This window comes from Schistocerca cancellata, chromosome 1 (genome assembly GCF_023864275.1).
Source record: "Schistocerca cancellata isolate TAMUIC-IGC-003103 chromosome 1, iqSchCanc2.1, whole genome shotgun sequence".
Classification (NCBI taxonomy): Eukaryota; Metazoa; Arthropoda; class Insecta; order Orthoptera; family Acrididae; genus Schistocerca; species Schistocerca cancellata.
Genome location: NC_064626.1, coordinates 108,256,924 through 108,329,012, shown reverse-complemented (window position 1 = coordinate 108,329,012; position 72,089 = coordinate 108,256,924). Strand labels below are relative to the sequence as shown.

The 72,089-nt window shown below is 42.7% G+C and overlaps 1 non-coding gene across 1 annotated transcript; it reads right to left on the bottom strand.

The window, feature by feature from the left end:
- Positions 1–35,351: 35,351 nt before the first annotated feature.
- Positions 35,352–35,423, bottom strand: Trnat-ugu (transfer RNA threonine (anticodon UGU)). The gene has a single exon. It is a non-coding gene; the product is annotated as a tRNA-Thr (tRNA).
- Between the last annotated feature and the right edge of the window lie 36,666 nt (positions 35,424–72,089).

Genomic DNA, 72,089 nt, shown 5'->3' with positions numbered 1-72,089 from the left:
AAACAACCCGTGGCTTCGTACTTCGAAATCATTCTCGCCAAAGCTGCATTTGTCAACGGACCTTTACCCGTTCGAATCCCTTTCCTATGCCGATAGGATCGTAACGCTGAACTAGCACATTCCCCATTCTCATAACACAGCTTCACCAAAAGCGCCTTCTCAGATAACGTCAACATGCTGCGATTGCTGGCACATGTGATTCTTTCCCTCATTACAGTTCCGTTTATACACGATTGTGATGCGCAGTCACTGACGTTTTGCTGTCCAGCACCATCTGTCGGACATTTTGTGAACCTTTTTTTGTTCTAATAAAACCCCATGTCATTCCAAGCATGTCTGTCAATTTTTACCTTTCTATCTACATTATTCCGTAGTTCATAAAGTTTTCAAATTTATACTGACTTTTCGATCACCCGGTACATCACATCTACCGATTTCCGTCACATTCGGATGATTCTTTCATGGCGCGTCGTTTTTTCTGTCTTAAAGTGTATTAGGCATACTATCATCATCTCTCCATTGTCATCCTATTCAATTCTTCATAAGATTTTATCCCCATGTTATTAAAAGACGTTGCTCTTGGTCTGCTTCTTGGTTTTTTCCCTAAAACTTTTCCTTCAAATACATTCTTTAGGAACCGGTTGTGTCTCATTATGTGCCCTATCATTTTTGATATTCTTCTTCCTATATAATTTAGCAGCGTTCTGTTATGATTCACTTCTCTTAAGACCTGTTCATTACCTTTTCTATCTACCCAGCTTGATTTCGTCATTCTCCTCCATATCCACATTTCCATTGCTTTCAGTCTCTTTTTCTCTGCCTTTCCAGAGTCCACGCTTCACATCCGTATGTTAAGACACTCCAGACAAAAGTTTTGGCAAACTTTTTCCTACTTTCTAGGCTTATATGATAGTAAATTCCTTTTATTTTGGAAAGCTTGCTTTGCCAAGGCTATTCTTCTCTATGTATCTGTGATACATTTATTGTCGTCAGTGATTGTGCTCCCCAAATAACAGAAGTTTTCAACCTGCCCTAGAACATCTTCTTCTAGTTTAATATTAACGTTTCTCGACTGCCGAAGAACTCTTTAGGTTTCGATAAAACTGGGTGACTTTTAGGATCTGTCTTGTTCCTTCCACGCACACACAACACCGTAAGATCTATACAAAGTCATATAACTGATTTTTGGACGTGGTTTGTAACATGAGCTTAAGGGGCTCCGGTAAGGCTCAAAATCATGAAAAGTTCAATTTTTACTTTTTTGCGTTTTCTGAATCTGCAGACTATTATTACCTTTTAATAAAAATATAATTTATTCAATTCCGAAGACTACAACTATTTTTAATTTTTTTTTGAAATGTGTTCTACATGGGCGTGACCCACTGTGGCGCTGTTAAACTGCTGTCAAATGGTGTTATTATTAACGTCCGTGTTCATCAGGTACATTTTAGTGATGTGAGATAAAGTATGTGTTGTGGCTAACCTGCGATGGTTCAATATATATCGCTGGTGTGATTGTCGATTGTTTCATGTTTATTTACTCTGACGTTATCTCGAAAATATTCGTAATTAATTCTGTTTCTTGAGTCTCTGTTTTGTTGAAGTATAATAATGAGTAAAAGTAAAGTTATTAGAAATCCTCTGAAGGCTTTTAAGAAAAGGAGAAATGTTGGAAAGCCAAAGGTATGTGTTATTACTGTAAATAATAACATTCTAACATGGTACGAGCGATGCTTGCTTTAGACAAGGAACGCCTTCGGGCTGCAGACAGGGCTGTAAAGATTCTAGAAATACAAGCAAGAGTAAACGGGAGGAGGAACAAGAGGAAGCTGGAGGAGGAGTTTGCAGACGATGAAGGTAATCCATCCTATGGACCTGGAATGCACTAAAAAGTTAATCCAATATTTGTCGCTCGATTCCCAAAACTTTTATTTTCTTATACTAATTACATGTTTTCTAAGGATCTTCCAAACATATTTGTTTCAAACTTTCAGTAAATGTTACACAGTACCTTCTGCATAATTTAACACAGCCTTTTTCCAAAAAACTGTATATTTTTGAATATATGAATAAAAAATTGCAAAAAAATGTTGTGAATTTTCATTACATTTGAAAAAAAATCATCTTTAATAACTGAACTAAAATTTTGTAAAATCCCTGTTTTAAGTTGTAGCCCATATTCCAATAAATAATCTGTAAAAAGTTCAACTCCCTACCTCAAATACTTTGTGAGGAAAGATGTAATTTATAAGCGTTATTTTAACATTGCAAGTATAGGGCGTTCCGGAGCCCCTTAATGGGTCATACATCCTCCTTCACTTGTGGTCAGCGTGAGGTTGTAGTGCTCTACAGAGACAAAGTTTGCCGATGGAAACGTGGAACAAGACAGAAGTGGAGCTTTCTCCTCGTTGAGACGCAGTACTGAAGGGAAGCGCGTATGCGGCAGGCTCGTTCAGCCTAGTTTCCGCGTTCCGCCGCACTGTAAATGGAGAAACACGAGCCGGAGGCGCCCGTTATTTCGTTTGCGGTGCCGGCGGACGAGAGTAGAGGAGAGGAGAGGAGAAGAGAGGTGCGGCCGAATACTTGGCGTGCGCAACGCGATACTGCTGCGCACCCACTCGTCCGGGCTGACATTCCGCCCTGGCGTACGTGCCGGCTCGATGGGGCCCCGTGCTCTTATACAGGGTGTTTCAAAAGCGTGATGCAGTAATCGTTTCGGATCTGAAAAATGGGCTAATGATTCCTTTGGAAGAAATGGCGGCCCAGACCAGTACTTTTTGAGGATGCTGGGACGATGGGACTGCAACATGGGGCTTTTCGGTTCCCCATATGCGCCAGTGCTGTTTATTGACGAAGCCGTCCAGGTAAAAATAAGCTTCGTCAGTAAACCAAATGCTGCCCACATGCATATCGCCGTCATCAATCCTGTGCACTATATCGTTAGCGAATGTCTCTCGTGCAGCAATGGTAGCGGCGCTGAGGGGTTGCCAGGTTTGAATTTTGTATGGATAGAGGTGTAAACTCTGGCGCGTGAGACGATACGTGGACGTTGGCGTCATTTGGACCGCAGCTGCAACACGGCGAACGGAAACCCCAGGCCCCTGTTGGATCACCTGCTGCACTAGCAGCGCGTTGCCCTCTGTGGTGGCCGTACGCGGTCGCCCTACCTTTCCAGCACGTTCATCCGTCACGTTCCCAGTCCGTTGAAATTTTTCAAACAGATTCTTTATTGTATCGCTTTTCGGTCCTTTGGTTACATTAAACCTCTGTTGAAAACTTCGTCTTGTTGCAACAACACTGCGTTCTAGGCGGTGCAATTCCAACACCAGAAAAATCCTCTGTTCTAAGGAATAAACCATGTTGTCTACAGCACACTTGCACGTCGTGAACACCACACGCTTACAGCAGAAAGACGACGTACAGAATGGCGCACCCACAGACTGCGTTGTCTTCTATATCTTTCACATCACATGCAGCGCCATCTGTTATTGAAAATTGTAACTACTGTAATTTCGAAAGTTTGTCCGCCTGAAAATGTACTGTTGTCCCAAGCATACTGCAACAAACGGTGTATTTCTATCGCTGCTCGTTTAGTTTTTATTGCCGTTTCAAATATACCGGTCATTTTTGAAACACCCTGTAGGATAGCCGCGGACAGGCGATTTTCCGTCGCGCGATTGGTTTGTCGCCAGAATGAAACACGGTGGCAGGAATACCAGCGCGCGCTCCTGCGATCAAACAGTAGCGGCGATTTAAAATACCGAACCTGTTCTACTTCACGTGCGAGGCGGTAGTCGCAGGTGTTGAATGGATCACACACGCTGCCGACGCTCTCTCTCATTTGCTGTCGTAGTGTGTATGCAGGCAGTCGCGTTCCGTGCGCCAACAGCATGTCTGGTAACGACAGTTGCGCTACGGAAGATCTCTTTAAATTGTGTTGTCGATTCAGAAAGACTAATTGCAGAAGTAGAAAAGAGGACATCTCTTGACAACAGGAAATTAAAAGAAGACAGTGATCGCAATTTGAAAGAGACGCTATGGGGTGAAGTGCGCTGCAGCGTCATATGGAACCGGAGTGAATTATCTGGACCAGAAGGGAATAACAAATATACGATGTGGTTTCTGTGTAGTCTCCTTGTAGATTAATGCATTTGGCCCAACGATGTTCCAGTGCCTTGATCCTATCTCGCAAATGGCTTTCCTCCAGGTCTGCAACATAGTTGTCAACTCTGGCTATCAATTCTTCGTTTGAAGTGAATCTTCGTCCACCAAGAAAAATTTTCAGTTTTGGGAAGAGATGGAAGTCTGACGGGGCCATATCAGGTGAATACGGCAGGTGTGGCAACAATTCATACCTTAGTTCGCGTAATTTTGCCACGGTGACGGCACATGCGTGCGGGCGCGCATTGTCTTGATGGAAGATGACTCTCTTCCTTGCCAAACCTGGCCTTTTTTCGCTTATCTTTTGTTGCGGTTTGTCAAGAAGGTTAGCATAGTAATTGTTTTTCCAGTGGAGAGATAATCTACAAAGAGAATCCCCTTCGAATCCCAGATTACTGGTGCCATGACCTTTACCGCCGAAGGAATTGTCTTTGCTTTCTCTGGTGGCGGAGAATCAACATGTTTCCACTGCTTTGACTGTTGTTTTGTCTTTGGGCTACAGCAGTGCACCCAAGTTTCATCTGTGGTCACAAACTGGTGCAAAAAATCTTGTTCTTTTCTCTTAAAACTGGCCAAACATTGTTCCGATATGTCCATTCTCATTCGTTTTTGATTCAGCTTCAGGAGTCGCGGCACCCATCTTGCAGATAATTTTTTCATTTCTCATTCTTCAGTTAAAATGTGATATACACCTTCAGAAGACATCTGACAAGCGTGCGCAATTTCACGCGCTTTCAATCGGCGATCCTCCATGACCATTTTGTGCACTTTTGCGATGATGTCTGGAGTATTGACACACCTTGGCCAACCACTGCGCGGATCGTCATCAAAGCTCTCCCTACTTAACTTAAATTTATTTGTCCACTTGGCAACAGTTGACTATGAAGAAGCAGAGTCCCCCAGTGTATTCTGAAAATTGGCGTGAATGTCCCTTGCTTTCACACATTTCTTTACGCCCGCATCTCGTGGTCGTGTGGTAGCGTTCTCGCTTCCCACGCCTGGGTTCCCGGGTTCGATTCCCGGCGGGGTCAGGGATTTTCTCTGCCTCGTGATGGCTGGGTGTTGTGTGCTGTCTTTAGGTTAGTTAGGTTTAAGTAGTTCTAAGTTCTAGGGGACTGATGACCATAGATGTTAAGTCCCATAGTGCTCAGAGCCATTTCTTTACGAAGTACTTAATCACTGCTCGAACCTCGATTTTTTCCATTTTCACAAATCACTGTGCCGGAACAACAACAGAGTCACGTAACCGCCACAGCTCTCTGCCGAGAGCATTGACGTGGCACGTGTTTACAGGCACCAATCCAATGAATATCACGTGAACAACTGGTTGCGCTAGCGCTGACCTCTCTTGGTGATTCCGAGAACTTTTCAAACCACCGTCGTATTTCAAAGTTCACCATTTTTATTCATTCATGTAGACAACTTCATTACCACAATTTATATTTTGTGATGTTGTCAAGATACTGATTCTTGTGGAGTCAGAAAGTAGTTTGAAAAGTAATCCCTAATCTGCATGCCACACATATTAGCTCTTCTATAGGCTCACAGCGTTGCCGAAGACATTCATGTGACTCGTCCACGATTCGTACACTGCCATTTCTTCTTCAGAAACTACGTAGAATTCAACATGCTTTTATTATTACGTCTGAAAACCGACATCCACATCGACAGGCCGACGAAATATTCTCCATCTGTTAGCCAAAGTCTCAAAACTACATTCCGCCATTCTACAAGCATGACAGAGTCTATAGTTGCAGACTGATTGTTAGGTTTCTCTTACAATAAGGCGCAAAATATGTCCATATATGCAAATGCGTCATCTCCTACAAAATTAAAACGCTCAAGTTCTCCTTTCTCATCGTGAAGTAATTTTCGACGGTTTGGAAAGTTTAGCTGATTAACTTTCAGTCTTCGATAGAAGTTTGACTTATTGAATATATTAGAATCCCTACTGGCGCCGAATGAGCCAACTTCTATTACAGTGAAACAATAGTTAGCGCCCACAGCACCCAAAAGTATTGTCAAAAAAAAAAAAAAATTCACAGCCACTGTTAGCAGGTTTCTTCAGTCTCACATGATTTCCACCCACAGGCTCTAGACATTTCCACAGATGTTTGCATGTATCCTTCACAGTTTCTCTGATTGTAGTGGGTCCTAGCAGATATTCGCAGTGTAATGAGCGAAAGCTATTTCCAGTTGCAAGATATCTGGAAGAAATAATACGAGGATCGTCCACAAAGTAAGTTCCGTTTCTATTTCTACCCGCGGCAGCGCTACGATCGCAGTTCAGAGCATGTGCGGCAGTTACTCTGACTCAAGGTGAGACCATTTTCAGATCGCTGCCGCCGACGTGTGCTTTGTAGTGCTTTTTTATAATGTCAGCTGTAATGGAAAATGCCGCCGTCTGGGAAGTCAGATCTGAGATTCCTTTTCTAAATGCAAAAAGAAAGTTAAACCAAAGGAAATTCATTGGCAAATCTGCGGGATTTACGGATAAAATGCCATGGTTAGAAGATGGGTCAGACTGCTCAATGAAGGACGTGATCAAGTGCACGATGAAGAATGAAGTGGACGCCCGTCTGTGGTTACTGATGAACTGGTTCACACAATTGAAGAGAAGATTAAGCAAAACCGTAAGTTTACACTTAGTGACCTTGCTATGGTAGCTCCGCGAATCTAACGATCACTAATTCATGAAATTGTTACTAAATACTGAAATTTCGAAAACCTTGCTCACGTTGGGTACCCAAAATTCTTACTGAACAACACTAAAAACAACGGATTGGGAGTGCAATTCAGTTTTTGACACGCTACAATGAAGAAGGCGATGGTTTTCTTTCTCGGATAGTCACGGGGGGTGAAACTTGGGTATTGTACGACACCCCTGAAACAAAACGGCAATCAGTGGAATGGAGGCACACTTCATCCCCAACGAAAGTTAAGCCTAAGCAAATCTTGACACCTCGAAAAGTCATGTGCACCGTTTTTTGGACAGAAAAGCCATTTTGCTGATTAATTTCTTACCACGAGGCTAAACAATCAATACAAATGGTTACTGCGAGATCATAAACAAATTGCGTCGCGCAATACAGAACAAGCGCCGAGGACTACTGTCGAAAGTTGTTGTTTTTTTCCACGATAATGCCTGACCTCACACGAATGTGACCAAACAACTCTTACGGGAATTTCACTGGGACTCGTTTGATCATCCTCCGTACAGCCCGCACCTCGCTCCTAGCGACTTTCATCTCTTCTTACACCTAAAATCTGTCCTTGGTGGTCAAAACTTCAACGATGATGACGAACTGAAAGAACTTGTTACCACATGGTTGAATACAAAAGTGTCGTACAAAAACTTGTGCCACGCTATGTCAAGTGCCTACAAAATTTCGGAAGCTATGTAGAAAAGTAGTTTAATAGTTGTAGATTGTTTCTGTATCTGTGCACGTTTGTTTTATATAACCAAACGGAACTTACTTTGTGGACATACGTCGTATTCAGCAACAGCATTAATATTTAATCACAAGAATATTACGCCAAATACTTAAAATAAAGTGTACACAGTGTTAATTTCATTCATGAGATTCAAAAGAAGTGGAAGAATCTGTGGACTGTTCCGCGAGAGAACTGGCATCACAGAAAAAGTCTCTGTCTGGCGAGACTGCAAGGAAGCGGAGAAAGTATCTGCAATGTTACTTCTGCACCCTCAAATGGAAGACAGACTTATCACCAGCAACATCGAAATTCTGGCAAATAGCAGAGGAAACGAGAATGGATGTTCGTCCCAGCTTATATTCACAAAACAGCAACAACCATGCAGCACAGAGCACAAAAGTAAGACAATCTACTAGAAGAGAAGCCAAGAATGTTACTTCGTACGAGGAATCTGTCTTAAATGTATTAGAAGAGAAACAAAGCAAAGAAATTAACGAGGACAAAAACTTTGCTTTAATGCTTATGCCCATGCTGGCGAAGTTAAACGAAGAGCGAAAGCATCACGTGAAAGTGGAAATACTGAACGTGACGAGGAATGCCAGATATTTTCAGCATCCATCAATTTTCGCACAGCATCTCAACATGCGTCATACCAGCACCACTCAAGCAACTTATTCTCCAGCAACTTCATTCGTTCAGCCGTATTCGTCAACTGTATCAAATGAAGTGGAACCTCCACAAACTATGTTCCCGTGCCTCTCTGCTGACAACCGCAACAACTTTGAAACTTCTATGCGCAACTTGGTTTTGCACTTTTCACAAGAAATAAATTCACCAATTTCGACTTGTAGTAGTGATTTTCTTAATGCAAGTGGTCAGTAATGTGAAACTAATCAGTAATGTAAATGGGCAATAAAAACTGTTGAATGAAATGATGTGTGCTTGCCTCAGGTCACTGTTAAAGTGCTCCTCAGGTGGTACAGACTTCCATGCCGTGTCTTGTTTTGTGGTTTTCGGTCCTATTGCTTGAAGCAATACGTCAAAACTATTCTTACTCATTCGATAGTATTGAAAGAATTTGTTTGGGGGATTTTGTAACTCTTCATGTGTTTTGTAAAACTGGGCTTTCACCAGTCTCGATCCAATACCGATATTTGCGCTGTTTTCTCGCTCTTCTTCGTGGCAAAAGAGTCACCAAACAAGCTCGTTGCATGAAAACCTTGTTGTTGTTCTTGTTGTTGTGGTCTTCAGTCCTGAGACTGGTTTGATGCAGCTCTCCATGCTACTCTGTCCTGTGCAAGCTTCTTCATCTCCCAGTACCTACTGCAACCTACATCCTTCTGAATCTGCTTAGTGTATTCATCTCTTGGTCTCCCCCTACGATTTTTACCCTCCACGCTGCCCTCCAATACTAAATTGGTGATCCCTTGATGCCTCAGAACATGTCCTACCAAACGATCCCTTCTTCTGGTCAAGTTGTGCCACAAACTCCTCTTCTCCCCAATCCTATTCAGTACCTCCTCATTAGTTATGTGATCTACCCATCTAATCTTCAGCATTCTTCTGTAGCACCACATTTCGAAAGCTTCTATTCTCTTCTTGTCCAAACTATTTATCGTCCATGTTTCACTTCCATACATGGCTACACTCCATACAAATACTTTCAGAAATGACTTCCTGACACTTAAATCTATACTCGATGTTAACAAATTTCTCTTCTTCAGAAACGCTTTCCTTGCCATTGCCAGTCTACATTTTATATCCTCTCTACTTCGACCATCATCAGTTATTTTGCTCCCCAAATAGCAAAACTCCTTTACTACTGTAAGTGTCTCATTTCCTAATCTAATACCCTCAACATCACCCGATTTAATTCGACTACATTCCATTATCCTCGTTTTGATTTTGTTGATGTTCATCTTATATCCTCCCTTCAAGACACCATCCATTCCGTTCAACTGCTCTTCCAAGTCCTTTGCTGTCTCTGACAGAATTACAATGTCATCGGCTAACCTCAAAGTTTTTATTTCTTCTCCATGGATTTTAATACCTACTCCAAATTTTTCTTTTGTTTCCTTTACTGCTTGCTCAATATACCCTTAGCGATACTAAAGATGCGTTCTCCTAGCTGCGGGAATTTCCCGCAGCGAGATGCGTAAAACGCGTGCTAGACCCCGCTGCTCACTCGCACAATGCAAACACACGGGACCGTTTTCCTAGGGTGCGGACAACGCAGTGCCGCCGCGGGCTCGCCTGCGAGAAACGTTTGCGTGCTTCGGGAATAGTCTGTCCCGCACGTCGCAGCGATTTACCTGGCCGGAGGCGCGCGGGTAGTCGAACTGGGCAGCAGTGAGACGACAGCTGCACTGTTTGTTTAGCGCGCACAGACAACAACAGACAATTTTTAACAGAGTTGTTATAGAAACAATCACCAGAAATGACAGCTGACCGCTTCTCTGCCTCAGAGGATGAGCAACATATCGAACTGGTTTCCGAAAAGCAAATTTTGTGGAATATGGCTGACACCGAGAGGAAAAATCAAATGAAAGAAAGACTTGACTTGCTCACGAAATCGGAAGAAATATGAATAAAACTATTCGCGAGTGGAACAGGGGTGGAGGGATCAGATAGTGGTGGCGGAAGTATCCTCCGCCACACACCATTAGGAAGCTTGTGGAGTATGATGTAGATGTAGACGTCTTTCATTATGTCCAATGTATACATTTTGCCACTCCGTGACAGGAATTACTTCTCAGTTTGTCTTCAATTAACAAAAGAAAATAATGAAACTGGTTGAGTGTGAATCTGCACAATGCCATAAACTTCTCTGCATCGTCGAGCAAATGTTTTGTAACTAAATTTTTATATGCTCCTTCTTCTTCACGATGCAACAACATTCGCCTCACTGCATTGCGCTTCCTGAGCACTCTTTCCAATATCATACAGTCCTCCTCCTCTTCCCTAACTTCCATGTTCTTTCGGAGTGCCAAAATTAACAGTTTTTAGCTCGAGCACTGCGCTGCATGTTTGACCTTCACTGCCTCCGCTGCTACTGCCGTGCTGCACTGTCCCGGGCCTAACAGAGAGCTGCTCGCAGCACGCAGGAAACAGCGTCGCGCCAACGAACCGCACGGAACTGCTCTCGTCTAGGAGAAACTATACCACCCACCGACTTCCAACAAACTGTAAAAATTATTTCAAACCTTTCCGAAACTTTTTCTCGCTTTCACCCACCTACAAAAAATGGTAACGGGAAAAGGTTTGTCGCTTACTACATTTTGGACGTTGGTTTGGTAAAAGTTCCGCGTGAGTTGTTACATTTTAATTTATTACTTCACTATTACCAAGTCTATTGGCGAGAACTTCTGCAGACGCTATCGACATATAGTGCTGAAGGTAACTATAAAGTTATGTTGTTGTGCGACACTTATTTTAGGAGATATGGCGTGATAAATATCAAGTAGCGCGAAAAATCAACTTTTCTTAAAATCTTAAATATTTATGTATTTCAGGAGCACAAAATTTTCATTGAGTTAAAAAAAAGGTATCAGGAGGTAGTTTTCGTTTCACTCTATCAGGTGTAGTAGTCAAATTCTAAAAAAAGTTTCATTTTTTAGGTTCTGATGCGCACCGCGCCGCGCCTAGGAAAACGTTTAACGCAGCACCCTGCGACCCGCATTGCACAGCAGAAGACGCAAGAGTATTCCACAGCACGCTGCGACAAATTTCCCGCAGATACGAAAACGTAGCTTAAGAGTACTTTGAGATTTTCCGGTCGCTGTTTGCGCGTCATAATATACTCCCGCGACAGCGGTTGTTTAGCCACGCCGACAGGAAAATCGCCTGTGCGCTCCATACTAACACAAAAACAGACTTCTTCCATTTCAGTTTACACGCTTTACCACTGGCTATTCCTAATGCCGAAATATCAGTATAATTCTCCATCAAAACTTGATTTTTGAGCAGAGTTTCAAAAAAATAGAATGAGTAGGAGAATACTAGTGATTTTTTGTAGTATTCAGCCACTTAACACTTCTTGAGAAAAGCAGCAAAAGGTGGACGGAGTAATTTTTCTTTTTATTTGCAGTTTAATTTTTATTTTCATTATATTTGTCTTGAAACTGAGGGAGTCAAAATTTTCAATCATTGTTCGATTTCGAAAGTAATAGGAATACAAAATCGAAAATCTGTTATTTCAGAAACCTGTTATTTTGAGCGTTTCTAACGCTCAGATTAAACTGTCGTTGAAAGAAAAACGATATAACCGAGAAACGGTTATTTCAGTGACAATCTCCGTCCCTACTTAGCGGCTGCAATGATTGGCGTAGGCGCATGCAGCGTGGAGACAATGCAGTTCGCAGGTGTATGTCTCGACCAGCTGAGGGCCACAACTTTCAGGTACCTCGTGAACTTCGTAAAGTAGTAATGAATAACGTATTTTTATGCAATATGTTATGTTCTGTTCTGTCACTGGAACAAATATACGGAGCGCAGTGAACCTAGGAACGAGTGTGAGAAAACCAGTAAACCTTTTAGCATTTCAGAGCCGTTTATCTCTAGCGTCTGCTCCACAGCTGTGTACAAACCGAAACTGAAACAGAAACGTTACAAACTAGGAGGACTGCATCGACCGATCAATTTAGACAGTTCCTGCTCGATTTCACTATTGCAACTGAATAGCCGGCCGGGGTGGCCGAGCGGTTCTAGGCGCTACAGTCCGGAAGCGAGCGATCGCTACGGTCGCAGGTTCGAATCCTGCCTCGGGCATGGATGTGTGTGATTTCCTTAGGTTGGTTAGGTTTAAGTAGTTCTAAGTTCTAGGGGACTTATGACCTCAGAAGTTAAGTCCCTTAGTGCTCAGAGCCATTTGAACCATTTTTTGCCACTGAATATTGCAGTCTGTGCACGATCCAGAGGTTGATCCTGAACTGTTCTTTTCTCCTTTACCTGTAGTCAGAGATCAACACAAAGGCAACAAGAAAACACCAAAGCTCTTTGTAGCTTTGCAGGTTTAATTTGGTGCACAAATCTTAGAATTCCATGCTCGATTTATTCTGCCGTCTCCCATTCGAGTCAGCTGTTACTGGCACATGATCAGCGTTATGTGGAAGCTTATTATTGTTTAAGTTATGAAACGACCCCTTAGAAAAATTATTGAATTACTGTGCTGATAAACCTCTTACATTATTTGATTTTCAAACAGCTGAGCAAAACTTAACGTACTCAGACATTACTCTCTTTACTTATTCTGATCATCACTAAACTGACACACAATATTTTTAGCGCAACGCAATCTGACTTTCAAAAATCCCTACAAAAGAATGGCCCTGACTAACATTAACCTATACGTTTCACAAATCACTTACCTCACAAAAATCTTCGTTACTCGAACTACTGCAATACAGCGAGCGCCACTACTGCCAGATAGCAGTAGTTTGAATCTTTTAAACTACTGAAGGCACTAACTACTGATAGGCATAGTTAGCAAATGAAAGATTTTGATAGAGAACAAACAATGTATTTACCTTAATAGTGTTCAAAAGTGATAATATATATATATCAGTCCATGATATCCAATATCACAAATTTACTCTTTCTGATGGACACACGTCCAGATCGTCCGCTCTCAAAATTCCGCCATCTCTCTCCCCACATCCACCACTGCTGGCGTCTCACCTCCAATTGCGCAACGCTACGCGCTGTTAACAGCCAACTGCCCAACACCACAATAGCGAATATTACAACAATGCCACTCAGCCAAAGACTGCACACAGCACAGCCAGTGATTTTCATACAGAGCGCTACGTGGCGTTACCAATGTAAAAACCTAAACAGCCTTACTTAGATAGCCCCCATTTTGGGCACTGGCCAATACATATTTGTTAAAATTTTTTCACACTTACAATATCAAAGAAATTAAATGCACACACTTATTGATGCAATGTTGGTCAAAAGCTAAAATTTTCTCACAGTTCATAAAGACAGCCCTGATCGTTCATCACAGTAAAATTTAAGTGTTTTTCTCAAAGTCTGAGCAGTAAAAGAAAATGCACACGGAAGTAGTGGATTTCCATGCAGTCTTGAAGAAGTAGTGTTGTCCTTCCAACGGAAAGACTGTGCTGACTCTTGACATGCAGACAGGTAATGGGCCACAACAGAGCAAACCCACCAGAGAGTCAGTCGAAGTTTTGATGAATACTGGTAGGTAGGTCATCACAGAGCAGACCCACTGTAGTCCTGGTAGAGATTATGGTATTGGTGGGCCACCAGAGGTGCAGACCCACTGCAGTCCTTGTAGAAATAATGGTACTGGTGAGTCAGCAAAGTTGTACAATCAACATAGAAGAGTCTTGCGGACAATATAGCAAGTCCATAAACCACCACTTGTACACTCACAAAGTTTTTGGAATTTTCCTTAGAACCAGCAATGCTGTTAACGAGTCCCTTGCTGAATTATTAACACACGTGCAAGCACTAACAGTCCCAACTCCTCACATACTGTGCATATATTATGACCAACAGAAATGTGCGCACTGAAATGAAACTTAATTTGAAGAACTGGTGTCTATGCAATTATAAATTTACAACATAAGAATACAATTACAAAGCTACAAAATACATCATTAAAGAACATAACAGCACAGGTAACATTTGTAGTAACACAGGCTTTACGAAAGAATAGAAATAAACATATGCATCAGTGTTACACGAGTTATGATATAAGTAAATACATAAAAGATCAGAATAGCTTTTGAAACATCAACTTCACACATGAGTATTAAAACAAAACAGAATAAATAATGTCTAAACATCTATACAAAGTAAATAACATAGTATTAGAAAAATTCTACAACATAACTCTGATCAGATAAACACATAAAGACAGTAAGAACATAAATACACAAGGGTACACAAACACATAGCGGAATAACATGAAAGGAAAGGACAGGGTTTGTTTTACTGCAGTATTTTCCTAACAAAATTTCTTTACATCTTGGAGATCCCCTTCATTCATCATTATTCCCAAAAAGTCTTATCTATACCTGCTTTCTGTATTTTATTCATATTTCTTTCAAAACAATTATTTCTCAGTGTACAATACTCATTTTGGCTCAAATCTTTTTCATATAACTCCTCAATGCATTCTTTCCCTATTCTCCATAGTTTCTTATATAGTCTACCCCCTCTTAAGCTAACTTAAATCTACTGAGCTCAGATATATATACTAAGGGACGAGGCAATGCAGCAGTACAAAACAATTTACACAAACAGCAATGACAAAAAATGCAAATTGGCAAAGCAAGCAGCAGTATATCTAAATTAGCAAAGCAATTGCACAATATTACAACTAATATAAGACACTGTGCAGCAAACAAGAAAAATAAATCAGTAATAAAACTGGCTGAACAGAGTAATACAAAGTGAAATTTAGTAGTACTATGCCTGGCAAACAGCAGCAGCAAATGCTATAACTTATATCTTAACATGACAAAGCTCAAGCAGAAAAAAATATTACAGTAAAGATGGCCATGTCTAATACCTATGCCACATCTTAACACTTGACATACTGTACCAAAAAAGTTACCAAGTCATTGACTAAAATTATCTATGCAATTCCTGTGAAAGGAAATGTCTTTTTGTGCTCTCTCGTTTTTTTGGAAGTAGATCATAAAATTATCATTTACTGGATCTGTAGGCATAAAATAACTATATTAGTACATCTATTAAATTTTATTTTGACCAATGCTGCTGCAGCTAGAAACTAGATATTAAACGAAATGAGCAAATATATATATATAAAGCAACATATGAAACGTCATTCGCTAGGCAAATGGCGTCTCCAAAGGCAAAAAAAAATCTCTCAACTAGAAAGAGAATAGATGTAAAATGTTTCTCATTATTTCATTAGGCATTTTAGTAAATATCATAAATTAAGAGCTCCACAGTGGAATCATACGTTTTCAAGTTTGAGCGTGTCGTATTTGCGATGCTTTTGACAAAGAAATTTCAATAGCGAGGATAATGGCCTCTTTTTTTTCTCCACCTAATGGCTTTCTTTTGTCAGACTACTATCTCTCAGCTGGGCGCCCAAAACGCATTACGTCAAGGTCACTTACCTTTCTTACCGAAAAATTTATGACAGCAGTTTCTGCTACAGTGACAGTCTCATATCAAAATTTCACAGGTCGAGAATTTGCGTTACAAATTTGTAGAAACAAAATCCTGTAAATATAAGTGTCCAAAAAATTTTTGCTGGTATTGTGATACATTCACGCATTTACACACATTTCATAACTCTTAAAGTAAGATTCTTGGTTTCTAATATCCTTTTTCACAAACCAGAGTCCGTAACCACTACTCGTAATTTCTTACCATATTACACATATACATATTCATTGACATTCTTCAGTATTTCATCATTATAAATATGTAGCATAATCAAATTCCTCATATAGCATCAGCTTATTGATCATAAACATACCTCAACAGCATAATACACATCGTCACCATAATAATAACATCACACAATCTCAGCCAAATTTCAAAAACGTTATAGCTTTCTGAAATAATTTCAAAACCCAAGAAAAATTCTCTGCTCATTTCAATAGTGTTATCCACCTCAAATGTACTTTAAAAATCATTATGCCATGCCAAATATATCATTCAAAGCTCTCATAGTATCACAATGGTTCCAAAAAAATATGAACAGTTCACAAAGAACAGACAAAATACAATTTCATAAGTGTGGAGTTATCAAACTGTGTAATTACGTAAACATCTGTCGCTGTCGTAGTAAAAAAAATGTTTCTTTCTCTGTTAAATAATCAGATAGCTGTGCAATTCTGTGTTAGAGAAATATGGTACTGATGTGTAAAGTTGTATAAGCAAATACCATATTAGCTATGGCTCCTTGTGTTAGCCAAACACATGGTACACAAAGTAGGTGTGTACCCCCTGAGGATTAATGTAATTATACCCTCAGGTGTTACAGATTACAGCAATGGAATGAAATGTGTCAAGGAAAACTTTCTTTGTAATTCAAAAATCTAGAAAAATAAATGGTTTAAGTACAAAATTAACCACTCAAATGGGTGTTCTGTAGCGCTAAATGTGCGTCTTGCTGTAAGATGATTCTATGGAAGTGTCGTAGTTATCGTCCTCTGTAAGCAAAGTTCTGCTGAAGTCAATGTACTCACCTCATCATAAACAAAAGTGAAATGCTTTGCGTATAGATATCGTAGTTATTATGCTTATTGCCATGATGAAGAAAGTACTGGACTGTAACGTATTGTTGTGCTACGGAAAAGGCTGTCTCATTGTAGCTATACCACAAAAGCTACTACTAAAACGTGTTTTACTTTCCAGAATAATACATAAAAACCGTGCAGATATAAAACAGATACACCGCAAAAGCAACAATGTAAATTGTGTCACACATTAGTAGCATTGTGATAGAGTCATGTAGCTGTCAAATAAACTAACCATTGTGTCATTTGGTATCTCTCAGAAAGCACTTTAAATCTATAATGTATTTTCAGATAAACCAAAATGTTGCAGTAAAATCTTATTAGCTGTACTGTTATATGTTCTAAGTATGTAAGCCTGATAGTCGTTACGTAATTGTGCAACTAACAATCAAGAATGTACAAATAATAACAGTGTCGTCTGTTCGCTATAACAATGCATTCGTAATTTTTGTTTAAATAAGTTCTCTTGGTTCTTGACTGGCTATTTAACTTCAAACATTGTTGCATGTTAACAGATTCTAAGTCTGACAAAGCATACTAGTAACGTGAAGTGAAAAGTTTTATCCCAAAGACAAAGTTAAAAAGCAGATTATCTCTCAATAAACGGTTTTCCATGTGAAATGTGGTGCAATCTTTTACCCTTTCTAGTGCACAGATTTTCAACTTCAAAGCAGTTATTATGTTGTATATATTGGTAAGGAATGCTAAAATTTTTCTCAAGGTTAGTGTGTATGTTACTTTTCTCTGAGCCAGTCGGCGCACATGGCTGCCTGCGGTGCGAGTCATTGTCTGCTATCTCTTTGTTGGCGTGTGTCGTTATTGGGATTAGGAGACCTAACTTCTACAGATTCACCTTGTCGAGAGGGCCCTGCCCTGTTTGAATCCCGCCAGTTCTGATGATATTCAGGCCTGACGTTATGATTATATCGTCTGTCGTCCTGTCGGTAGTTCCTGTAGTTTCTTTCTTGTCGGTTAAGTGGTGGAGAATTTCTCCCTGAATTATCACTGCACAGTGGACCATTGTGTCTGAAGTTATTCTGTCTCCCGTGATAATAATAGTTCTGGTTGCCATATTGTCTGTTTCTATGATTGTCTCTGTCATATTAATTACTACGGAAATGCGATCTTTCTCTGTAACTATTACTACTCTGCCAACGGTTGTCATACGGGTGGTGTCTGTTTTGGTCGCGATTTGTGTTGTGAGAATAGCCTTGTTGTGTCCAGTTATTATTTCTTTCATCGCGGAATTGTGACGGATGTGACCTGTAATTGTTGTGTTCCTGTTTTCGCATTCCGCGATTGTCAGTGTCAGGTTCTAATTCTTGTAAGAGTCCCTGAAAAGCTTCAATGTCATCTTTGCAACGTCCTGCCAAAATAATATGTCGTAAATGTTCAGGTAATTTGATTAAGGAAATGCAGATGAGTTCTGAGGGGCTGTATGGGTTTGACAGGTACTGATTCTTGTGCAACATGTCTTCAAAATATTTCACAAAACTGGAAAACACAGATTGTTCGAAATGTTTCATCATTATGATGCTATGTTTTACTCGGTCTTGTGTAGCTTGAGACCAATATGCTGAGAGGAAGGCATGATAAAATCTCCTTCACTGTGGCAATCGTGAATGACCGATCGCATTCTTACAGCTGGTTCATTCTCTAAGTAGCCACGCATAAATTCTAATCTGTGCTCTAATGACCTGTTGGGAGGAAAACAATGAGAGAATTGATGAAGCCATCCTTGTGGATGAATGTCGTTGCCGGAATTCTTAAATGTTTTGAATTTACGTGTAGTAATAAACAGCTTATAGTCATCATGTCGGCGAGTCGCATATCGGTCATTGTTACTTCATTTCGGCAGTTCCATCTCAAAATTCGGTGTACCTTGCCAACTTCTTTCATAATTTCCGAAGTACCCCGTGTTATTATTTTGTGGCTGTTCCGTATTTCTATGTCCCTCTTCCCATATTGGAGCGCGAGTGTCCTCTGAAATACATAATTCTTGTATTACCTGTGTCAGCTGATCTTGTACTTCCCGGATTTCTCTTTGGTGTTGCGTATTAATTTGATTCTGATTTTGTTTGAATTTCCTAATTTGTTCTGTGTCATTAAAGACTACCGGTTTTGTGTCATTCAGATTATCATCTACCTTCGTAGATAAATTATTTAACTGATCCGAAAGTTCGACTACTTTCTCTGATAATGAACTAATTTCCTCCATGTATCTTTCTGAATCAATTTTCAGAGTATCTACTGTGTCCTTAAGTTTTCCTGAGTTTTTGCAAGTTGCATAACCGAATCGGTAGATGCAACTGAGTCAATTTTAGGTTGCAAGGTCTCATGATTTTCATGAACAATAGTTTACAGTTCTTTTATGGCTGCTTCGTGATTCTGTAATGCATTTTCATGCCGCGAAAAAATAGATTGAAAATGCTCACAAATTTGTGTTTTTACGTCATTACAGACTTTTTGACATTTCGATTCAATGTTATGTAACTCAGTAGTTAAATCTTCACGTGTTTGTTCAAGCGTGGTGTCTAACTTCCGAAGATTTTGTTCCATTGTGTCTAACTTTTGAAGCTTTTGCTGTGTTTGTTTCTGATTTTGTTCCATTGTGTGTAACTTTTGAAGCTTTTGCTGTGTTTGTGTCTGATTTTGTTCCATTGTGTTTAACTTTTGAAGATTTTGTCCCATTTGTTTCTGATTTTGTTCAAGTGTTGTGTCTAACTTTTGTAGCCACTGTCCCATTTGTTGCATTAACTGTAATAACAATGCACTGGTGTCTGAAACATGTTCCTCAGTGCTATTCGGCAGTGCGTTTGAACCGGCAATATTCGCATTTTGAAAAGCAGAAAATGTGTCCTGACTTATTTTTGAAAATGGTGAGGACCCAAATCCTGAATCTACAGTATTTGCGAGATTTTGTCCTGTCATTTCGGATTCCTGAGGCGAGCTGTTGCCGATCGATCGATCGATAATGCTTCCCTGTTCACTAATTGTTTCACTGTCTACACCATTTTTTGCAGCCCGCTTCATTTCCCTATGTCCAATTGCCAAATTATTACTTTGAACATTAGTTAATTCGTTACACGGTGGCGCTGACGCACTGCTTTCGTCTTCACTGTCATTTCTCAGTTTACTTTGGAGCCTTGTATTACGTTTTTCACACGCCATAATTGTCGCAATATTTCACACGATAACACAGCAAAGCACAATTTGAAGAGCAAAATAAGAAAACACATTAATATAGCATTGAAAATAATATCTAGTTAATTGCAAGCGCAGCTGCGAAATCTACATGCATGCCACAACTGTTTTACTGTACAACAATGAAAAACTACAACTACAAAGGAAATTCTCTCTATAATTACGCGCTAGCAATAAACAATAGCTACACTAATTACACAAACTACAAGAAAAAATCAGAAGATTCTAGTGAGGTATCCTCGGCTAAGGGTCGACATATGAAACGTCCCCTTAGAAAAATTTATGAATGATTGTGCTGGTAAACCTCTTACATTATTTGATTTTCAAACAGCTGAGCAAAACTTAACGTACTCAGGCAATACTCTCTTTACTTATTCTGATCATCACTAAACTGACACACAATATTTTTAGCGCAACGCAATCTGACTTTCAAAAATCCCTACAAAAGAATGGCCCTGACTAACATTAACCTATACGTTTCACAAATCACTTACCTCACAAAAATCTTCGTTACTCGAACTACTGCAATACAGCGAGCGCCACTACTGCCAGATAAATAAAAGATTCAAACTACTGAAGGCACTAACTACTGATAGGCATAGTTAGGAAATGAAAGATTTTGATAGAGAACAAACAATGTATTTACCTTAATAGTGTTCAAAAGTGATAATATATATATATATCAGTCCATGATATCCAATATTACAAATTTACTCTTTCTGATGGACACACGTCCAGATCGTCCGCTCTCATAATTCCGCCATCTCTCCCCCCACATCCACCACTGCTGGCGTCTCACCTCCAACTGCGCAACGCTATGCGCTGTTAACAGCCAACTGCCCAACACTACAATAGCGAATATTACAACAATGCCACCCAGCCACAGACTACACACAGCACAGCCAGTGATTTTCACACAGAGCGCTACGTGGCGTTACCAATATAGAAACCTAAACAGCCTACTTACAAAGTTCTGCCGTTCTGTCATAATAAAACTGTCTATCATTTCACCTTGCACTTTTTTTATGAGAACTGCTTCAGCCCCTCCCGCCGGAGGTTCGAGTCCTCCCTCGGTCATGGGTGTTTGTTGTTCTTAGCGTAAGTTAGTTTAAGTAGTGTGTACCTCTAGGGACCGATGACCTCAGCAGTTGGTCTCTGAGGAATTCACACACCTTTGAACTGCTTCACAGCCTGAATTTTTTTTTTTCAAAAAATGCAGCATTAACAATCACTAACGATAAATTTCCGAGTTTTTCTATAGTGGTGAAATATGCACCGTTTCATACGTACGTGGTGACAATTATTGAACTGTATGAAAAAAAAGTACATTAGTTACAAACTACTTTATTCAACATGTAAACGTTACTACAGATATTCTGTTTTACTTTATGACATGCTCGATATGCCTGCCATCATTGGCGACGATGTGGCGCAGACGATTAGCGAAATTCTGCAAGACCCGCTGAAGTGTTGAAATATTGATGCTGTCGATGACCTCCTGAATGGCTATATTCAGCTCAACAATGGTTTTGGAGTTATTGCTGGACACCTTGTCTTTAATATAGCTCCACAAAAAGGAGTTGCATGTGCTCAGATCCGGAGAATATGGCGGCCAATCGAGGCCCATGCCAGTGGTCTCTGGATACCCCAAAGCCAGAATGCGGTCCCCAAAGTGCCCATCCAAGATATCAAACACTGTCCTGCTTCGATGGGGTCGAGCCCCGTCTTGCATGAACCACATCTTGTCGCAATCAGGGTGACTTTGGGTAATGTAAATGAAGTCAACTTTCAAAACCTTCAGACACCGTTCTGTAGTCAGCGTGTCATCAAGGAATATCGCACAGATTATTTCGTGTCTGGACACTGCACACCACACAGTCACCCATTGAGGGTGAAGACACTTCTCGATTGCGAAATGCGGATTCTCAGCCCCCCAAATGCGCCAGTTTTGCAATTTTGCTTATTGATGAACCCATCCAAATGAAAGGGGGCTTCGTCGCTAATCCAAACAATAATGCGCATACTAATTCCATTCATTCCCCGCGGCCAACCGTGCAGTTTGTACGTCCTAATGGAAACCGGAGAGAAGTTACGAAAATTTTATTTCATATAGTTTAATAATTGTCACCCTGTATGCCTCCTTTGTCATTCACAGCGAACCTTTACTGACTGACATCGTGTCCGAGGTTGCTAGCACATGCTTGTGCGGTCGTGCTCGATACGGGGGTAAGCCGGTTGTTCGAATTCTGGTCGCGGGAAAAAGTTTCATTGCAGAATTTGGCAGGCAAGGGGAGGAGAGGTGGTGGCGTAAAGTCTTCGATCAACCAGACTTTGCGCTAACGTGGTGCCTTAAACACCAAACCACTCTGTAGGTTCTCATGAAGTGAGAGCGTGTGACACTGTTGATGGTGATCCGCCGGATGTGGACGTTAAGCAAGGCGGCACCGTTGGTGCTAACTGCGAGGAGTAGGTTGTGTTTTGCCATCGGGCTTAATGTTCTTCCCCCTTATCATCAACATCATCATCATCATCATCATCTACAACTATTACAGTACACTGCACACGCAATACATACATGTAGTTTTGCAAATATTGTAATGGAGATGCTGTAAACAAACAAAATACTGTAACTGTACTGTCCACTGCTGAGAATGAGGACGACAGAGGAATGTGGTTGCCACCTAGTGTCCATTGTGACAGAATATGATACACCATTCTAAAAACATTTGTGCGAATGCAACCACGAAGATACTGTTAATTGTGATTGAGCTCATGAGATTTGAATGTACATGAATTAAAACGTCACATCTTTTCAGCATATAGGTCAAATTCTATATTTGTGTGCCCCTCGTATCAGTAATTGTTGTGCATTATCTGATCAAAAGTATGCGGATACCTACTGGTGGAGACTAATATACGGTGTGTCCACCATTCACCTTTGCGGCGGGTTGAATTCTGCCAATCGGACTCATCCCTAAGCTGTTCCATTGGGTGCAGGTCCTGCGTCTGGGCACGCTAGCCGTTTCAGGAATGTTATTGTCCATAAACCACTGCCTCACAGACGCTGTTGAACGACAGAGTGCATTTGCCATGCTGAAACAAACAATCATTGTTTCCGAAATTTTCCTGTACTACATGCAGCTCACAATGCTCTAAAACGTGTTAATGTCCTTCAGCATACAGTGTTTTCTTAAGCGAAATGACGGATCACAAGCTAACCTCAAGACACCCACTTTCACTAAAGCAACCTGGTTTTTACTCCACTCTTGGAAGTATACATGATGACAGGTACGTTCTCTAGGCATTCACCAAACCCAAACCCTTCCATGAATTGCCAGAGGGTGGACCGTGTTTCATCACTCCAAATCATTCGTTTCCAGTCATGCACTGTCCAGTGGTGTCGCTGTTTACACCACCCCAAGCGTCGCTTAGCACTACAGAAATGTCTGGCTTCTACATTGAAGAGCCAAAGAAACTGGTACACCTGCCCAATATCGTGTACGGCCCCCGCGAGCATGCAGAAGTGCCGCAGCACGACGTGGCATGGACTCGACCGATGTCTGAAGTGGTACTGCAGGAAACTTACGCCAGGAATCCTGCAGGGTTGCCCATAATTCCGTAAGACTACGAGGGGGTGGAAATGTCTTCTCAACAGCACGTTGCAAGGCATCCCAGTTACGCTCAGTATTACTCATGTCTGGGGAGTTTGGTGGCCAGTGAAAGTCTTTAAAATATGAAGAGTGTTCGTGGAGCCACTCTGCAGCAATTCTGGACGTGTGGGGTGTCGCATTATCCTGCTGGAATTGCAAAAGTCCTTCAGAATGCGCAATGGACATCAGCGGATGTAGGTGATCAGACATGATGCTTACGTACGAGTTGAAACGTCCCCTTATGAAAAATTGTACATGACTGTGCTTAAACTGACACACAATATTTTTTAGCGCAACGCAATCTGACTTTGAATAATCCCTACAAAAGAATGGCCCTGACTAACATTAACCTATACCTTTCACAAATCACTTATCTCACAAAAATCTTCGTTACTCGAACTACTGCAATACAGCGAGCGCCACTACTGCCAGCTAAATAAAAGATTCAAACTACGGAAGGCGCTAACTACTGATAGGCATAGTTAGCAAATGAAAGATTTTAATACAGAACAAACAATGTATTTACCTCAATAGTGTTCAAAAGTCATAATGTATATAGCAGTTCATGATATCCAGTATTACAAATTTCAAAACTCCGCCATCTCTCTCCTCACATCCACCACTGCTAGCGGCTCACCTCCAACTGCGCAACGCTACGCGCTGTTCACATCCAGCTGTCCAACAGTACAATGGCAGTCAACAATGCAAACTAGCCACAGACTGCACACAGCACAGCCAGTAATTTTCACACAGAGCGCTACGTGGCGTTACCAATATAAAAACCTGAACAGCCTACTTACAGAGTCACCTGTCAGAGTCGTATCTACATGCTTCAGGGGTCCCATATCATTCCAACATTGCACACTCCACAACATTACAGATCCTCTACCAGCTTGAACAGTCGCCTGCTGATATGCAGCATCCATGGATTCATGAGGTTTTCTCCATTCCGGTACAGGTCTATCCGCTCGATACAATTTGAAACGAGACTCGTCCGACCAGGCAACATATTTCCAGGCATCAACAGTCCAATGTCGGTGTTGACGGGTCCAGGCGAGGCGTAAAGATTTGTGTCGTTGCAGTTATCAAGGATACACTCGTGATCCTTCGGCTCCGACACCCCATATCGATGATGTTTCGTTGAATGGCTCGCACGGTGACACTTGTTGATGGATCAGCACTGTAACCTGCAGCAATTTGCGGAATGGTTGCAATTCTGTCATGTCGAATGATTCTCTTCAGTCTTTGTTGGTCTCGTTCTTGCACGATCTTTTACGGTAGCAGCGATGTTGGAGATTTGATGTTTTATCGGATTCCTGACATTCAGGGTACACTCGTGAAATGGTCCTACGGGAAAATCCCCAATTCATCGCTACCCCGGAGATGCTGTGACCCATCGCTCGTGCGCCAACTTTAATACCACTTTCAAACTCACTTAAATATTGATACCTTGTGATTGTAGCAGCGGTAACCGATCTAACAACTGCGCCAGGCACTTGTTGTCTTATATAGGCGTTGCGATAACAGCAACGTATTCTCCCTGTGTACATATGTCAGTATTTGAATGGGCACGCCGATACCGGTTTCTTTGGCGCTTCACTGTGGGAATCTACCCCATTCTTTTTACCTCCCTGGGCACGGTCATTGGACTTTTGGTAGCGCTTTGGAACTCGTAGGTGATTGTAAATAAGTTATACAGAACTGCAACCAGTTACTTTTTTTTTTTTTAATAAGGCTGTTTAGCATTCCCGGGTTCCCGGGTTCGATTCCCGGCGGCGTCAGGGATTTTCTCTGCCTCGTGATGGCTGGGTGTTGCGTGCTGTCCTTAGGTTAGTTAGGTTTAAGTAGATCTAAGTTCTAGGGGACTTATGACCACAGCAGTTGAGTCCCATAGTGCTCAGAGCCATTTGAACAATTTTGTTTAGCATTTTTTTTTAAATTTTTTATTTTATAGCTATTATCATGATTGGCATTAATATGAATAGCAAGGAATCAATAATACAGAGTTATTTTATCTGCAGTGAGATGCAGCTGTCTGTATGACTAGGACCTTTATATTTAAATTAATAACAAATCTTCAGATGAACTGTTGACTTATTTCTGTTGTTATGTTAATTTAAATATAAAGGTCCTAGTCATACAGACAGCTGCAGCTCACTGCAGATACAATAACTCTGTATTATTGATTGCTTGGTATTCATGTTAATGCCAAACATGATAATTGCTATAAAAATTGCTAAACTGGCTGCAATATACAATTAGAAATAAGATATCAGATCACCTGAAGTTTGTTCCTGTAGTAATTTATTTATTTATTTTATCTTGTGCTCTCGTGTTATCGCCAGATTAAAATACTTGTCCTTATATCGACTTTAATACATGTAAAGAACAACAAATTACATATCTGTACAAAGTAGGCCTATGCCATATCTTTCTGTCAAGATCTTTGTTACAAGCAACAGTTGTAAAGCGCATACTGGATGCTGGAAAAGTCTCGCTGTTAAAGTGTAAATTAATGTAGTTTGTGTGGAAGTGTGTGTCCTTGTATAACTACTGGACATCAAAATGGAGGCAGACAGATGGACACTAACCGAAAAAAGCCGCCTATACTGTCACAGTAAGTAAAATATAAATTTACATCCATATCGACAGATAAGCTATAGTCACGGCGATACATTAAAGTGTGACCCATCTTTCTGCCATAGAGCCAGCACCCAGCATTATGCTACTATCAGTGATGGTGTAACTTCCTGAAACCATCTAGAGATGAACCTGAAAAGGTTCGAAAACCGGTTCATGGAATAAAACATAATTATTCAAAACAGTGACTGGCTGCAGTTCTGTATATAACTTATTTACGTTCAATATACAGTCACGGTTCTAAAATACCCGTAATGCATAAGCATAATCGTAGGTGACTCCTTCCGCTGATTTCATGTGTCCTTTTACAACCGCCTTTCGCAATACTCTACGGTCCCTGACCTTCGTCCTGGTCTCGATTGAGCCGTTATTGTTCCTTCTCGTTCCCACTTCACAACCACATCACTGACAGTCGACTCGTGCTGCTTTAAGAAGGTTTGAAATGCCCCTGATCGATCTGTTGCTAAATGTTCAAATGTGTGTGAATTCGTAAGGGACCGGACTACTGAGGTTATCGGACCCTAGACTTAAGTACAAGGTGATTCAAAAAGAATACCACAAATTTAAAAATGTGTATATAATGAAAGAAACATAATATAACCTTCTGTTATACATCATTACAAAGAGTATTTAAAAATGTTTTTTTTTCACTCAAAAACAAGTTCAGAGATGTTCAATATAGCCCCCTCCAGACAATCGAGCAATATCAACCCGATACTCCAACTCGTTCCACACTCTCTGTAGCATATCAGGCGTAACAGTTTGGATAGCTGCTGTTATTTCTCGTTTCAAATCATCAATGGTGGCTGGGAGAGGTGGCCGAAACACCATATCCTTAACATACCCCCATAAGAAAAAATCGCAGGGGGTAAGATCAGGGCTTCTTGGAGGCCAGTGATGAAGTGCTCTGTCACGGGCTGCCTTGCGGCCGATCCATCGCCTCGGGTAGTTGACGTTCAGGTAGTTACGGACAGATAAGTGCCAATGTGGTGGCGCTCCATCCTGCTGAAATATGAATTGTTGTGCTTCTTGTTCGAGCTGAGGGAACAGCCAATTCTCTAACATCTCCAGATACTGTATTCCAGTTACAGTAGCACCTTCGAAGAAAAAGGGACCAAAAACTTTATTGGCTGAAATGGCACAGAAAACGTTCACCTTAGGCGAGTCACGTTCATACTGAGTTGTTTCCCGCGGATTCTCAGTGCCCCATATACAGACATTGTGACGGTTGACTTTCCCGTTAGTGTGGGAAGTTGCTTCATCACTAAACACAATCTTTGAAACGAAAGATTCATCTGTTTCCATTTGAGCAAGGATAAAATCACAGAAATCGACTCTTTTAATCTTATCAGCTGCAGACAGTGCTTCAACCAATTTCAGACGATAAGGTTTCATAACTAACCTTTTTCGTAGGACTCTCCATACAGTTGATTGTGGAATTTGCAGCTCTCTGCTAGCTCTGCGAGTCGATTTTCCTGGGCTGCGAACAAATGCTTGCTGGATGCGTGCTACATTTTCATCACTCGTTCTCGGCCGTCCAGAACTTTTCCCTTTGCACAAACACCCATTCTCTGTAAACTGTTTATACCAACGTTTAATACACCACCTATCAGGAGGTTTAACACCATACGTCGTTAGAAATACACGCTGAACAACTGTCGTCGATTCACTTCTGCCGTACTCAATAACACAAAAAGCTTTCTGTTGAGCGGTCGCCATCTTAGCATCAACTGACGCTGACGCCTAGTCAACAGCGCCTCAAGCGAACAAATGTACAACTAAATGAAACTTTATAGCTCCCTTAATTCGCCGACAGATAGTGCTTAGCTCTGCCTTTTGTCGTTGCAGAGTTTTAAATTCCTAAAGTTGTGGTATTCTTTTTGAATCACACTGTACTACTTAAACTAACTTATGCTTGGAGCAGCACACGCACCCATGCCCGAGGGAGGACTCGAACCAACGGCGGGAGGGGCCGCGCAATCCGTGACATGACGCCTCAAACCACGCGGCCACGACCTCGCTCCAATGTGCTGTTACTGGTCCTTTACTGACAACACAGTAGTCCACGCCTCCTTTCGTAGTGGGTGGTGCGTGTATCGTGATACCTAACGGTTCATTCCGCATTACATATGGCTGTGCGGATACTATTGACCTAACGTGATTGAGCGATATTTTTCGCACGGCCAATAGCACAGACCATTCACAGCCGCGGAGCGTGAGGTTGGGAGATGAGGAACTGTCCACCCTCTCCCCGGTTTATCCCTCACAGGCATTCTTCAGAGCTGCCTACAATTTTGAAACGGTGTAAGCTTTACTACACGTTACCTGTTGCAGTTCTGTTACAGTGTTTAACGTACTACAGTAATGTTTCAGTTTCTTATTAGCATAAACATTCACTCTGAACAATACACTCCAGTACTATTTTACTGGTCATTTATATTTCACCCACACGGACGCACTCACACACACAGATAAATGTATCGCTGTTACAGCGGCATATCTTCTCTGTCGACACCGAACTGCGTAGCATATACGGTACATCGAACTTTCGTTTTATTGTTTCAAACCGTCTGCTGCATCTGTTCGCAGACTGCAACGCCGGAAAGCACCCCAGATAAACGGCTAGTATCGTATTGCCCAGATGCGTTTCTTGATCAGGTGCAGAAAGCGTTTGAATGGTAGTACTACACTATGCTATCAAAACAGAAATGGGAAGATAAATCGCAAAGCTTGCCGTTAATAGGTTTAGAGGAGAAATAAATCTACGTAAGATGTATACAATAAGAGAAAACTTCGGTAGAAACCGTGCTAGGATACGTATTAGTTAACGCTCGAAACGCGCGGAATGTAGGCGAACAAACAATCGAATATACAGAGTCAGTCATTTAAGCCATAAATCTCAAATATTCCCCATTCATTTAATATATGTTGTCATCATTTTCAGAGCTTCGGACGAAATTAATGTATCTTCTGCTAGTAGTATCATGAATCTTAAACAAATGATTTCAACAGATTATCAGTCTCCAAATTCTGACAGGGAGTTCAGAAGGAATTACGATATTTATAAGAAATGATTTATCTGATTTGAAAATCAGAATGTCGGACGTCACAAAAGGGAAGATAAAGGTAAATGTCGTGTGACTAGGGTCTCCCGTCGGGTAGACCGTTCGCCGGGTGCAACTCTTTCGATTTGACGCCACTTCGGCAACTTGCGAGTCGATGGGGATGATAATTAGGACAACACAACACCCAGTTCCTGAACGGAGAAAATCTCCGACCCAGCCAGGAATCGAACCATTAGGATTGACAAATGGCTCTGAGCACTATGGGACTTAACATCTGAGGTCATCAGTCCCCTAGAACTTAGAACTACTTAAACCTAACTAACCTAAGGACATCACACACATCCATGCCCGAGGCAGGATTGCAACCTGCGACCGTAGCGGTCGCGCGGTTCCAGACTGAAGCGCCTAGAACCGCTCGGCCACTCCGGCCGGCTTAGGATTGACATTCTGTCGCGCTGACCACTCAGTTACCGGGGGGGTGGACAAGGGAAGATGTATAGAACTGTCGCTCTAACAGCTTTCGTGAATAGCCCTGTGTAGGATAGTTCCCTGGGAACTCTGGTTGTGGTCGTGTGGCATTGATGGCCGGGATACCCCATCCGAGGGAGTTCGGCCGCTGGATTGCTAGGTGACGCCACACTGGGCGACTTGCGCGTCGGTGATCAGGAGATGATGATGAGGACACCACACCCAGACCACGAGCGGATAAAATCCCCGACCCGGCCGGGAATCGAAATCGGGCGCGCTGCACGGTAGGCAAGCACTTTCACACTCAACTAAGCAGGCGGACATTCTAGTTACAACAAGGACGAAAAGGTTAACACAGAGTAGAAACAAACGCTGAGCGACAGTAAGGCAGTCAAAAGTTTAACGATAAAATATGGCCGTTCATGTAGAGAATTAACAAATCTGCTGATGACCTTGTAACACCATAGCTCTAATGCTCTACTGATTTATTTGGTTTTTTGTTTTATTTAATGTTACATCGTTGAGTTTCTGTAAATGTTGTTGGATTGAGTCGATACCATGAGAGAGGTTATTCTCTTCTGGGTAAAAGACTTCGATGTCATGGTTTGATTCTATGCAATGTAGTGTATCTATAATTTAAATTCTTTGTCTCATTTGGAGGGAACAAAACTTAATGTATATATTTGTAATTTTGTTTAAATAATTTTTTGTAGAAATGTCAGTATATGCAAATGTTCTGTTTTATTTAAAATGTTTGTTTGCTGTTACGTAAACTGCTGACCTTCACTTATGGTTCTTAGTTATTTCGTATGTAAAAGTTGTTGTGTTCCCCCTCGGGAACGGAACTGTGTGGCGCGCGCAAAATGTGGTTGGAATAGACAGAAAGGTGGAACGAAGAGTCAGTCGGGGACGAGCTACCAAACTGTCAACTGCTCATGTAAAAGTTGTATATTGTGATGGTGCCGAGAGATGGTTTTCCTGACATTTTTCAATGCCTCGGAAGGATGGATAAAGAGCTGGAACTATTCTGGAATTGATATCTATCTTCGCCACCAAGAAATGACAGAATACAGCAATTCGACCTGCAAATCCACCTACCAACATGCAATCGCCACCACATTCCGCAGTCACTGTAATGGAACACTATAGTAATGTACAGTGAAGGATCAGCTCATAGGATGTTATAGTGTATCCAACTATAAGGTAAAATTTGACTGAAGTCTTGTACCTACCGTTATTTATCCTCAGTCACATATCCACTCAGGGGCCCCTCCCACTCTAAAGGGTTTACCGAGTCTCCTCTATTGAAGGCATATTAAAATTAATATAGCATTGGAGTGTGGTAAAATTAATATTGTTTGTTGAAAGGATCTTACAAATATCTCAAATTTGTGTTTAACTGCAGTAAAACTTCAGAACTGCAACTGTTGAGAGTTATATGTTCATGCTTGCTAAGTACTTGTTTCTCTAGTGTATTGAAAGCGTGTTTAGTTTGCTCTGCTACAGTGGTTAAGATTAAGGGCCCCCCTCCTTTGAAAGTAGTTCAACTGCACAAAGTTACTTAATTATAGAAAGTTTTAATTACTCGTGCTATTCAATTCAAATTCTGTACAATATTTGGTTCCTGTCGTGTATTGAAAGTGCATATTAATAATGTAATAGGATCCACGGTTTATCCTTTGTGCCCAAGATAAATAACAATTAATAGAAAGACCACTATCTATGAACACAGTAACTTCTTTTATTCAAAATTCAGTGAGAAATTTTTTGTTAGTGAAATACATTTAACTTTCATTATAATTAGAGAAGTATTTAGCTGAGAGAGAGACTTAACCTATGACCAGCTCATAATTTTGCAGTGAACTACATTTACAATTTTTTTTGTCAGATAGGAAAATGTTTGAAAAGTAATAATGAATCTATGCCTATTTTACGATTCTACAGTGAATATTAATAGTAATATTGTTGAGACCATTCAGTTTGACCAAGCCTTGAAGGCAAAAGTGCGTCATTTTCTGTTACCATTATGCAAATAGCCATGTTCTCTTATAACTGTTAGGACATCCTTTAACGTGAACATATGCAGGTGCCAGAGTTCATTGCACTCTCGTGAGGCAAAGTATAGGTTATGTTTGTCCGTTAAAGTTACCCATACTTATTTTCTTGAACAAGAATGTTAACCATTCTCATGCCTAATTAGGCTGGCGACCGTTTACTTTATTCTTCGAACAGTGTAGATAGGTAAAATACTGCTTGGCACTGTTTACATATTTACGTAATTTTGACTTTCACTTCCGATAAGCCACCTCCGTTGGGTACAGCACGGTCAACATAACAAAATTCCTCTCATAGGGTAACACTGCTCTGCTTCTTTATACTATAATTGCTTGAATAAGCAATTATACGAACTGCCGCCAGCTTTGAGGTTATAGTATAACAGTAGCGGACGGAAGTGTTATACGTGGCTTTTCCGTGATAGGACTATTTGCTCTGTTGGGGCATAGTACGTAATATACCAAATTTGGTATTTGATTGCACAAGCTACGTAAAACCGGTTGCAGTGTTATAACCTCTCGTGAATGAAAAGTTGTCGACTTCCTACTGGTGGGAGGATCTACTGTTTTGTTGAATTATGCAATAATGTCTTCCTGTACTGCAAAGGTCCACAAAAAGCGTAGAACACTGACCACGTTAGTTGGTCTCTGAACTGTCCGCTACGGCTTTGCTTGCTGAATTCAGAAATAGTAATCCGTGACCGTAATCCGAGAACAGCGGGAATGCTCATTGGCTCTCAACAACGGCCTCGCCACCTGTTACAAGTAGTTGTGCTACTAGGCCCTACTGGAGCATCGTAAGCAGCGCAACGAGTGAATACGATCTCAGTGTGTCTCCGCACCGTAGTATCCTGGCATCCGAGTGTAACTGATGTTTCAGGGAAAACTGGAACGAGGGTACTTCAAAAATGAAGTTCATCTTTATTACGGCAGACCAAGTATCTTTTGTTAAGTGCTGCACTACACTTAAATGTGACAAAGATTCGTGAAACAGTTTTTAGTCTCTGTATACTACGTTCGGGACGTTTTCTACCAATAAATTCTACCAGTTCAGTTCTTAGGCGATAGATTTTCGCTCCTTGGTCCTGGGGTCATTCGAGAAACGTCCTCACCGTTGGAAAATCTTTTTCCCTTGGTTATTCTTTCACTTTGCCACCTGGATGAACACTGTCAATCGTAATCTATGTCGGTGGCCTTCCTTCTCAATCAGCACCATCCTTGTCAGTGCGGCCTTGCTCGAATTGTCTGTTCCAAGTGCCATTAATTGTGTGTCACTATATTTATTTGTGATTTTACACGTACAGGAATATGGTTCAAATGGCTCTGAGCAGTATGGGACATATGAGGTCATCAGTCCCCTAGACGTAGAGCTACTTAAACCGAACTAACCTAAGGACATCACACATATCCATGCCCGAGGCAGTACTCGAACCTGCGACCGTAGCAGTCACGCGGTTCCGGACTGAAGTGCCTACAACCGCTCGGCCACAACGGCTGGCTCATGATATCTAAGAACACGAAATATCAAAGATAATAAATGTACTGTAATTGTTAATTATGAAGTTGAATACCAGATCTGTTATGTAAGTAGTACAGAGAAACAGTATACGAGCTGGTAGCTGTCCTCATTTATCATTATCGATTTGTTATTTTAAAGATAATATAAGAAGGTGAATTGAATCTCAATTCTTATTTATGTAGTGGAGTGAATGAGAACGAGAAATTGATTTTCAGCAGCCTTACCTGCAGTCTGTAAGGATGCGAAGTCTGAGCCAATTTGGAGGAAGAAGGCATACGGATTCAGAGCACAGACTAGCTGCACCCTGATTAACACTACTTAAAGACGAGCGAATATTCAGCAAACGCCTTTCATTGCATATAAAAGGGGTGTTCAGGTGGCAACTTATTGAAGCGTTTCGTGCATGAGGTGAAGTATAACAAACCACCACCCAAGCCAACCTGAAACACTTCAGACCCTGACAAAGAATACATGCAATAGTGACCCAAGCGATATATTTCACAGGAAGAGACGGTCACAGACTAAACGAATCTTTGTACAGAATATATCGGAACGACTTGATATCTCTGTGCAAGATCTTCTGATAACTATAATAGTTATTTCAGGCGCTACTCTTTACTAATAGTTGAAAATAAATTCCAATCTTTGCTCTGATCGTTACACGTCAGCAGACGTAAAGATCTCCAGCCTTCAGTTCTAAAAATACTTACCAAATTAATAAAAAGATGCCATGCTCTCCAAAGAATCTAATTATTTATTGAATATATATGTCCACATATACAGGGTGTTACAAAAAGGTACGGCCAAACTTTCAGGAAACACTCCTTACACACAAATAAAGAAAAGATGTTATGTGGACATGTGTCCGGAAACGCTTAATTTCCATGTTAGAGCTCATTTTAATTTAGTCAGTGTGTACTGTACGTCCCCGATTCACCGCCAGTTGGCCAAATTGAAGGAAGGTAATGTTGACTTCGGTGCTTGTGTTGATATGCGACTCATTGCTCTACAGTACTAGCATCAAGCACATCAGTACTAGCACGAACAGGTTAGTGTTCATCACGAACGCAGTTTTGCAGTCAGTGCAATGTTTACAAATGCGGAGTTGGCAGATGCCCATTTGATGTATGGATTAGCACGTAGCAATAGCCGTGGCGCGGTACGTTTGTATCGAGACAGATTTCCAGACCGAAGGTGTCCCGACAGGAAGACAACCGAAGCAATTGATCGGCGTCTTAGGGAGCACGGAACATTCCAGCCTATGACTCGCGACTGGGAAAGACCTAGAACGACGAGGACACCTGCAATGGACGAGGCAATTCTTCGTGCAGTTGACGATAACCCTAATGTCAGCGTCAGAGAAGTTGCTGCTGCACAAGGTAACGCTGACCACGTCACTATATGGAGAGTGCTACGGGAGAACCAGTTGTTTCCGTACCATGTACAGCCTGTGCAGGTACTATTAGCAGCTGATTGGCCTCCATGGGTACACTTCTGCGAATGGTATATCCAACAACGTGTCAATCCTCATTTCAGTGCAAGTGTTCTCTTTACGGATGAGGCTTCATTCCAACGTGATCAAATTGTAAATTTTCACAATCAACATGTGTGGGCTGACGAGAATCCGCACGCAATTGTGCAATCACGTCATCAACACAGATTTTCTGTGAACGTTTGGACAGGCATTGTTGGTGATGTCTTGGTTCAAAATGGCTCTGAGCACTATCCGACTTAACTTCTGAGGTCATCAGTCGCCTAGAACTTAGAACTAATTAAACCTAAGTAACCTAAGGACATCACACACATCCATGCCCGAGGCAGGATTCGAACCTGCGACCGTAGCGGTCGCTCGGCTCCAGACTGTAGCGCCTAGAACCGCACGGCCACTCCGGCCGGCAAAATTGTGCTGCACCCTGTGAGAATCGAACTCACGACCCCTGGTTTACAAGACCAGTGCTCTGCCCCTGAGCTAAGGAGGCTGATGTCTTTATTGGGCCCCATGTTCTTCCACCTACGCTCAATGGAGCACGTTATCATGATTTCATACGGGATACTCTACCTGTGCTGCTAGAACATGTGCCTTTACAAGTACGACATAACATGTGGTTCACGCACGATGGAGCTCCTGCACATTTCAGTCGAAGTGTTCGTACGCTTCTCAACAACAGATTCGGTGACCGATGGATTGGTAGAGGCGGACCAATTCCATGGCCTCCACGCTCTCCTGACCTCAACCCTCTTGACTTTCATTTATGGGGGCATTTAAAAGCTCTTGTCTACGCAACCCCGGTACCAAATGTAGAGACTCTTCGTGCTCGTATTGTGGACGGCTGTGATACAATACGCCATTCTCCAGGGCTGCATCAGCGCATCAGGGATTCCATGCGACGGAGGGTGGATGCATGTATCCTCGCTAACGGAGGACATTTTGAACATTTCCTGTAACAAAGTGTTTGGAGTCACGCTGGTACGTTCTGTTGCTGTGTGTTTCCATTCCATGATTAATGTGATTTGAAGAGAAGTAATAAAATGAGCTCTAACATGGAAAGTAAGCGTTTCCGGACACATGTCCACATAACATATTTTCTTTCTTTGTGTGTGAGGAATGTTTCCTGATAGTTTGGCCGTACCTTTTTGTAACACCCTGTATTTGGACACATTGATTTGATTTTATTTATCCAATATTTTAAGATTATATTTTTGCGTCGTAAAAGTAACTCCGCACTTTTACAGTGGTTGGGACCACCTCAGGAGGTGTTGGATCAGACATTTCGGGGGAAGCGTACTGTCGTATACGCTCCTCACGGTTGGACACATCCTGACTCTGACTCCTTTATGGATCTTAATCGTGGTGTATTGGCAGCTCAGCCGAACATGGTGAGGTAACACTCTCAAGTGCTCTGCCTGGAAAATGGTTGTAAACTCACGCGATGTTACGGTGTTGAAGCACATTTCACTAAATTCAGTCGTTTGATATATATGCGTCACCTTTCCAGTGCAGCATTGATTGACGTGAGGGGTTGCTGTTGATTACTGCTAATTGTAACAGAGACAGGTAGATCGCTGAGCATAGATGCAGTTTGCGCTTCAGTGCTGCCCACCAACAGCTGGTGGACAACTTTGCCATACAGCACTACATCCTCGATTTGGGTATCGAAAACACCATTCAAAACGTAGGTAACAGAGCACTGATATTAGCATGGATGCAAAAAAAACTAGCAATGGATAAAAATTCCCAATGGACGGTCAAAGCAAGGGAAAATGTCGCCTCGACGTATGAGGCGCGGGAAAGGTGTGTACACGCTGATGACAGTGTGTGAGAACGACATAAGGCGTTCCGTACCCTTTACAAAGACAAGCCATTGGCAGACGATACAGGAACCCACTGTCCGATCGCATTCTTTCTGCAGGCGACCAGTAACTTAATAAAGGCTAGGAACTACCGCATCGATCCTGAATTAATGCAGAATGGTTAGCGGAACATGTACATACATATTCCACAAGCCACTGTACATTCCATGGCAGAGGATACATCGAACATCAGTGTTTTTCAGGACATTAAGATGCCGTCATGCGAGAGGTAGAGGCCTAGAACCGAGCTCCCGCCAAGTTCCTTGGGCTGTAGGCGTCGGATGACGGGTTACGGACCAAGATGTCTTTCCAACGCTTTCGGAGTCTCGTGAATATCTCATCAGGTGTCGTCACTGTCATCAGCGTAGGAGATGGCATCAGACGTTACGAGATAGGTTTCTCTAGTTCAGCTGCTCATGGTTGTATAAGTGAACTACTGTAACAAATACCTGAAATAAGGACAGCAGACAAAAAATTAGTCATCCTCTGGATGCGTTACGATAATTCCGTGTGACACCACCTCTAGGTCTGATAACCTCCTCAATTCGGCGTGCAAGAGAGGCCGCAACTTTCTTATGGTATGTGAAGAAGGAGTCATCGTGAATATCAGGTGTCGTCATTGTCATCGGCGTAGGAGATGGCATCAGACGTTAGGAGATAGGTTTCTCTAGTTCAGCTGCTCATGGTTGTATAAGTGAACTTCTGTGGCAAATACCTGAAATAAGGACAGCAGACAAAAAATTAGTCGTCCTCTGGATGCGTTACGCTAATTCCGTGTGACACCACCTCTAGGTCTGATAACCCCCTCAATTCGGCGTGCAAGAGAGGCCGCAACTTTCTTCTGGTATGTGAGGAAGAAGCCATTTGTTGATGGTTAGATCCCATAGAGCTGACAGAGCGGGGGATATTGACTGCTACATTTCAACCGCCGATCCAAATTGTCAGATAAATTTTCTGTAGGATTAAGAGCGGTGATTAAGAGGACAACCCGAGTTGCCATAGGATTCTTGAGCGTTTGTCAAACCAGGAACATATACGTGGAGCCCTGTGAACACGGCAGTTGTCCTATTGTAAAATACAAAATCCAGTCAATAATTGTACAGAAACTTTGTATAAAAAATACAAAACATCGACAAAGTTTTTGCTTTTTTATTGTTATTTCGTGGTCTCTGTGACGGCTCTCCTTATCCTGACATTCCTTGACTAGTTGTTAGTAGTTAGACATCGTTAATGTTGTATTCTTTTTGATCTCAGGGCATGGTAATAGTTAATTTCCTTAGCGAGAAGACGCCACAAACTACTGTTTCTAAAATCTGTCGTGAAACTGGGTTCGTAGTAGCACCAGATGTATCGTAATATTTTTCTCTCTTTAACTTTGATGGATTAATCAGTGAATAAAGACAATAATCTACGATAATCTTTAAGCGAGTCCTGTCCACATTAATTTTCCGCTCTTGAAAGTAGTTAAATTCACGTGAAAAATTATTTTTGCGAGATGTTACAAAGCCACGCAAAAAAAACTTGTTATAATGTTCATTACTGATGGAAATCAAAGATACTATGCCTATGTTAATTTTTCGTTCGATTTTATTAAAAGATTGACGATTGCTGCGTTTGATTGCGTAACTTAGCGATCGAAGATAATTAAATTTCTCACAGTTTAAGCTTTGAATTAATTTCTATCCACTGAAACTCCCTATCTTACTTCCCTGAAACCACCTAAAAATTAATTATCATTTCTTTTTAATAATAAAACTTTTCCCTCTCAGAAAGTTAAAATTGAAGATATTTCTGGAATTAAAGCTTTGAATGCTTCCACACTACATGCTTTCACAATAAGCACTCACACGGGCTAACACAAGGCAGAAAACTTGAGAGAAGATAAGCTGAGATAAATTGACAAAAAGACAAAATGAGATCGATGCACTGTTGTCTAGACTATTTATAGACTTATACAAAACGGAAGTTGACATACCTTACGCCCAGAAATTCTTAGTAACTATTTATTCTTTTGAAATGGTTATTCTGAAATAATTCACAAATATACAAAAATAGTAGCGAAATTATTTAAAGTTATGGCTTATGGCCATATAAGAGTGGCTTTATGTCCTAGAACTATCATCGAGGCTGGAACGCATGCCTCGCGCACGGAATGCTGGGAATCCGTGAAACAAAATGACCATACACTTACAGGTTTGGACGGACGTGGAGCAGCGGAGTGTCATTAGATTTTTGTTCGCTGATGGGTTGAAATGAATCGAAATTCACCGTCGGATTATGGTGAAAGTGGTCTGAGTCGAACACACCTGGGCGGATAAGTGAAGATTCGTAACGCCCGCGTGCTCCCTCAGTGCAATCACGGAAAACAACGTTGCGCGAGTTGATGAGTTGATAGAGGGAAAATAGGGTCTTACGTTGATTGTTATTGCAGTAACATGGAAATTAGTGTCTGATCAGCCCACCACATTGTTCATGAAGTAGTGATGTCCAAGAAAGTGTGTATGGGGTGAGATCCAAACCATTTGAACCCAGGTACGAAAGGAAGACGCACGGATGTGCTTGCCCCACTCCACGTATTTCCAGGATCTGGCACCATCACATTCTCACATTCTTCACCCACTGAAAGACATTCTTGGTGGCTCAAGATTCGCTGATTGTGAGGAAGACCAGGCAACAGTGCATCACTGGCTACGCAAACGCCCTCGGGATTCTTGGCACATGGAATTGAGGAAGTAATCTACGCTGGCGTAAGTGCAGAGAACTACTTTGTATTACGTTTGGTCTATGGCTTTGTGTATGTTCTCCAACTATCAGACACTGAACTTTTTTTTTTTTTTTTTTTTTTGGGTAATCAGTCTTCTGACTGTGAAACTTCCTGGCAGATTAAAACTGTGTGCCCGACCGAGACTCGAACTCGGGACCTTTGCCTTTCGCGGGCAAGTGCTCTACCATCTGAGCTACCGAAGCACGACTCACGCCCGGTACTCACAGCTTTACTTCTGCCAGTACCTCGTCTCCTACCTTCCAAACTTTAATCTGCCAGGAAGTTTCATATCAGCGCACACTCCGCTGCAGAGTGAAAATCTCATTCTGGAAACATCCCCTAGGCTGTGGCTAAGCCATGTCTCCGCTATATCCTTTCTTTCAGGAGTGTTAGTTCTGCAAGGTTCGCATGAGAGCTTCTGTAAAGTTTGGAAGGTAGGATACGAGGTACTGGCAGAAGTAAAGCTGTGAGTACCGGGCGTGAGTCGTGCTTCGGTAGCTCAGATGGTAGAGCACTTGCCCGCGAAAGGTAAAGGTCCCGAGTTCGAGTCTCGGTCGGGCACACAGTTTTAATCTGCCAGGAAGTTTCATATCAGCGCACACTCCGCTGCAGAGTGAAAATCTCATTCTGGAAACATCCCCTAGGCTGTGGCTAAGCCATGTCTCCGCTATATACTTTCTTTCAGGAGTGCTAGTTCTGCAAGGTTCGCAGGAGAGCTTCTGTAAAGTTTGGAAGGTAGGAGACGAGGTACTGGCAGAAGTAAAGCTGTGAGTACCGGGCGTGAGTCGTGCTTCGGTAGCTCAGATGGTAGAGCACTTGCCCGCGAAAGGCAAAGGTCCCGAGTTCGAGTCTCGGTCGGGCACACAGTTTTAATCTGCCAGGAAGTTTCATATCAGCGCACACTCCACTGCAGAATGAAAATCTCATTCTGAGTCTTCTGACTGTTTAGATGCAGCCCGCCAAGAATTCCTCTCCTGTGACAACCTCTCCATCTCAGTCTAGCACTTGTAACCTAAGTCCTCAGTTATTTGCTGGACGTATTTCAATCCCTGCCTTCCTCTACAGTTCTTTGTTCTCTACACCTCTCTCAGTACCATGGAAGTCATTCTCAACAGATGTCCTATCATCCTGTCCCTTCACTATATGAGTGTTTTCCACACATTCCTTTCCTCTCCGGTACTGTGCAGTACCCCCTCATTCCTCACCTTATCAGTCCACCTGATTTTCAACACTCTTCTGCAACATTACATCTCTAATGCTTCGATTCTCTTCTGTTCCGGTTTTCCCACAGTCCATGTTTCACTACCATACAATGCTGTTCTCCAAACGTACTTCCTCAGAAATTTCTTCCTCAAATTAACGCCTATGTTTGATACAAGCATACTTTTCTTGACCAGCAATTCCCTTTTTGCCAGTGCTAGCCTGCTTTTGACGTCCTCCTTGCTCAGTCTGTCATTGGTTTTTTGCTGCCTATGTAGCAGAATTCCCTAACTTCATCTACTTTCTGACCATCAGACCTGATGTTAAGTTTCTCGTTCTTATTTCAGCTACTTCTCATTACTTTTCTCTTTCTTCGATTTACTCTCAATCCATATTCTGTACTCAGTAAACTGTTCATCCCATTCAGTAGATCACGTAAATCTTCTTCACTTCTACTCACGATAGAAATGACATCAGCGAATAGTATCACTGATACCCTTTCACCTTGAATTCTAATTCCAATTCTGAACCTTTCTTTTATTTCCATCATTGCTTCTTCGGTGTACAGATTGAACAGTAGGGGCGAAAGACTACATTCCTGTCTTACACCCTTTCTAATCCGAGCACTTCGTTCTTGATCATCCACTTCTATTATTCCCTGTTGGCTCTTATACATACTGTACACTACCTGTCTCTCCCTATAACTTACCCCTATTTTTCTCGGAATTTCAAACATGTTGCACCATTTTACACTTTCGAACGCTTTTTCCAAGTCGACAAATCCTGCAAACGTGTCTTGATTTTTTTTAGTCTTGCTTCCATTATCAACCGCAACGTCAGAATTGCCCCTCTAGTGCCCTTACCATTTCTAAAGCCAAAAGTATCGTCATGTAACACTCTTTATATAAGGGGCGTTCAAAAAGAAACTTGCTGGAGGCATAATTACAGAAACCAGTACATGTATGTTAGAAGTATTGACTCTGGCTGTTGAGACACTTGTCCCACTGTGACACAAGGCGGTGAATGGCTGTCTCATAAAATTACCGAGGCTGCGATGTAAACCAGTTCCGCACGTACAGCTGGACGTCACGGCCGAGGTGTATCGTTTGCCCCTCAGCGCCTTTTTAACGGGACCAAAACTAGCATAATCACTGGGAGAGAGGTCCGGACTGTATGGAGGGTGGCCGAGAACCTCCCACTTGAATTTCTGCAGGAGTTCCGCGACTGTGTTGGCCGTATGAAGCTTTCCATTGTCGTGGAGCAGAATGATCCCACGGGTGAGACTGCCTGGTCGTTTTGTTTTGATCACTTGGCGAAGGGTGGTCAAGGTTAGCCAGTAACACTGGGCATTCACTGTTGTCCCATGCTGCAGGAAATGAGTCATAAGGGGGCCATCTCCGTCAAAGAAGAACGTCAGCATAATCTTTCCTGCACCCGTGTGGCCTTGTCTTTTTCTGGTGGTGGTGGCCCTAGACGCTTCTACTGGAGATTTTATCTTTTTGATTCTGGTTGTCATCTCCAGCCACCACTCGTGCCAGGAACGCATTCCTTTCCAGAGCATAGCGCTGCAGATGAGCAACACAATGGGCCATTCGACATGTCTCCTGCTGTGGTTGAAGACTGTGGGGCACCTGAGCCGTGATAAAATTGCTGCTTTGAAGAGCGCGCCGCAGCGCGTAGTGTAAAGCAGTTGCCCTCCGTTTCTGGTGGTGGCGCCGCTGTGGCAGTCGCAGCTTTGGTGTCTCCCTCTGGTGGGAGAGGGGAAAGGTAGCCTGTTCACGTGCATTTAAGGGGCGCTATGAGCTCGGCAGGGGTCAACTCTGATCCTCCCTCCCCCTCCTTTCCTCTGTCCTTTCCCTGGGCTCCCTCTTCCCCCCCCCTTCCGTCCTGTTTCCTCCCCACTACACCTCTCCCTACCTCCCTTCTCCCCCCCCCAGTCCTTTTGTATTCCCCTCCTCTGCCTACCCCCCTCCCTGTCACGTCTGCCCCCCACCCCTCTTATGGGTCCTCATCCTCCATCAGCTCCTTTCCCGGTCCCCCCCCTTCGCTTTTACTCTCCTTTCCCCCCTTTTTGTTTTCCCATCTTCTGTCCAGTTTCCCCCCACCTGCTCTCGACTGTGGTGTCACCTTTGCCGACTTTTTCGTGCAGTGTTCTAGTGACTATTCAGTGTTGTTTGTCTTTCACGTGTTGCGAACAGAAACCATGCTGTCGCTGGGTGTGAATTTTATATCCTTTGCGAACAGAATCCAGACTGTCGCCGTGTTTTTTAATTGTCTATTGTTTTCCCTGTCTGCTCCGTATGTATTTTTACTCGCTTCATCATCCCCCTGTTGTTTGTTTTAATTTCCCCATTTTCTTTTCACCTTGTTACTCACTAAGTCCCCGATTTTATCGCCTGTTTTTTATTATTATTTATTCTCCTGCTCTTTGTCAGAAAATCTGTAGGCTGCAGAGCGGCGTCCTAAGCTGCTGCCAATCCGCCCCCTTCGGGGGGAATTGAAATTCAATAAAGGAAAAAAAAAAGACAAAAAACTCGGCAGGGGGTCAGTCTGTCAGTCGGGGCTAGTCTGGTCAGTTGGTCAGCCGGATCAGTGTGGGGCAGTCAGTGTCTGTCTGTTGTCCGGAGTGCTAGTATCTGTTAGGCCGCCAGTCTGCTTGAGTTGTTCAGGGCCATGGTCATTGGCGGTTGGGTCGATTGGTTGGTGGGTCGCGCACTGGGACACGGGATGACTTGTCCGTCTTGAGCGTCAGAGCACGTTAGGTCGCCACGTGAGTCCAGTGGCCCGCGCCGTATAGCAATGGGTCGTGGCATCGCGGCCAACACGACAGCAACAGGAGTCAACCCACGGCATCGGTCTGGCCAGCACGAGCTGCAACGCCGTGAGACATGACATCGGTGCGCCTTTCTGCGTCCATTGAAGCGGCTGGCAGCGGACGGTTCGGGAGGGCGTTTTGGGTTTGCTGTGCCAGGTCTTCGCCAGACATCGCAGTTTGTTAGGTGATTCGCGATATGTTGTTTCATTTATTTGTTAAATTCTACTTGTTTTCTTGGCCAGTCTCTCGTCCGCAGCTTGCTCGTATGCCTCTCGTCCGCATTTGTTAGGCAGTTAGTATCTGTCTGTCTGTCGGTCTGCCGTACGTTAATAGCTGCCTGTGTCATGTTTGTCCGATTCGGTGTTAACGAATTTATTGCTTAAGGTGTAAAGGCCGAATTCCAGAAATATGTTTTTCTCTTGCCTATCATCTTGTGAGGTGGTATATGTGTAATGCAGAGCATGTTGGTACATTTTATGTAAAACTGCATTTCATGGATTTTATTTAAATGGTCATTTTAGTATATAAAGTTACCACCCTTCCACCGTAAGAGTTCTTTTAAAAACAAGTTGCACTTTCGGTGGCAAATAATTTTTAATGTGAGTGTTTGTATCATTTCCATCCCTCTTACGGGATGCATAGTTTATGTGTTTGTGTGAGTTGTTAAAATTTTTACTTTAAAGTAATCTGGTGTGTTGCAGATTTGCAACAGTGTAGTCTTTCAAAGGTTGTTGTGAGTGGTCGTGACTACGGCCGTGTTAAAAGGGAGCGGCAAGGTTCTCAGCACGAAAGTTCATACTATATAGTATATATATATAAAAAAATTGTTATTTCTGCCTTTGAATAAACTGTAACTTGATATTTACAGGGTACTTTCTGATTATAATTTTATACCTGTTTCAAAAAAAAAGGGCTTTAGGAATAAAAATTTCCATTTATTAAAAGAAAATTAATTTGATTCATGAGTTACCCTTTGGCAACTACTTCCACGCTCACATAGTGTGAATAAATGTGATAATGTTCTTGACGAATCACTAGTAAATAAAGTGTGGTGTTACCGCCAGACACCACACTTGCTAGGTGATAGCCTTTAAATCGGCCGCGGTCCGCTAGTATACGATGGACCCACGTGTCGCCACTGTCAGTGATTGCAGACCGAGCGCCGCCACACGGCAGGTCTAGAGGCACTTCCTAGCACTCGCCCCAGTTGTACAGCCGACTTTGCTAGAGATGGTTCACTGACTAATTACGCTCTCATTTGCCGAGACGGTAGTTAGCATAGCCTTCAGCTACGTCATTTGCTACGACCTAGCAAGGCGCCATTATCATTTGCTATTTATCTTGTGATGCATGTACCGTCAGACTGATGTTTACAAATTATGAATTAAAGTTAAGTATTCCAGCAGCTATGTACTTATATTTACTAGACTCAATTCCCTTAACTGTTCCAGACTTCACGCCAGCCTGCGTGAGCTTAACGCGTGCCTTTCGGCTACCAATCACAGTGGCTTGGCTGTCTTGCCAAGTCACAACATAAAGTAAATTCTTTAAGGAAAGAGTTTGAAAGTAGATTCACGGTTCAGCACCCACTGAACACACGCTTTGCGCATGTGCAGTTGCTCTTTCATAATGATATAAACACTCCCGACGCTCAGTCCGATCACGGCGGCTATGGCTTTCACTGTCACTCGGCGATCCTGTGTAATGAGTGCATCGACCAGCTGGACGATGTCATCAGTACTGCAGTGAGGTGCTCCAGACTGTGTATCATTGGCTAACTACACCCGTCCTTCCCTGAAGCGCTTGTTCCACACGTTGACCCTTGCGAGAGACATTTAGTGTTCGCTGTACACTTGTGACATTCGTCGATGAATGTCCCTTCCTCCTACTACTTCTGCCGTCAGAACACCAAAAACACCTCTTTACTCTTTTTTTGACACCTCCATGTCACTGTTTGGAATGCGACAGGCAGCGTTGGACGATTGATGCAGGTTGCTGCTAGCTCTGTATAGTCACGTGACGTGCAAGCGTGCCCTCTAGCGACGGGCTGTGAACTTCCACGTTATGGTCGGAACCACACCTGGTTGCACACACGCCACGATATTACCTTCCTGTCACTCGTTTGCGCATTCCAGACTCTGGCTCATTTCTTTTTTAACGTCCCTTATATATGTCTCTGTTAATGACACTATAAATGCTTTTTTTTTTTCAAGTAACGTTTTATACAATTCTGAAGTAGTGTTTTTGAACTTTTCTTTCCCTTACTAGAGTGGGCTGATCGAGTAAGAACCCATCGTAGATTGAGGTGTAGTATTTACCTCACGACCAATGGAAACCTCGCGAAAACTTTGGAGTGGATAGGAATTAACTTTAATTTAATTCTGTGGTGATATGTTCCAGGAAAAAATGAAGGGGTAGAGTGTATGTCAAGGCGTATTTGTTTGTCTGTACATGTACGAGGGCAGTTCAATAAGTAATGCAATACATTTTTTTTCTGAAACAGGGGTTGTTTTATTCAGCATTGAAATACACCAGGTTATTCCCCAATCTTTTAGCTACACAACACTATTTTTCAACGTAATCTCCATTCAATGCTACGGGCTTACGCCACCTTGAAATGAGGGCCTGTATGCCTGCACGGTACCATTCCACTGGTCGATGTCGGAGCCAACGTCGTACTGCATCAATAACTTCTCCATCATCCGCGTAGTGCCTCCCACGGATTGCGTCCTTCATTGGGCCAAACATACGGAAATCCGACGGTGCGAGATCGGGGCTGTAGGGTGCATGAGGAAGAACAGTCCACTGAAGTTTTGTGAGTTCCTCTCGGGTGCGAAGACTTGTGTGAGCTCTTGCGTTGTCATGAAGAAGGAGAAGTTCGTTCAGATTTTTGTGCCTACGAACACGCTGAAGTCGTTTCTTCAATTTCTGAAGAGTAGCACAATACACTTCAGAGTTGAGCGTTTGACCGTGGGGAAGGACATCGAACAGAATAACCTCTTCAGCGTCCCAGAAGACTGTAACCGTGACTTTACTGGCTGAGGGTATGGCTTTAAACTTTTTCTTGGTAGGGGAGTGGGTGTGGCACCACTCCATTGATTGCCGTTTTGTTTCAGGTTCGAAGTGATGAACCCATGTTTCATCGCCTGTAACAATCTTTGACAAGAAATTGTGACCCTCAGCCACATGACGAGCAAGCAGTTCCGCACAGATGGTTCTCCTTTGCTCTTTATGGTGTTCGGTTAGACAACGAGGGACCCGGCGGGAACAAACCTTTGAATATCCCAACTGGTGAACAATTGTGACAGCACTACCAACAGAGATGTCAAGTTGAGCACTGAGTTGTTTGATGGTGATCCGTCGATCATCTCGAACGAGCGTGATCGCACGCTCCGCCATTGCAGGAGTCACAGCTGTGCACGGCCGGCCCGCACGCGGGAGATCAGACAGTCTTGCTTGACCTTGCGGCGATGATGACATACGCTTTGCCCAACGACTCACCATGCTTTCGTCCACTGCCAGATCACCGTAGACATTCTGCAAGCGCCTACGAATATCTGAGATGCCCTGGTTTTCCGCCAAAAGAAACTCGATCACTGCCCGTTTTTTGCATTGCACATCCGTTACAGACGCCATTTTAACAGCTCCGTACAGCGCTGCCACCTGTCGGAAGTCAATGAAACTATACGAGACGAAGCGGGAATGTTTGAAAATATTCCACAAGAAATGTCCGGTTTTTTCAACCAAAATTGGCCGAGAAAAAAAATGTGTTGCATTACTTATTGAGCTGCCCTCGTACAATACATCTATTGATTTCCGTCCCTTTCGAATAATTCCTCCGTTGTGCGCTTTCTTTTTGTTTTTCTGTCTTAGTGTGTAGTTATTCTGAAGAAGCTACTTTCAACTTGTGGATTCTCATCTATAAATCTTCCGAGATTCCAACTCTTTATACAATTTTGTCTCGCGACTGCAAAAACGCAAAATAAACTTAGAAATAAATCCTATCCATTTTTTGCGATTTAGCCAGTACGGTAGTTTTCGTAAGTAACGGCAAAAGCAGTGCCTGCACAAATGGCAGAGTTTAGTCTAAGTACGCGCGCCATTTAGCTACCCGCATTAAGCGGGTGATATCTCGCCCGGGAGCCCGCCGGGTGACAGGCGCTGCCCCCCGCGGTCCCCGGCGCACTTTGTCTCAGACCGGCGGCCTGCCGCCCGGCATTATTCACCGCGCGCCGTACATCCAGGAGGCATGCGGAAGCTAATGCCGCGCCGCCAGCAAAGTGCTCTTCATCTCGGCTCGGCGCGCTGCCTCCGCCGTCCTCTTTTTTGCTCGGAGTGCGCGCGCGCTCCGGCGCAGGTGGATTTTGTTTTTTGCGTTTCCCCGCCAGCAGGCAGCACCTCTCGCGTCGCGGCGACTTCAAAGCCGGCCGCGGAGCGCGCCGCGGGCCTGTCTTTCTCTCCGTCTGTCCTGTCAGCGCTCCACCTCTCTCAGCGTCTACACGGCGCGTTCTCCCCCTCACCGAGACACTAATTAGGATCTAACAGTAACGCTAATTAATTTGGACTTCCACTCTATAGGTGTGGTCACCCTGTGTTGATAGGAAGATCGGAGATAGTCCGGCGTCCGGCGCTTATTTGTGGTGTGTTCCAGTGTCACGAAAACATTTTCTTTACAAGTGGATGAAAATTTTCATTTGCTACATATTTTAGTCTCGCTTACAGATTGTGCATCGTCAGGAATCGTGTTATAGCTAGTATGATCGCTACGCATGCACAAACGGTATCCGCTATCTGAGTAATCCTTCGTGTTATACATGCTCTGTTAGTGCAAGGAAAAGAACACGTCGTAATGTCAAACTAACAACTGCATTCCGTTTCTCTGCTATCTACTGTAATTCCATCTGTAGCTCAGGTCTTCAAAGAAACTAGTGCGAGCCCACCGACATTTTACACTGTACCCACGTTGTCACCATTAGATTAATAGCTACACCCTGCGACTGTGCACCGGAATGTCTCGGAGGTAAACACAACGACTCCGAAATTAGCCGAAAAGCAGTGGGGAGCGTTTACAACTTAAGGTCGTTGATGACAGTAATCCCTCCCTCAGCTTTCTAACATACAAACTGTCATTAGCCATTAATATTCGACGTACAGATCGCAGTAGGACTGGTTTCCAATGGTCACTATTTTGTTGTGTATAGCTTCAATAATTATTAATAATACGTCAGCACAGCAAGGAATCTTTAATCTCAACCATACTGTCATCACACAGTTGATCTCCACATCTGAGCTCTAGCGAGCACAACAAAATCTTTCATTTGAAAAAACGAAACGTTTTCACAAAAAAAAAAAAAAAAAAAAAAATCGGCTTCCGATATCAACTCACAACCTCACTAATCAAAATGTGTAGGATACATCCCGTTGATCCAGAAACGTGAAATTTGGCCAGAAGCAGCGTTTTGTAATTATATCACAACAACAAAAAAATGTTTTCTCTGTTATTTGTTATTCCAGTGTCTGCCTGTCGGTTTGTTACGAACCTTTCTCTTCTGGCGCCGGTACATGTATCAAGCTGAAATTTATGTCGCGTAATAAGGTCAACGGTCCCTTGGCGTTGTAAAAAGTGTAGTACTTTTAGTCAATGTAATCAAAAGATACGAATATTTTGTCACATATTGTGATACTGGAAAACTCACACAAGAAAACCTGTAGGGTGCTTCCCGTTGACCTAAAATCATGAAATTTGACAATTCACAGTAGAAGAAAAGACCCCGAAAATTATTAATTTATAGTTACATCACCCAAAAGAAATTTTTTTTCGTTTCTTGTTATCCATTTGTCTCTCTGTCCGTCCGTTCGTTAAGACCCCTTTTTCTTAGGAACGGGTGGACGTATGAGTTTGTAATTTATGTTGCGTACTAACGCCTATAGTCCCTTGGCAGCGCAATAAATGTCAGCTTTTTAGTCAATGCAAGCAGACGATATGCTCATTTGTGACTTATATTTTGATACTCGAAGATTTCACTCACTTGAATCATGAAATTTGGCAAGAAGCAACGTTTCACAGTACAACTTGAAACGCGTACGTTCCATATGTATTCATTACCAGCGATGGCGAGGCATGACAGAATCTCTGACCAGAGAGTTATTTATCGTTGCTAGTCTGCGCTTGACCGCGCGAGAGTTCAGTTGGAGAGCAGTAGCGCGCGCGAGACAACAGTAGTAGCGTGTTGCGAGTCGGCAAGAGCAGTTGCGAGTCGCACTCTGTCGGCAGTAGTTGTTGCGAGTGGACGGTTGTACTGAGCGGGCGTCGACATGGGTCGGCGGCGTGCTCTCCCTCCATCTCTGGTCACGATTCAGGACGAGGTATATTGTTATCGAAGGTAATGAAGCAGCATTGCGCTCAGCTAATAACATATGTTAATTGTAATTAATTTGTTCAAGAATTGCCCCAATAATAATTTTCTATAAAGTAAATCTTTTAAAGAAAAGTAATCATTTCAATTTAAAGAATTTTTGCACCCTTTTGAAGAAAAAGATTCATTTCAATTCAAAGAATATTTCCTATGCATTTCCTCCAAGAATCAGAATTAAATATACGCCAGCATTGCACGAAGCTGTGCCAAAAATAAGAGCAGATCGAGTTTTACTCAAGTAAGTACACTCCTGGAAATGGAAAAAAGAACACATTGACACCGGTGTGTCAGACCCACCATACTTGCTCCGGACACTGCGAGAGGGCTGTACAAGCAATGATCACACGCACGGCACAGCGGACACACCAGGAACCGCGGTGTTGGCCGTCGAATGGCGCTAGCTGCGCAGCATTTGTGCACCGCCGCCGTCAGTGTCAGCCAGTTTGCCGTGGCATATGGAGCTCCATCGCAGTCTTTAACACTGGTAGCATGCCGCGACAGCGTGAATGTGAACCGTATGTGCAGTTGACGGACTTTGAGCGAGGGCGTAAAGTGGGCATGCGGGAGGCCGGGTGGACGTACCGCCGAATTGCTCAACACGTGGGGCATGAGGTCTCAACAGTACATCGATGTTGTCGCCAGTGGTCGGCAGAAGGTGCACGTGCCCGTCGACCTGGGACCGGACTGCAGCGACGCACGGATGCACGCCAAGACCGTAGGATCCTACGCAGTGCCGTAGGGGACCGCACCGCCACTTCCCAGCAAATTAGGGACACTGTTGCTCCTGGGGTATCGGCGAGGACCATTCGCAACCGTCTCCATGAAGCTGGGCTACGGTCCCGCACACCGTTAGGCCATCTTCCGCTCACGCCCCAACATCGTGCAGCCCGTCTCCACTGGTGTCGCGACAGGTGTGAATGGAGGGCCGAATGGAGACGTGTCATCTTCAGCGATGAGAGTCGCTTCTGCCTTGGTGCCAATGATGGTCGTATGCGTGTTTGGCGCCGTGCAGGTGAGCGCCACAATCAGGGCTGCATACGACCGAGGCACACAGGGCCAACACCCGGCATCATGGTGTGGGGAGCGATCTCCTACACTGGCTGTACACCACTGGTGATCGTCGAGGGGACACTGAATAGTGCACGGTACATCCAAACCGTCATCGAACCCATCGTTCTACCATTCCTAGACCGGCAAGGGAACTTGCTGTTCCAACAGGACAATGCACGTCTGCATGTATCCCGTGCCACCCAACGTGCTCTAGAAGGTGTAAGTCAACTACCCTGGCCCGCAAGATCTCTGGATCTGTCCCCCATTGAGCATGTTTGGGACTGGATGAAGCGTCGTCTCACGCGGTCTGCACGTCCAGCACGAACGCTGGTCCAACTGAGGCGCCAGGTGGAAATGGCATGGCAAGCCGTTCCACAGGACTACATCCAGCATCTCTACGATCGTCTCCATGGGAGAATAGCAGCCTGCATTGCTGCGAAAGGTGGATATACACTGTACTAGTGCCGACATTGTGCATGCTCTGTTGCCTGTGTCTATGTGCCTGTGGTTCTGTCAGTGTGATCATGTGATGTATCTGACCCCAGGAATGTGTCAATAAAGTTTCCCCTTCCTGGGACAATGAATTCACGGTGTTCTTATTTCAATTTCCAGGAGTGTATTTATCAGGTTTAATTATTTCACAGGGCCGTAGGTCAGCGCTGCTGTGCCTATAAAATTTGTCAGGTTTAATTATTGCTGTTCAGATGTTACATTCAGTTCATGTTTCATAATTTAATTAACATTATTGTGGGTTTTATGAGTAATCTTCATTTGTTAATGTTTGCGGAGAGTTTACATTTGGGACATTGTTATTCTTTAATTTTGCGGGGAGGTTACTCTTGGGTCATTTTTAATGTTCACTTTTATGGGAAGACAACATTTGGCACATTTTTTTATAATCATTGGACTTTATAATTTCTCACGGAGAGGTTACACTTTCGCTATTATTGACTTTTAAAATTTTGCCTGGAGGTCACAAAGTGAAGGAAAATATCCGAAAATTGTTAATTTATAATTATCTCACAATAAAAATAGTATTCTGTTGTTTTCCTGTTGTGTGATACCCGACGGTCTGTGGTTCTGTTAAATCCCTTTTTCTCTAGAGTGGGTACACGTATATTTTGCCTGTATCGATATACGTGGTATCGTAGGTAACAGGCAGAACTCGTCATGATTCTCGATTCCCGGGAAGGATGAACTACCTGTACACGTAATAAAATTTGTATGGAACTCTCGGTGCACTAGCCCTAGTCGCACTTTCCTGAATTTTTTTTATTTTCGATATTGCTGATTTATAAAGTGAGAAGCAACCTGCACTGTCTTTATCCATATGGCAGTAAGTAGCTATGGCCAGACAACTTCTCTGGCGTAGCAGTAATTTTCTGTATGGGCCACGGTGCAAAGTTACGATTGAACGTTAGGTACCTTAATATCATCAGAATCATTTGACTGAAACGGCTTAGGCAGTGCACGCCAAGAATGTTGTCAGGTGGCACGAACGTCCGTTGTTCCATATTAGAGGAAAATCTCGTGGCAGTGCTGTGAGCTGCGAGCTTCTGTACTAGCACCTGGGAGCGAACTGCGGCCACTTGCTGGCTGCCCGACACCAGCGCTAGTCAAGTTAACGCGAGCTACATTTTACGTGGAATAACCTCTTCCCACATTTTCCGTCACAGCCCTAAGCATTGACTCTGTACGAAAATTTCTGTACTAACAGGGAAACTACCCATCGCGCCAACCCCTCTCACTCTAAGATTTAGAGGTAAAATGGCCCAGTGGGTAGGCTCTGAAAAACTGTACACAGATCAAGCATGAAAACAGGAGGAATGTGTACTGAACTGTGTCAAAAGAAGCAAAATAGAAACAGTGAACTGTCGAAGCCCATGATGTGCAACATCACGCGAGTTTGAAAAGCCGCTGTGTCGTGGTTATATGGTCACGATGTTGCATTATGGATTACGACGGGGGAAATTCGTGTTCAAATATCTTCGGGACCCATTTTTTTCTTTTTGCACAAAATTACGAACTTTCCGTCTGTTCTCCTTCTGTACACTTGGAAATTGTCATACTATGCATTAGTTATACGAGGTGTGGTTGGAAAGTTTTAAGAATGGGCTTCTTATTGTACAATGGTGGTACTTACATGCTACTGAGATGCATATCCTTCAAAGTAGTTCCTTTCTGACTGAACACACCGACTTCAACGGTGTTTCCTCTTTTGGAAACATTCCTGGAAATTTTTTTCCTGAAGTGTGTTAAGGACGCTCTCTGTATTTGCCTGGATGTCTTCGATCGAGTCAAATCGCTTCCATTTCAGGGAATATTTCAGCTTAGGGAACAGACGGAAGTCCACAGGGGCCAAATCAGGGGTACATGGCGGTTGTAGAAGCACAGGAATTTTGAATTTGGTCAAAAATTCAACTATGGAGAAGGCACGATGAGCTGGAGCATTGTCATGGTGCAGCACTCAACTCCTGTCTTTCCACAATGCAGGCCTTTTCTTCCGCACCTTTTTGGGCAAATGCTCAAGGAACATTTGTGATTTTCCTGGTTAATAGTCTGTCCTCCAGCGGTAAATTCATGATGCACAATACCGGTAGAATCGAAAAAAAAATCACCAACATTGTCTTCATCTTTGACCGACTTTGCCATGCTTTTTTCTGTTGTAGTAAAACTGGAGTCTTCGACTGCGAAGACTGCACTTTTGGTTTCTGTATCATATCCATATACCCATGATTCGTCACCTGTAATTACCCTATTTAACATATCTGGGTCATTTTTACTCCGAATAATCAGTTTTTGGCACACTTCAAGCCGGTATTGTCTCTGGTCGCTTGACAACACTTTTGGAATGAATTTTGTGGACTCTCGACGCATGTTGAGATCTTCAGTTAAAAGTGACTGAACTGCATGGAAACTTACGTTCGTCAGCCATCTCCCTAATTGTAAGTCTACGATCAGAGCGCACTAAGTAGCGATCTTGCACAACATTTTCATTCGTTTTTGAGGTGAAAAGACAGCCGGATCGTGGTTCATCTTCAAATGATTAGCGGCCATTTTTAAATCTGTTGAACCATACAAAAACATTTGACTGGCTCATACAATTATCTCCAAAAGCTGTTTTTAGTAGTTCGTAAGTGTAAGAAGCTGATATCCCGGTTCAAAACAAAATTTAACACAAACTCATTGCTCCGTTTTTACGTCCACATGCACGCAGACAGAATTAGGCAACAAGGCCTAATAGACCCACACTCAACCAGCTGCGGCAACGAACTCTATAAAACAAACGCAGTTTCCTGTCAGAGGGTGTTCAAGGACAAGCCAATGACTCACTCCCCACCCTCCGTGTACCTGCCCGCCAAACCAGTAAGCAGTAGTGGATCCATTCTTAAAACTTTCCAATCTCTCCTCCTAGAATACGAGCCATGTGATAAGGACATATTACCATCGCAAATAAATGTTATGAATAGTGACAACAGGCGAGATGTCGCGTAGACCTCTCATAGAAATGAAAACAACAAATAAACGAGTGGGAACTACGTTATAACAAAGGAATTCAAGAACCAAAACTTTCAAAACGGAACGCAAGAGTCATAACATGTGCTACTTGTGTAGTACAAGTAAGAGGTACGTACATCTGGAAGTCCATTTCTTACACCTCGCTGTTACAAACGGATGGTACACCACGACGCAGACACAAATTTGAATACAGGAAGCAGACAACTCAATGACTGGACGGACACTTCATAATTTTGTGTAGAAAGAAAAGAGGCATGAGGGAGACATAACTGAAACGTGGGATTTTGGGAAAACAGGAAAAGGTGTGAACGTGGCCTAATCAGTTACCGTTCGTTGCATAGTAAACACATACACTTTATTTAAGCAAATAATTTTTAAAAACAATCATTTAAAAAAAATTGACTGTAACACAAGCTACACTGACAGATGAAGCCCTTATTAAGAAGCATTCAAATTATTTGTAGGTTGAAGGCCACAAGCAATAGGAATAATTTAAACAAAGTATTGTTTTTAAACAATTGACACAATCAGACCAAATAAAAAAAGGGAGTGATCCACAGACAGTGCTCCGGATCGACCTGAGAAAAGCCCCCAGCGGTGAGACAGACAGCCAAGAGTTATGCTCACTTAAAAGGATGGCATCTCAAACTAGGAACAGTTTAAACGCCGATCAATGCTCTTACCAAATCCACCTAAAGTGTGATAAACAGTACAACAACGGAATGATTCAAGTGAGGACGAAGTGACAGACAGCACTGCGTCTTCAGAATCCGGTGCGTAAAACATCGAAAGACAGAAGGAACCACTACAACGAATGTAGACAAAAGATACCACAATCCACACCGCTGTCGAGGAGGCACTCGAACTACAAGTCATGCCGGACAGCATCGGCAAGAAGAGGAAAAGTACAAAAATGGTTCAAATGGCTCTGAGCACTATGGGACTCAACTGCTGTGGTCATCAGTCCCCTAGAACTTAGAACTACTTAAACCTAACTAACCTAAGGACATCACACACACCCATGCCCGAGGCAGGATTCGAACCTGCGACCGTAGCAGCAGCGCGGCTCCGGTCTGGAGCGCCTAGAACCGCACGGCTACCGCGGCCGGCGGAAAAGTACACTGCCACAAAATACGCCAACCTCCAGGGCAGATAACTGGGGCATTAGCGGCCACTAGTCAGTGAAATACCGCTGGTTGCTCTTCGCCAATAATAACACATAATTCATAAACTAATAAGAGGCAGTAGAAGATGGCTAATAGATTCCGCCTACTCGACAAGCTCCACTTGTCGCTGTTCGTCTCACGGCGACCCTGCGAGCAGCAACGCACCAACAGATGGCGTGATCACCAAAAAGTGGAGGTTTCACTACTGGATTAACGTTCACTCAACTCAACGTCGTGGGTCCGGCGGACAACGAGGTTGCGGCCTTCACAACCACAGGCCCTCGATCCGGCAATGCCTGCATGCCGCCACCGGTCGTCTCTGCTGCTCTGTCCGGACCGAACTACCGACACACCCGACCCTGAAAACTCTTTACGTCCTTCCAAAGATAGTACGGGTACTAGATATCGATAAACGCTGCTGCTGCCACTTGCGGACAGACAACGCTAGCAAACGTAGTGGCGCCAGTAAAGGGAAGAAGAAAACGAGACGCCACTATCCCTATTACACGATGCCAACCTGCCAACGGCACCAACACGAGCCGCACACGGCTCAGTAACCGCGATGGCGTGGCTCTATAAATCCGCTCGATGTTGCACATGTTGCGCTGAACCGTTCATTGTTTCTATTTTTCTTTTTTTTTCAGAGTTCAGTAACTACTTCCCGTTTTCACGCCTATCCACTAGGCCATTGTAGTGGTTAATAAAAAAGGAAAAGAGAAGAAAAGAAAAGAAAAGATTGAAAATGTGGGAAGAAATGGTGAATAAAAAAAGGGGTTTTAAAATCGTTAATGACCGTGAAAAAGGGAAAGAATGAAATGCAAATCGGACTTCGTATTACAGAAAAGTTATCGGACTTCGTGATTCGGAAAAGCTATTGTTGGGTTGGCCCTTGTGGCGTTTCTGAGCAAAAGTCAAACCAATTTCCACTGCATAAATTATTTGACAGAGAACAGAGAATAACAAAATGTGATTAACAGGGCGAAATGGCGTAGATAAGAGTTCATCCTTTACCATGTTAACATGTCTTCTTTCGTGCGGCGTCCAGGTCTTCAAAAATCTCCTACTTCATTTCTGCGTGAAAACTAGTAGCTGCTCCGAAATTTTGCAATAAATTTCGCTGTCCAGGAATTACTAATGTATACAAGTCAAAATCATCTTGATACTGAATGCAATGTATTTTACGTTGCTACTTCCATCCTCCGAATTTCATACCAACTTCCACAATACGTCTGCACATCAATGATTTTTTTTTCGTCTTAATCCGACCAAGACTAGCTAATAAGTTTTTAGGTCTGAATTAAGCTTCCGCTCTCGAGAGACAAAAGACGGATAGAAAACAAAAAGAGTTACAATTTTAATACCTTCCTTTTCTTATATATTTTCTCTGCCGTCGAGCGCTCATACAGCTGCGACGGTATAATTTATATCTGAGGGAACGAGTGTAGCGCGGCGAAATTCAAAGTCCCGCTACACCATCTTACCACAAACTCTGAGGGTAGTGCGGTAGCAGCTTAATATCTGATGCATTCTGCACTGCAGATCATGTAGGAAGTCAGCAGCAGCCCGTGGCATCCTCCAGGCAGTGGTGGCTCATGCTGGCCTGGCACTGTGCTCAGGCAACCTTATCTCTGTTTCCTGTACCCACACACCTTTCTTGTGAATCAGTCTATCTATTAGTGAAAACGTATCAAAATCTCTTAAGTACTGGGTGCCCATGTTTAAAGTTCCTGTTTCAGAAGGATGTAGAAAGAGAACCACTGCTCACAATGACGTTAAACTTGAACAACATATTACTAACGCAAGGGGGAACCTTATGGAACAAAAAAACAGAAAATTAACGAAAATTTGACCAATGGTTGGCGCTGTAAGCGTCAGAATATACACAACTAACGCGCTGCATACGGCTGTCCCTCCGTTTTGCCGCACGGAATTAGCCGAGCGGTCTTGGGCGCTGCAGTCATGGAATGTGCGGCTGGACCCGGCGGAGGTTCGAGTCCTCACTCGGGCATGGGTGTGTGTGTTTGTCCTTAGGATAATTTAGCTTAAGTAGTGTGTAAGCTTAGGGACTGATGACCTTAGCAGTTAAGTCCCATAAGATTTCAAACACATTTGAACATTTGTTCCTCAGTTTGCGTCCGAGACACCCAACATGACTGTGCCCATGATGGACCACGCTGCTCGTAAATATCTTTGACAGGAACGGTGACCGAGCCCCAGTAGCCCTGCAGAATTTAAGGACAATTAAGTGCACGAGAAAAGCCATTTGCCCGTTGTCTGCAAGGGCGCTGGAAAAAAAGATTACAAAATTCGAAAAGACATGTTCTTGTCAAGTGCGATGCGGCAAAGGTAGGAAAGCAATTGATCCGACGTCTGTCGAAGATGTGGCCATAGCATTGCAGGAGCGGTCGACCAGTTGTGTGCAAATATGCAGTGCGTTGCCTAAACGTTGGAGACGCCTGCGAGCATGGTGCGTAAAATCCTATAAAACATCCTGTATTACTATCCATATATAAGCATCTATGTTCAGGAGTTGCTTCCTGCTGACCTGCCAGCAAGACACACTTTCGCCTCTACAAATTTCTCGGTCTCGTGGAAGTAGAAAATGAATGGACACGGAATATTTTGTGGGCGGACGAAGCCCATTTCTATCTCCAAGAATATATCAATACCGGAACTGCAAAATATGGGCAATGGAAAATCCGCAGGCAGATCAGTTAGTACCAATTCATTCTGCAAAGGTGACTGTGGTTCAGGTTAACGATATCGTTTATTGTAGACCTGCATTTTTTCAAAGAGATAAATCCTGCGGGTCTTGTCACCTGTACGGTCACTCGTAAACGCTGCGAGAGTCTTTTGCGCCCCAACGTCATTCCAGTCCTTCAACAGCGTGGGGTATGTGGGTAGGATCATTTTTATGCAAGATGGCACTCCTCTGCACATTGCACAGCCGGTGAAGCGGCTGGTGCAGAGGCGATTCGGAAATGCTAGAATTATGAGACGTCATTTCTCTACAGCCGGGCCGACCATATCGTCTGATGTAATCTGTACGACTTCTGGCTCTAGGGTTGTACGAAAGATGTGTTCAGTGCTCCAATTACGAACGTAGCTGAAATGAAGGCACACACTCACAACACATTCTGAATGTGACCTCCGAGATATTCCGATCTGCTGTGGAACATACTGTTTGTCGATTGCAACTTGTGTCAGAAGACGGTGGTCAGCATATTGAACACGTGTTTCGCGAGTCTTACGACAATTAGAAACCGATTCCATCTTGCTTTTTCTGCGAATTTTAGCCTCACGAAATTAAAAACCGATGTTTCTCATCCGATGTGGTACGACCTTTCCGTGGTGGATCGGCCACAAATGTTGACTGCCGAACTTGTGCAGACATGTTCACTGAACGGAACGTAATGTGCAACTCAAACCACAGCCGCCGTATTGCGAGTCATCTTTCATTTGTAGTCGACCCTACTTACGTTAAAACGCTTACAGCAACTTCTGTAGGTAAAGTTTTCGTGAACTATTTTGTTCCATGGTGTTTCCCCTGTGGAAGTAACATGGTGCTCAAATTTGAGGCTACAGTGTTTTGAAACTGGAACTTTAATTATGGATACCCTGTAGTTCCGGAGGTAAGCCCAACATCAGACAAAAAAAATGCAGTGGAGGACTTTAATTTCTAATATGTATGAATGACTCCAAGGAGTTCTACTTTAACCGTAAGATTTTCATTTTATTTTTTATTTTACACAATTCTAGTTCCGTAGGACGAAATTGAGGAGCAAATCTCCATGGTCACTGAAGCCGTCAGTACATGAAATTACAACAGAAAGTAAGCCGGCCGTTGTGGCCGTGCGGTTATAGGCGCTTCAGTCTGGAATCCAGTGACCGCTACGGTTGCAGGTTCGTATCCTGCCTTGGGCATGGATGTGTGTGATGTCCTTAGGTTAGTTAGGTTTAAGTAGTTCTAAATTCTAGGGGACTGATGACCACAGATATTAAGTCCCATAGTGCTCAGAGCCACTTGAACCATTTTTTGAACAGAAAGTAAAGGTAGATGAACTGTTTAGGAATCCTAAATAGACGACAAGCTATAAGTTTACCTAAATGCAATCAACAATGTAATACCGAAATTAGATTAATTTTGCAAGGAACTCCTCGACAGGATAGAAGGATTGACTCGTAAAGAAACTCTTCAGTTTCGATTCGAAAGCACGTGAATTACTGCTCAGGTTTTTTTGTCCTTGTGGTACCTTATAGAAAATGGATGTAGCGGAATACTGCACGCCTTTCTGCACGAGTCAAGGAAGTGCAATCCAAACTCAGATTGGATTTCTGCTTAGTATTAACAGAGAAAAAGCTGCAGATTCCTGGAAATAAGCTGATACAGTTAACAATAAACTACAGGAAAGATTATATACTGTACATTGAGAGACCAATGTCAGAATACCCAGGCTAATGAACAGGCGTCGACAAAAGGTTTGCGAACTTACACCACTTATTGCCCGAACCGCCAGTTTCTGAGCCTAGAATACCCTTTGAGAGTGGGATGAGTTACCCCAAAATATAACACCATGCATCATAAGCAAAGTAGACGGCTTGTCGTGTCGAACCATCACTTTCTTCAGATACTGTTCTAATAGTAAAAATGGCGGCATGAAGTCTTGGAACAAGATCTTTAACATGGGCTTTCCACGACTGTTTACTATCTATCTGAGCACCTAGAAATTTAAACTGTTCAGTTCCACTAATAATATGTCCTTTCTGTGTACATAAAACGTTAGGTTTTGTTAATTGTGTGTTACAAACTGTAAAAACTAAGTGTTGTTGTCATTTAGCGTTAGTTTATTTTCCACATGGCATGAACTTACGTCTTGAACTACACTATTTGAAACAGTGCCAACGTTCCACACGTCATCCTTTGCTATCAAGCTAGTGTCATCAGCAAACAGAAACATTTTAGAATCACCTGTAATACTAGAAGCCATATCGCGTATATAAATATGGAACAGGAGTGGCCCCAGCACTGATCCCTGGGGCACACCCCATTTTACTGTGCCCCACTCAAACCCCACATCATAGCCATTCTCAAACTGCAGAGAACCAATTGTGATCTACTCGCGATGTTCCATAGTTGTCCTACTTCTGAAGCAATATTTTGTGATCAACACAATCGAACGTCTTGTTAAATCAAAAAGATGCCTCGCGTTCGAAACCTTTTGTTTAATCCAACCAGTATCTCACAGAGAAAAGAGAACGTAGCACTTTCAGTTGTTAAACCACTTCTAAAAACAAAATATACATTGGACAGCAAATTACGTGAAATGAAAGGATCAATTATCTTTACGTATACACCCCTTCCAAAAATTTAGCGAAAACTGATGGCATAGAAAGAGGTCTAAAATTGTCTACATTATCCCTTTCTCCCTTTTCATAATGCGGCTTTACTACTGAGTTCTTTAATCGTTAAGGAAACTGACCATTCCTAAAGGAAAAGTCGCGAATATGGCTTAATACAGCGGAGCAGAGTACTTTAGTATTCTGCTAGATACTCCATCATAGCCATGGGAGTCCTTAGTCTTCAGTTATTTAATCATTGACTTTATCAACACTTGTCACTATCACAGAGGAGAATTTAAGATGTCTCGGAAAGGCAATGGAATCTTTTTATAGAACACCGTGGTTCAGCCGATTATATGAATTATATATGCAAAGCTTCCTCATGAATCAGTTTGTGTATTAATGAAGCCCGCATCAAAATCCCTAAAGTAGTTTCTGAGATTAGCCGGAAAATACAGACATAAACCACGGCGGAGGACTTAAATTTATACATGCGTATACGAGCAACTCGACCTGGCTTCACGTGGGTAGCATTGAGAATCTACAAAAAATTCAGAGAACAAGTTTAAGTGAATGAATGTCATCAGTTTGCTATAACTTACGCCATGAAGGCAGTGCACTCCATAAAGGTTGTCTGGAGGCATGAATGTTATGTGTTCCATATCGAATTGCAGTTAGGAGCTATATCTCAAGGCACTGATGGGCGCACTTCGTAATCTAAGTAATATGTTTACAACCAGTGCAAAAATTTTATGCGAATCAAGGGTGTATGTGTGTGTTTGTGTGTGTGTGGGGGGGGGGGGGGGGAGGAGGGAGAGAGGGAGAGAGAGAGAAAGAGCACTCCTATTTCGAACCTTAATGCGCACCACGACATGTTGTTGACACTCATTGGCGCAATTATTTGTGATGGACTCTTTATAGCGGGCTTCTTCACCGTGCCATTCCCACATGTAGTTTTGATTCAAGGAAAGCAGAAAGTTAAAAGTTGAGTCATCTGCTGCGAAGCTGAAAGAACGTCCTGTATGTGAGCGAAGCAAAGTTGCTGATGTAGTTTTGGACTCGGATGTTTGTTTGCTATGCTGTTCTTCTCAAACGACTGCAGGGAGCCGGCCGGGGTGGCCGAGCGGTTCTAGGCGCTACAGTCTTGAACCGCGCGACCGCTACGGTCGCAGGTTCGAATCCTGCCTCGGGCATGGATGTGTGTGATGTCCTTAGGTTAGTTAGGTTTAAGTAGTTCTAAATTCTAGGGGACTGATGACCACAGCAGTTAAGTCCCATAGTGCTCAGAGCCATTTGAACCATTTGACTGCAGGGAAACTATTGGTTAAAAGCACTTGATTATTTTAAATTGTAAGTCTCACATCATAGCCTGATGATGAGGGGGTAGTCTTTCCGTTATTGGTCATATTTATAATAATACTTCAGAGTTGAGTTATGGTTCAAATGGCTCTGAGCACTATGGGACTTAACTTCTGTGGTCATCAGTTCCCTAGAACTTTGAACTACTTAAACCTAACTAACGTAAGGACATCACACACATCCATGCCCGAGGCAGGATTCGAACCTGCGACCGTAGCAGTCCCGCGGTTCCGGACTGCGCGCCTAGAACCACTAGACCACCGCGGCCGGCCAGAGTTGAGTTAACTCACTGCTCGTTGTTCAAAGAATTTGTGGTGAATTAAGAGTGCGAATTGCGATTGATAATCTGCAGAAAGCAGAAATTTGCAGTTTAAAATCGTATACCGTATTCAAAATGTGACCCTCGAGCTAGCTGCAGAAGTAGTGCGAAACCTTGTGTGTTCACCTGTAAGAAATTTCTGACTCCCATTCAAGAAGATCCTGCTCATTTCTTCATGGTCTTTAATAGGCATAAATCTCTCTCTTGCCGATAGAGAGTCGTTTATGAGTCTTCTGTATAAATTGCTAGTGTCCAAACAAATAATACCGTGCACCTCACCTTGCAAAGAATCACACTGGCATCTGTTTGACTTAAGGAAAGTGGAAATCTCAAAACTGAGCCATTTGTTGCGCTACTGCAAAACTTTCTTTTATAAAAGATACAAAGCTGCATCCCATGCTGAAGTAGCTTTTTGGAAAACGTTTTACTTTAAAATAACAGGATTCGCTTGTTTTTTTCGCTGTGTGGTTCTTCTGAAACGACTGCAATCAACTGGATGTCTTTTAGGCGACTTGCATGCCCTAACGAGTTATTCAACTGAGGTAAGGGGAGCTACAGTGGAACGTGGAAACCAGGTCGTGTTACGTTACTCGCAAATCTCCACACCACTGACAAGTGAATGCGAGTTAAAAGGCAGAGTGAAAAATGTGAACAACCTCTGGATTTCCAGCCACACGCTCCGCCATTGGACCACCGGACCAGGTGCATTGTTTGCGGCACTCTCAGTCGCTGTTGCTCCATCGAGCTATAACGTGAATAACAATAATGTTCACAACTTTAATCTAATTCATCAAAATTAGGACAATTTGTGTGAAATATTTATAAACTACTTTAGCGCTCGTTCCTTCGCTCACGTAGACTCTATGGCCTGCAGAATTTTTCTTTTGTTTCTTTTTTTTCGTTTAATTGAATTTTTATGTTGTTCACAAATCGAAACACCTTCTAAGCTTCTCATGCTAATTAAGGCCATACGAGCATGGTCTATTCCGAATGTACTTCTAACCAAAAAGTGATTGTGGTAGCTGAAGTCGAAAAGTTTTGTTAATCATGCCTTTTGCATTCTTGTGGAGGTATTTAATTAGTTACTTTCATTCCCAAAGAAATATTTCTTTATATCTAACCGGCAAGTGAAGTACCAATTTTCATAAATTTAGCTTTAACAATTTTTAATGTAAGTAAATATTTCTTAAACGTAATCATTCCCTATTGCACTCCTGTATGGGCTGAATTTTTAGAAACACTGAAACAAGTATTTTTTTTTTATTTAGAACCGGGAAGCCAAATACCCATTGTTATAGATGTAGCCTTTGAATGCTTTAGTAAATCTTTACTAATTATTTATTTTGAAAAAACCTCTTCTCCCTTAGTGACTGAATTTCCAAAAATGCTGAAACACGTATGGTTGATTTTCCAAAAACAGTGAAACACGTATTTTTTCATCTCTAATCGGGGAAGCCAAACACCAATTTTCAAAGACAGCTTTAAAAGTGCCTTCCCACGAAATATTTTTATAAAACGTTTCATAACCTATTTCCCCCCCCCCCTCCCCCCGGGTGTTGAATTTCCTAAAACAGTTATACGAGTATATTTTATTTCTAACAGAGAAGCCAAATATAAATTTTCATAGACAGCTTCAAAAACGCTTGCACAATGAAATATTCCCATGCAAACTTTCATCCCTCGTTTCACCCTCATAGGCTTTGAATTTCCAAAAACAGTGAAACCCTTTTTTTTTACTTCTGAGAAGCGAAATATAAATTTTAATAGATTTAGCTTTAAAAATGCTTACAAAATAGAATATTTTCATAAAAAATCTCATCCTCTCATCTCCTTAGAGACTCAATTTCCAAAAACCCTAGACGTCAAATACCACTGTCCATAGATGTGTTCCTTAATAATGATATATTAAAAAAAAAAAAAGCTTTCACCCACTACTTCACTCCCATAGCGTTAAATTTCCAAAACTACTGAAATACGTATTTCTATATTTCTGACCGAGAAATCAAATACCAGTTTCCGTAGGTCTAGCTTAAAACTTGCCTTAATAGTGGCATTTTAAAATACCTTCATCACCTATTTAGCCTCCTTAGGGTTCGAGTTTCGAAAAATCCCTCCTTAAGCGACGCCTACGGTATGAGATCCACACTTTCTCCAAATTTCAAGTTCCTATCCTTAACAGTTTGGGCTGGGCGATGATGTGTCAGTCACCTCAGTCAGTCAGTCGGGACACTGCCTTTAATACACAGAGATTATACACAGAAACCCCCCTCGTGAAACACTGTATCTAACATCGTAAACAGAATAAAAATCCCTGCAGCAGTTCCTGCACGTACACATGGACGTGATTAGGCGACTTCAGTTTATACGAGTACAATAAAGAACACTATATTGAGCAAGCAGTAAAAGAAACAAAAGCAAAATTTGGAGTAGGTATTAAAATCCATGGAGAAGAAATAAAAACTTCGAGGTTCGCCGATGACATTGTAATTCTGTCAGAGACAGCAAAGTACTTGGAAGAGCAGTGGAACGGAATGGATGGTGTCTTGAAGGGAGGATATAAGATGAACATCAACAAAAGCAAAACGAGGATAACGGAATGTAGTCGAATTAAGTCGGGTGATGCTGAGGGTACTAGATTAGGAAATGAGACACTTAAAGTAGTAAAGGAGTTTTGCTATTTGGGGAGCAAAATAACTGATGATGGTCGAAGTAGAGAGGATATAAAATGTAGACTGGCAATGGCAAGAAAAGCGTTTCTGAAGAAGAGAAATTTGTTAACATCGAGTATAGATTTAAGTGTCAGGAAGTCATTTCTGAAAGTATTTGTATGGAGTGTAGCCATGTATGGAAGTGAAACATGGACGGTAAATAGTTTGGACAAGAAGAGAATAGAAGCTTTTGAAATGTGGTGCTAGAGAAGAATGCTGAAGATTAGATGGGTAGATCACATAACTAATGAGGAGGTATTGAATAGAATTGGGGAGAAGAGATGTTTGTGGCACAACTTGACCAGAAGAAGGGATCGGTTGGTAGGACATGTTCTGAGGCATCAAGGGATCGCCAATGTAGTATTGGAGGGCAGCGTGGAGGGTAAAAATCATAGGGGGAGACCAAGAGATGAATACACTAAGCAGATTCAGAAGGATGTAGGTTGCAGTCGGTACTGGGAGATGAAGAAGCTTGCACAGGATAGAGTAGCATGGAGAGCTGCATCAAACCAGTCTCAGGAGTGAAGACCACAACAACAACAACAACAACAATAGAGAACAGAAGAAACAGAATAGAAAAATTACACGCAAATAGTTAGTAACTTGCCATTACAAAATATGAGAGGAAATTCAACATAAAATTGAAAATAGGAAAATTTCATGACTCACTTTTCATCTAATTTTTGTTCGTTCTTAATTATACTCAGTGTTTCAAATTGGATATTAGAAAACAGGGCCTTATTCCAAGTAACAACGAGTGACACTAAAGTCAGTCAAAACTGTATTCCTGAGTTTAAACAGGCTAAATTAATATCACCGGGTCAGTTGTAGAGTGAAGCCTATGTAAGTCGAAGTTCTTTCGCAGGCGGCTCTAGTGACGATGACAATGTAGTGGCGCCGTCGTCGGGTGGTGAAAAACGATAATTTTCCACAAGACTCTCCTTAACCGGGCCACTATGGATCATTATAACGGCATCGTAATTGTGAATGGGTTCTCTGTTCACTGACGACTTTACCCACTGCTGCCACACAGTGCCAGGTAAGTGACAACTCGCACACCACGAATATGCGCTCCTCGCGTGAGCTAACGAGAGCCAGTATTCCATCGAGTACCCGCAACAGCCATCAAGCGACAAGCCTTTTGTAGACTGCGCGTGTCCACAGATTGTTCTTCAAAGCACTTAGTTCGAAGTTGTCTACTCCTCACAGTTACAATACACACAGTCCCTCACATGCCCCAGCGATGTAATTTACAGATAAATGAAAATGTTTTCATAGAACATAAAGGAACGTTGTTATTGTTGTTGTTGTGGTCTTCAGTCCTGAGACTGGTTTGATGCAGCTATCTATGCTACTCTATCATGTGCAATCTTCTTCATCTCCCAGTACCTGCTGCAACCTACATCCTTCTGAATCTGTTTAGTGTATTCATCTCTTGGTCTCCCTCTACGATTTTTACCCTGCACGCTGCCCTACAATACTAAATTGGTGATCCCTTGATGCCTCAGAATATGTCCTACCAACCGATCCCTTCTTCTACTCAAGTTATGCCACAAATTTCACTTCTTCTCAATTCTATTCTATACCTTCTCATTAGTTATGTGATCTACCCATCTAATCTTCAGCTTTCTTCTGTAGCACCTCATTTCGAAAGCTTCTATTCTCTTTATGCCTAAACTATTTATCGTCCACATATCACTTCCATACATAGTTTGTACTGTAATCGTGGCGTATTTTTACAAATATTTTCCGAGGAAAATTACATCCAGGCAAATGAATCAGAATTATGTGGATAACGTTCGCTATGGTTTTACAAATTCTTCCCGCTCGTCTTTCGCGATTTGAGCTGCAAATTTAGTATGTAATACCAGTACCATAAGTCCATTCGGCCACACGCCGATAGGTGGTTTATAGGGCAAATATCGATGTATATCGTCTGAGGAATTCGAGTGAAGCGGAACATTATAACGTGTGGAAATGAAATGAAGAATTGCTACATACCTAACTTTTTCGTTTAAGGAGCATTGTGAAAACACCATAAATTGGATTACAGTGCGTAAAATGTCCCTTCTGTAAACTCGTCGACTCTAAATGGGGAGCATCCGCAAATAGCCTGCTGATAAAGGCTCTCATGTATCGAATTAATATACTAGACTAAGCTCCTACATTGTGGTATAGCTCTATAAATGAAAAATAAATTGACTTTGCAGCAAATGAAATCTGTAGAAACACTACCATCAGCTTAAAAGCGCTACAATAGCTGTATCATCAGTGAGTAGTGATTGCAGAGAATGAAGTACATTCAATAAACTCGCCAAAGACGTGCAGGACACCAAGAAGTAACTTCAGATTCAGACGTCGCCTGAAGTCTGTCACACAATGTGCAGAAGCTCAAGATGACGGCATGTTTAGCGAGAGACCGGTACCCCAGGAAAATGATACGGCGCGCTTCTAATACTCTGTGTGGACCATATGGAGAGTCGCAAACAGCCTTCGTATCTGGGTCGGAAGGACAGGGTACCAGGTCCAAAGGCGGAGTATCTGCCAAGGCACGTTGTGTAATGGCTGTAATGATTAATTAATGTCATGTCCTATGTACTATCGCTAAGCGAGTGCAAGGCTTCCCTTCAATCCTTAACTGATCAGTCTCGTGTGCCAGTTGAGGATAACAAAACGAAAGCCGAAGTATTCAGTTTCAAGAATCGTTCACACAGGACAATACCGTCATTTGACCATCGGACAGACTGCCGTATAGACGACACAGTAATAAGCATCCCTGGCGTAGAGAAACAAGTGAAAGGTTTGATAGAAAATAAATCACCAGGTCTGGATGGAATCCCAACTCGGTGTTACAAAGAGTACTCTACGATTTTGGTCACTTGCTTAGCTGACCTTTATCCTGATTTTCTAGCCCAGCACAAACTCTCAAGTGACTGTAAAAAAGCGCATGTGTTTCTTGTGTATAAGAAGGACAAAAGAACAGAGCTGCAAAATTACAGACCAATATCCCCAACGTCGGTTTTCTGCAGAGTACATATTCTGAGTTTGAATATAGTAAATTTTCTTGATACCGAGAAGCTTATGGCCTCGAATCAGCACGGTTCAAGAAAGCATCGCTCAGAAGAAACTCAGCTTGCCCTTTTCTCACGTGATATACTGCGAACTATGGACGAAGGGCATCAGAGAGACTTCCTGGCAGATTAAAACTGTGTGCCCGACCGAGACTCGAACTCGGGACCTTTGCCTTTCGCGGGCAAGTGCTCTACCAACTGAAGCACGACTCACGCCCGGTACTCACAGCTTTACTTCTGCCAGTACCTCGTCTCCTACCTTCCAAACTTTACAGAAGCTCTCCTGCGAACCTTGCAGAACTAGCACTCCTGAAAGAAAGGATATTGCGGAGACATGGCTTAGCCACAGCCTGGGGGATGTTTCCAGAATGAGATTTTCACTCTGCAGCGGAGTGTGCGCTGATATGAAACTTCCTGGCAGATTGAAACTGTGTGCCCGACCGAGACTCGAACTCGGGACCTTTGCCTTTCGCGGGCAAGTGCTCTACCACTTGCTCTAGAGCACTTGCCCGCGAAAGGCAAAGGTCCCGAGTTCGAGTCTTGGTCGGGCACACAGTTTTAATCTGCCAGGAAGTTTCATATCAGCGCACACTCCGCTGCAGAGTGAAAATCTCATTCTGGCATCAGAGAGATTCCATACTTATAGATTTCCGGAAAGCATTTGACATGGTGTCCCATTGCAGGCTGTTAATGAAGTTACATGTCTGTGGAATAAGTTCACAGGTATGCGAGTGGCTCGAAGACTTCTGAAGTAATAGAACACCCAGTATGTTGTCCTCGACGACGAGTGTTCATCAGAGAAAAGGGTATCGTCAGGAGTGCCCCAGGGAAGTGTGACAGGACCGCTGTCATCGCTGTCATTCTGTGTATACATAAATGATTTGGCGGTGAGGGTAGGTGGCAATCGGCTGCTGTTTTCTGATGACGCTGTGGTGTACGGTGAGCTGTCGAAGTTGAGTGACTGTAAGAAGATACAAGATGCCTTAGACAAATTTTCTAGGTGGTGTGATGAATGGCAGGAAAATGTGGAAAAACGTAAGTGTGGATGAGTAGGCAGAACAAACCCGTAATTGCAGTATTACTAGTGTTCTGCTTGACATAGTTAAGTCCTTTAAATATCTGGGTGTAACGTTGAAAAGCGATATGAGACTAAACGAGCACGTGAGAACTGTGGTAGGGAAGGCGAATGGTCAACTTCGGTTTATTGGGAGAATTTTAGGACGGAGTGGTTCACCTGCAAAGAACTCTGGCGCGACCTGCTGTTGAGTACTGCTCGGGTGTTTCGGATCCGTACCAGGGCGGATTTAAGGAAAACACTGAAGCAGTTTAGAGGCGGGCTGCTAGATTTTTTACCGGTAGGTTCGAAAGACGCGTAAGTGTTGCAGAGGTGCTTCGGGAATTCAAATGGGATTCCCTGGAGAGAAGGCGACGATCTTTTCGAAAAATATTGTTGAGGAAATTTAGAGAACCGGCATTTGAAACTGACTGCCGAACGATTCTGCTGTCGCCAGCATACATCGCCCGTAAGGACCACGAACATAAGATACGAGAAATTAGGGCTCATACGGAGGCATGTAGACAGTCGTTTTCTCCTCGCTCTATTTGCGACTGGAACAGGAAAGGAGATGACTAGTAGTGGTACAAGGTACCCTCCACCATGCACCGTGCATTGAGCTACGGAGTTTCTATATAGATGCTGAGGTAGACTTAGAACATTAATATACGGGGTAAGCCAAAAGTCACTACCCATCGTAAGCCATGGACAACATTGTTTGTTTGTTTGTCATAATTATAGACACAACCACCAGAGTGCACTACTAATTTTTATAATTCATCGCCAGAGTGCAGTGTAACTAAATGAAACATATCTGACATTGTTCCTGATTGATTCTAATCTCTTATGAAGTTGTTTTCTAATGAAGTAAGACTTTTTCCTTTAAAAACGTGGTACAAACATGGTTATCATTTAATAAAAAACGAGTGAAATAATAGTTTCAACACTGTTCCACCTACAAGGAAGGCTGTCTACACTTTACAGAAAATTTACGAAAATGTTTTGAGAAAAGCAGTCCATTATAAACTATCCCAGGCATCTTCGATAGCGTTTATGTCTGTTGGCCACTCTAGTCGAGCGACGTCTTTACGCTGAAGCAAGTCATTCATAAGATCTGCACGATGGAGGCGCGAATTGTCGTCCATGAGGACGAATGCCTCGCCAATGTGCTGCCGATATGGCTGCACTGTCGGTCGGAGGATGGTATTCAAGTATCGTACAGCCGTAACGGTGCCTTCCATGATCACCAGCGGCGTACTTCGGCCTCACATAATGCCACCCAAAACAAGAGGCAACCTCCACCTTGCTGCACTCGTTGGACAGTATGTCTAAGGCGTTGAGCCTGACCCAGTTTCCTCCAAGCACGACGATTGTCTGGTTGAAGGCATATGAGACAGTCGTCGGTGAAGAGAACGTCATGGCAATCCTGAGCGATCCAATCGGCATGTTGTTGCGCCCACCTGTACAGCGCTGCATGTTGTTGTGGTTGCAAAGATGGACCTCGCCGTGGACGTCGGGAGTGAAGTTGCGCATCGTGCAGCCTATTGCACACAGTTTGAGTTGTAACACGACGTCCTGTGGCTGCACGAAAAGCATTTTTCGACATGGTGGCGTTGCTGTCAGGGTTCCTCCGAGCCATAATCTGTAGGTAGCGGCCATCCACTGCAGTAGTAATCCTTGGGCGACCTGAGCGAGGGATGTCATCGACAATTCCTGTCTCTCTGTATCTCCTCCATGTCCAAACAACATCGCTTTGATTCACTCCGACACTTCCCTTGTTGAGAGCCCTTCGTGGCACAAAGTAACAATGCGGAAGCGATCGAACCGCGGTATTGACCGTCTAAGCATGGTTGAACTACACGAGCTGTGTACCTCCTTCCTGGTGGAATGACTGGAACGGATCGGTTGTCTGACCCCCTCCGTTTAACAGGCGAAGCTCAAGCATAGTTGTTTACATCATTGGGCCCATTTAGTGACATGTCTGGACAGTCAAAGGGACTGTGTCTGTGATAATGTGTACAGAGTCAAAGTCTATCTTCAGGAGTTCTGAGAACCGGGGTGTGTGTAGCATCATGAGGTGAGTTAACATTCAGTGGGGCTTTAATCTTAATATTAGTTACTGGATTTCTTTTAGAGTCAGGGATAAGGCTTTGGCTTTATTTAACCTATCCAATATTAAGAGAGCTTTTCTGTAATGTTGTAGAGCACTATCCTATCCTCTCTTAGCTTGTTGTCGCCCTGAGTGGGTCACTAAGTCTACATCTGGGGTCTGATGTGTCGTCTGCGGTTTTGTGTCCCGATCTGACATGGCGCTCTATTACTATACTATACTTTTCGGGTTATGCTGTGGCCCTGCATTACTTTTGATGTAAATAAGTTATATCTAAAATTTCGACAAACTGTAATTTTTGTAAGAAAAGCTTAAAATAATATCTAAATTCACTTGTGGTGTTTCAGATTTAATGTCGTTTTAAGGGGGATGTACTTGAGGACAATATTATGGAAATGTAAGA